The sequence below is a fragment of the Scomber scombrus genome, chromosome 10 (genome assembly GCF_963691925.1).
Source record: "Scomber scombrus chromosome 10, fScoSco1.1, whole genome shotgun sequence".
Lineage (NCBI taxonomy): Eukaryota > Metazoa > Chordata > Actinopteri > Scombriformes > Scombridae > Scomber > Scomber scombrus.
This window is the reverse complement of record NC_084979.1, coordinates 8,990,705-9,062,793: the sequence shown is the minus strand read 5'-3', so window position 1 is coordinate 9,062,793 and position 72,089 is coordinate 8,990,705. Positions and strand designations below refer to the sequence as shown.

Below are 72,089 nucleotides of genomic sequence, written 5' to 3'. Positions count from 1 at the left end.
TGAGTTATTAAGGTCGAAACCACCAGCTCAGCAACCTTGACCAAAGAGACGGATGAAGCCTCCCTCACACTCATGGTTTCTCATCACCCTTAAACCACCAGAATTTACTTCCTGTCAACCAGCCAAGCCTGCGCAGCATCGATGTACTGTAGCAACAACATGTGTAAAACCCATGCCAGTTCACGTGCACTCACCCCCCATCAATGAAGAGCACATAGAATTCTACAGTAATCACTGCTTCACAAATTTCACACCCTGAGCTCAGCCAGCATGAGAAGAATCCACACAGAAGATTTCACTGCCTGCTTGTACCCACCATTTTCTTTCTTTTACTAGCTTTACTGTACCAGCCTCTAAATAGAAGATAAACAAGGCCACTGATGCACAGTAACTATTTTAGTTAGCAGAAACTTTGCATAAAGGCTGAGTCATGTAAAACATTATGTTGTGTTAGTGCAAAGTATTCCATTAGCAAGAAGGAATTCACTGATGTTGAGATTTTCCGGGGTCAGGTCCATTTGTGATCATGAGAAAAATAATCACTTGTGATCTCAGAAAGGTGTTTTAGGAAGGGGCAAAAGAAAAATTGCTGCTGAGATAGAAACACAAGTCTGTCTCTCTTTTCACATATTTACGAAGGTTACATTTTTTGATAGACTCACTTTTACTTATGCACGTTTAATATTAGTTAAGTTAGGGTTAGGGTTAGGGTCCTTGGTTCTTCACCCTGTAATCAGCCTCCACCGATATTTCCATCACTCAACGACAAAAACTATTTCCATCCATTCATCTATTTTCCGCTGCTTGTCCAGGACCGGGTCGTGGTGGAATCAGACTGACTCAAGAGACCCACACATCCTCCACCCCAGTAGCGCCCTCCAGCTCCTCCTGGGGGATCCCAAGGCATTACCAGTCCAGAAGAGATATGATTCTTCCAGCATGTTCTGGATCTTCCCCAGAGTCTCCCAACAGTTGAAAGTGCCTGGAACAGCTCCAGAGGGAGGCCTGTGGGAGGTGCCCAAACTACCTCAGCTGACTGCTGACTCCATTCGATGTGAAAGAACAGCCCTCTACTTTGAGCCCCTCACCCTATCTCTAAGGCTCAGTCCAGACTTTCACTAGAGGAAACTTATTTTGGCGGCTTGTGTCTGTTATCTCATTCTTTCACTACCTAAAGTTTGTGACCATAGCTGAAGGTTGGAACGTAGACTGGCTGGTAAATTGAGAGCATTTTCTTCACCACAACCATCTGGTACAACACCTGCATTGCTACTGATGCTGCACTGATCCATTTGTCAATCTCTTGCTCCATCTGACTCTCACTCTTGAACAAGACCCCGAAATACTTGAACTCCTCCACTTGGGGCAGCAACTCACTCCCAATCCAGAGAGAGCAGTCCACCTTTTTCTAGCAGAGCACCATGGCCTTAGATTTGGAAGTGCTGACTTTCATCTCAGCCACTTCACATGCAGATGAAAACCATCCCAGTGTTTGCTGGAGGTCATGGTGTGTTGAAGCCAACAGAACAACATCATCTGCAAAAAAAGCAGTGAGGCAATCGTGAGGCCCCCAAACAGAACACTCTCCTCCGACCAGCTGCGCCTTGAGATTATGTACATGAAAATCACAAAGATGGTGATTCGGACCAAATGGGTCGCTACAACGACCCCATACTCCCACAGCACTACAGGTGCCTTGAGGCACACAGTTGTAAGCCTTCTCCAAGTCAGAAAGCACATGTTAACAGGATATTCGAACTCCCATGACCCCTCAAGTAGGCTATCCCTGCAAAGGTTAAAAGCCAGTCCACTGTTACTCAGCTGGGACAGAATCTGCATTGTTCCTCCTGAATCTGAAGTTTGACAATCAACTGGAGTTTCCTTTACCGCAACCTGGCATGGACTTTACTTTTTTGAGTAGTGTGATAGTTGGAGCGCACCCTCCAACTACCAGGGATTAGGAACCTCGGACCACATCCTGTTTCATCTATCAAAATTATGAAAGCATAACAGACAAAAAGCTACATCCTAGAAGTATCACTTCGCTAAGAAAGACCAGGTCATTTATGTACACAAATTAGTAAAGGTAAGGTGCATGGATAGATAACATTAGCATGGGCAAGGATGGTCTTCTAACCTATTGCAAATTGGGAGAAAACAAGAGAAACAATCTTTAAAAGTAAACATAATTAAAAACAAACAAAAAAACTAAATCTTAATACACAGGCAAATAGAAAGTTTACAGTTTTTCTTATTCAATGTTTGAAGGCATATGAGGCTGTCAATATTCCTCACTTCTCTCTATATCCTCATTTGGCTTCTCCCTGTGGACAGCAGAACCACTTTTCCTCTCTGTGTTGCCAGCACAGGGTGGAAATTGTAAAATACAAAGACAGCTTTAGACAACTTCCAAAATCTGTCAGTGCAACATACTGTTGTGTCTTGTTGCGTGAGGAGTTCAGACTAAACTTTGTGTGTGAAGTGGTGCAAAACATTTGACACACTGATTACAGACTCACTGCTGTCTTTGAGTGTCTTCCATCTAATCAAAGCCAGACATTTTGTAAACATACTCTCAGTCGAAATAAGCCTGCTTTCAACATTGTTAACATCAATTGCATATAGCTTAGTGCTCATTTCAAGGCCATTAAGTGCTCTACCTCAGTGTCATTCAGATAAATTTAGTTTTTTGCTTGACTGGTTTAAGACACAGAGTGTATAATAGACATATAAACTACAAGAGGAGCAGCAGAGTGTGGTTGTGATTTGACAGTTAGCAGGACAAATCCATGCTTTTTTTAAAATGGTGAAATCCCAGTTGAATGGTTTTGTGTTAATACTGGATAAAATGACTATGTGTATTGTGAAAGGTATTGCTCATAGAGACAAACCCAACTCTGCAGTTCCCCTGAGCTCTACGGAGCATTTTACAGAGTGCCTCTTTAAGCCCATTGACATCACTTTCAGCAGCACCTAGTCAGCAGAGGCCTTGATAAATTGTGATGGATGTATGCTTTCCAGCACCAACAGCAGATAGATAAAGTTGGCAACTAGCTTTGATCATCTAAAAACTAAGAACCAGATGGAGGAGACCAAAAAAGAGCTAAAATAAGACTTACACTCATCAAATGTAAATGATGTCTCTTTGCTAAGGTTTATTTTTTTCTTCAACATTCTGCAAGTGGCCAAAAAAAACAACTTTAAAAGTCAGCGATGCTAACAGTTTTTGGCTTCAAACGATGTGCACACATGGCTGTTATCAAATTTCTGTGACAGCAATGTCTGTAGACACATGATAAAGCCCAGACAACACGCATTAGTCATGCTTATTGTAGACAAATGACATCCAAATGGATCTTTCTCTGCTTTCAGTTTGGATGAAAGAAACATAATGACAAGGCTGAACTTCGATTATACCAAGCAAATGACGTTCGGCTGCTCGCTGAGATTTTGTAACAACAGTCCTTATTTGACTTACACTTACAATTCTGTCCTTATATGTTCCCAAAACATGCCCTGCACTTACTAATATATCTCAAATATTATTAAAATGATTCTCGTTATTTATTTTTAAATGTTCTTATTCTTTGCTCTAGCTTAATTGGTAGTTAAATGTGTTAGACAAGTTACTTTGAAAACATCATATCCAACACTCCAGACACTTTATTAGTAGAAAATACAGTTGCATCACTTTATTAATTAAGTAATTAGTAAAATGACATTAATTACATAAAGCCTTGCACAGGAGGCATTTCAGCTGCATTTACAATCCCGTCTGTAAGAGTATATATGTTTCTTTTTTCTTCAATGTAGTTGTCTTCATGAGTTAGTTAACAGCATGCATTTCCCTCACACTATCTGCATGTAGCCACAATCTGAACATTTTCGGCCTATTATGCTGTTTTACATGCATAACTTAAGTGTTTGTGTTTTGAGCTCTGAGTGCCGCCAAATGCAGGTGATCTACATTCAATACTATGCATGAATTAATTCTATCTAGACTCTCACTACATTATAGCTGCTGCAGCAGCAGTTGTTCCTGCTAAGCTGCTTTAGGTTTAACATGCAGCCAGTCCACAGTTAGCAGATAGTCACTGACTTTCAGCAGCTATGTAACTTAGCTGTAGTGGCTGAACACATCGAGCACTGCTGGTGGCAAGTGGTGGGATGTGGGGTTTTTTTTTGTTGTTTGTTTTTTCTAGGCATCACAAAAACACACAACCTCAGTTCTCCCCTATTGTTAATTATGCAGATGTTCAGTTAATGGTCAGACTTAATTTACAGCACTGAATTTATCCGCTATTTAGTCTAGAGGGACAGCATTTGATATCAGTTTTGACACATTGATGTATTGTCTTGCATTTTAATGAAGTCCTATTTATTTGTGATCGGTAAAGCTGCTTGTGTGGCCCACTCAGCAAAAGCATGAATCATAATTCTTCTAGTAAACAATGACAAAGACTTTCTGTACATTCATCCAGCATGGAAATAACATGCATCAACAAATATGTCATCTCTCATTATGCATCGCTTACTCTGAACATTAACCATCCAATACTCACTGGCAGGGTTCTGGCAAGCTGCCAAGGTGTTGACTTTTACAACAACCCCCCCCCCCCCTCCTATTTGTGAGACAAAAATGGGGTGTCCCGCAAAGCTCCATATGAAACTAAGTCCACCAACATTGTGTTAACTAATGAAAAGAGTGTGAATAAATGACATTAACAGCTGAGAGGTGACATACAACTGAACCTAGGATGGAGCCAATTTATTTTACCAACGAATTTCCTTACAGGGCTGTATAATTATAGAGTTTAAAGGTACAGAAGGAGAAAGGTCGGGGGGCTGACAGATAGTCACTTGGTCGCTTTTCATCTTTAAGCTTCTTTCAATACTTTTGTGACGACTCCAACCTTTTCATGACCCCAATACTGTAAAGGATGATTAATTAAGAGCCAACATAAAGAGTTCACACCGTAATTGCAGCCTAGTTTCTCTTCTCACCTTGCTGTGCTTCAGGCTTCCAGCAAAATGGCACCAATGTGCAGAATGTCATATGTGATGTGCTATGTTACAGTGTGCAAACACAGACCAATTAAGCATTTAGTAATGTTCAGCTACATGGCAATTACTGTATTTTGCTTTGCTTGCACTTTATGCATAAGGAGTTGATCCTCTGTACAACCAATCGTTTTCGTCACACTGGGATCAATTAAGTATCTTAAAGTGGCTAATGAGTCCCTTGGCTATACTGTATATATTTTGCTGTGTGTTCAAAATGTCAACATTTGTTTGTTTTATAATGAGAGGTTTGGCAGATGCAGGATCAGTGTAATCCACTGCAGACTGTTTAATCCATTGAAGATCGAGTATGGCAGCATATATAGTTTCTATAAACTCTAAAAATGAGTTCAAAGGCATTTTGCTCCATTTATTTATTACATTGTTTCTCTACCAATATGATTTAGATTTGATGTTAAATTAACTATTCTTATCTATCCAGTTATGAAGCTTTTTGTGTAATTTTATGAAATGTGTGTAAGCAATTTTCTAAAATATCTACATTGTAGATTTTTCAAAGAACTTCAGCACAAAGTTAAGAGGTCGTGATATGTAGCCCAAGCTAGCAAAGCTCTGTAAACCGAATTGTGTTCTGCCATATACTGTACATGTGCAGTGACATCTGCCTTGCACAGAACGACTCACTCCGCACATGAGATTTGTCGACAACAATAAACATATAGAAAATCGCCATCCTTATCCTTTAAGCAAAATTAGTACTTAATATTGTGATTCAATACACAAACATTACCATAAAGGTGCTTGTCACATAAGCTGGCCCACCTAGTTCAAACACAACAAGAAGCTGTGAAAAATCAATAAGACTGCCGGATGCGAGTGAAGGGTCACGACATAGCCAGTAGCTTACTCAGTCATTCAGATCCTTCCCCAACAACAAAAACGTGTGAGTGGATGACCTTTGTGCAGCATATCACACTCTATTTTACAACACCATCAACAAAAGTGGTGTAATGAATTCACATGTCACTAGATTCTCATTCTCCTCGCTTAGGCTGCTGCATCCTACCTGGCGACAGCACTGCCTCTGTGACTGCACTTTAATAAGGCAATGGAGTCTTTGGCAGGATGAGTGCATTTGGGAAATCCACAGAGGCACTAGTGATTGAGTGCCAGTGCCAACGCTAAAAATCCCTGGATTAGAGTGATGGCTGATGGGTAACCGATTTGATACAGGGTAATGTCATAGCATTGCTTGACAAAAGATGATTGTGAAACACTGTTGGTAGGTGGGGAGCATTTGTTCCCAGAAAGTTCAACTCAATATATTTCCCTACCCCTGTGGGTGCAAAGGACAACTCTGCAATTTGGCTTTTGCTTGCATTGTTTCTCCATTAAGGTCTTGAATCTAAATCATGTTGTGGATGGGAGGGGGGTGGCAGGGGCTTCTAAAAGCATATCTTCATCATCACTACAGTGCATAAGTGCATGGGTCAATTAATAATTAACATATTGCCCTTCTAAGGGCTTTTTTCCCTTTAAAACAGCATTGGCAATGAAGATGGAATGGGAAGTGGTCCCAGCATATGGTTAAAGGACCTTCATGAATATACAACGAAGGATGAAGGGAATGCTCATTTCTAAGTGAATGAGGAAGTGACTTTGGACGTACCTTACATGATTAACCCTTTCTTTCCCTGCATGTGGCTTTCAGGACACAACACACGGTGAGAAGTTTGTTCTGTTCTGACCGCTAAAGCCTGTCGACCATCGCAGAAATGCTGCTGCTATATCTCTGACTCTGTATCACTTTTCCAGTACATAAATTCAATCTTTACATCCAAGGGTAAACACACTTATTCAAATAAAATATGATATTATTATTATTATTATTATTATTATTAGATTTAAATGGCTGGTTTCACCAAATTTTAGAATATTTCTTTGGTGGAAAACTCTATAAAACATTTTGTTTTAACAGGACACTGTTTCTGGAAAGACAGTATTTAATATTTTTGATGCAGTACAAAAAGCATAAAAGTCAAAAATCTAAGTCATTATTGAAAAAGACTTACAGGATTTTCTGATTTTCTGCAGTAGAATTTCATTGATTGTAAGTATCGTTAGTGCTGCTAACCTGGAACTCATAAGGGCAGAAGTATGTAGGTGTTGACCCCATTGACTAGGACCATTAAATCATATCAGTCATGGGCACATTACAGAAACATTACTGGATCTCAAACACAAACATATTTCCATCATACTTTCTGTTTCATTTGAGTCTGTGTTTGCATTTTAATGGTGTTCTGTGATGCACAAACACAAATGACTGCTCACTTGTCAGTAGTCAGTCTTTTTTAGAACCTTGAAGAAAAGACTGTTCAAAGAATTTAACATTTAACAGCAATCACACAAATAACTTTCCATAACAAAATGCCAGCACATATACACACAGGTGAAACAGTGAAAGAAGTGTCTTTGTTTAGTGTATGAATATGTTACTGAGTTGAGAGAGCTCAGCAAACCAAACAAAATATGCACATATTGGACAACATTAGGTCAGGTTTATATTTGCAGGATATACAAAAACGCAGACTATTGACAAAATGTATCCATTTCTTATCCAAACTGCTGTTGCCATACTATGTCTTCTGATGTTTTATGCATATCTAGAGACACTTTCTAAAACATAAATAATTCATGGCTTGATTTAAAGCTGATTTGACAAGATTCATTGCAGCTACGATTATTTTGCCATTTTACTTTTAGTTTGAAGTAACTAAATTGTAATGAATATAACTATATATTTTAACACTGTGGGTAAAAAATACAGTAGCAACTGATCACACATACGTTATTTGCCTTTGCTGTCAGCCCATACATCACCATTTGAAATGAGTAGCACAGTTTGTGGTGCCACTAGTATAAACCACATTATTATTCTCTGAAACAGTTTTAACAAATCTGAACATTCTCAACAATGCATTTAGGTAAGATTCATTGCAGGACTGTTTTAGACTTAAATTTTTGGATTTTGGGGAACCATTGACATCAAAGAGTCACACAGACTGATATATCCTGCGTTCTAAAGTTACATGGAAAGATCTGTTGTAAAAGTTTAATTTAGGATTTAAATGTAAACACAGATCAGGAAACACAGGGATGGTCAAAGGGCAGTTTATTTAACTTGAATTGTAGATACATATGAAGGCATAGCTGAGTGTTCTTTGAGGTTGGCAATGGCAAAACACAGCAGGCAGCGGTGCAGTGTGAAGGACTGAAGCAGGCAGAGGGGCTTAAGGCAGGGCAGAGCAGACAGTGGATCCATGATCCAAACTGGCAAACAGATGAGGGGACAAGGCTGACATAGCAGGTATACAGAAGCTGGCGTGGTGAGCCGCATTGGGAACTGATCAGTGTGGCAGAGTCTGAAGCAATGAACCAGGGCTTTATACTGCTGTGGCTCGTAGAGTTGATTACTAGCTCAGCTGCAGGTGTTTAGTTGAATGGTGGGAGAGGGAAACCAGGAGGCCACACCCAAACAGGAACAAACATGAAACACTAAGAAGGGGAAACATCAGAAAATCAGGAAAGAGGTATAGCTGACTACCTAACAAAATCAGTGACAGATATAGACATTTTTTAGGAATTGCCCACACAATTTGTGGGTATGGTCATGTATCACTTTGGTTGTATCTCTGGTTACGTGTCAGTTTTCGTGTTTGTATCAAGAAAGCTAGAATTCCAGAGACACAGGCAATGAATATTCAGAATACAAGCCAGATTTTTGCAGAATCATCCAATAGTCATTAAATGTTGGCGTTGCTGATTGGTGAGCAGGTTTTTTTCACCCAGTGAACAAAACATTGAATCAAAAGGTATTGTGTTGGTGCCAACACACGACCACTGTGGATGTCAGAACAAAAACACATCCACAGCGGACACTGGCCTGAAACCAATATTCATTTCTTTGTCTGCCATAACTGCTCATGCTATTCATCCTGCTATTCAGTTATTGCAATAATTTCATACAAACACACATGATGGATGTAATGCATCTGTGCCAGATGACTCTTTGCCAGTAAAGACACTGAATCTTTAGAGGAACAAATGTAAAAGCTACCATGAGCTGGAAATAGGTTGGCATACTGTCACATAGCAATCGGTGATAGTTGCATAACATGTGTGTTTAGATAAAAATGTTGCAGACTTTTGAAAGAGCTAACTGGCATCTCTGGGGTTCCAGCGGCCCTGGTGTTTGGCCTGACTAGTGACAATGACAGGCTGTGCTGACTCATTTTTCCTCTCTTCTCAGTTCACCAGCTTAATTTTGCAGTAATTCCACTGAATGCTGGGGTGTCAAACTCCTGTGTCTGTCTTGTTCTCTGTCACTGTAGCCTGGCTGTCTTGAAGTTACATGCAGTTTCTGTGTCTTTGGTGAGTGTGTGTTGCAAGAGGTGGGGGTGGGTGGGTTGAGAGGTGGGGGTGGGGGGATTGAAATGGAGCATCACAGCCCCCCAGGGGGTCTTTGTAAGCCCCTCGTCTGGCGGGGAGCAGTCACCATCGGAGGGCTGTAGATCATAACAGTAATGATAGAGGTTTTCCTATGATAGCACAGGGGGGAACAGGGGGGGCATTGAAAGTCAGTCTATAAAGGCTTCATTCAGGCTCCTGGCAGAGACCCTCCATAGCCCCCCAAGTGCACCTGCTACTGCCTAGGGGACCCATGGAGAACCAGAGAGGGAAGCATGGAGAGGGAAAGAGGACAAAACTGCTAAAAAAAAGGCCAAGGGAGATGGATGGGGGCTTAGCGTGTGGCTGGCATCGCCAGCAGAAGGGACCGTCCTTTGGGTTTTGCACTCGGTCAGTAAAGCCAGAGAGGGATGTAGACAGTAATTCAAGTGGAGTGAATTATCATGCCCCTGAATGTCTGCCCTCATATGCATGAGGGAAATATGTTGATATATTGAAGGGAAGGATGACCTGAAACAGGACTCATCATTCTCTGGAAGCCAGCAACCATATGCACAGAGCCAAGAGTTATTCATATGTGGTCCACAACTTAAACAAATAGCAATTTAACCTCTACTGCTCAAGCTGTTGTTTTCTCTCTCAAAGCTTTAAAACAGATAAAGCTTTTCCTACAATTTAAAAAAATTGGAAAGGATGGCAAGGAATGTGTGTGAAGATAAAAATAATACTCATGTTTTAATGCAAGCAAACTTGCAGCTGTCAGGCCTCTGCAGACAACCTTACAATAAGACATTCACAAATCTTTTTCATGCTAAGCTGACTTTCAAATGATAAAAGGAAGAATCAACAACAACATATTTGAGCAATGTTTAAAAAAAGTAGCTATAGCATTTATGTTGATGGGAAGCTTCTGAAGCTGTTTGACTGTGCAACAAGCACTTCTGATTGAGTATACTGACACCTTAAAATTCTAAGATTTGCCCTGTTAGCAGCCCTGACTCCTCTAATTGTGTGGTTATATTTCTCAGCCTGTAAACATTGTTGTATGATTGTTGTATGATGTCTTCTGAAGTAACCGCCATTGATGTAAGTAAAGTATTCTCAGTTTGGTCTTGAAGACTACAAAAATAGTTGAAAATCAAAATGTTGAGCTCTTGATGGTACTGCAAAGGAAGTCGTGGAGGTTTATGTGGAAGAAGTTTATCCATTGGAAGCACGGATGTCTTTAGTAATTGTTTTGACAATCACAACATCAGATTATCTCATTTGCGTGCAAGTGGGAAATGTGCTTTAAGTGGGGCTGTTCATTCAAAGCACTATCAAATGCAAATTTCACAGCATTTTAGCTGATAGCTGATCTCTTCCACAAAGTTGATTATTTGGCCTTAGGTTTAGAGTGATGGCCCAGATGGTAAGTATGAAGGGTTTCGGTGCATTTCATGGCATTCGTATTTTTATGAAAGAGAGGAATGTCAGGAAGCCACCAAAACATCAGAGTTTATCTTCTGATGACAATAAATATCCACAGAACATTTCCTTAGAAGCTAGCCAGTGTTTTAAAGATACCCTGCAGTGGATCACATCACTGGACAAAAGTACATATGGATAGACTAATAGATAAAGTTGTCAACCATAGATCCAGACACAATATTTGTAAATATTCATTTTGGTGTTCATCAAAATCAAAAAATGAATGTCACATTTATATTTAACAGTCATACCTCAGAGAATATGTAAAGATACTATACCAGATTATACCTATACCTACCAAGAGTAGCCACGGTAGAGCAGCATAATGACATCCAACAGAACTGTTGCACCTCCACCTACATTAAAAAATATTCATTCATGCACACTTTCTGGGGTTTGCTAAAAGACATTCTGGGGAATGTAGGTCAGTGTAAGTTAAAGTTGAGAAAAAGTAGATAAAGAGAAACTTCTGATAAAATCACATATCTGAGCTATCACACACAGCCGTTTTTAATGTATGGTGTTCAGAAAAATCAAATGTCGACACTGGCTTTGACATGTTCTTTCAATCTGTTATCTAGTCATCATGTTTTCTATTTCTAAACACTTCAGGGGTGGCAGCGCATCTGTGAGCAGAGTGGCAAAACTTACACTTGAGTTTTATCTCTGTTTTTTGTAGCTGGTTTACAAAAAAAAAAAAAAAAAAAAAAAGAATTGTGCTATCAAATTTCAACAGCCACTGTGAACAATGTGACTGTCTGAAATGGTCCCACCTTTCAGCAGCTGGAGGAGTAAAACCATTGGTATTCCAAGTACTTCAGAATAACTGACTGATAACAAAGTGGAGAGGGAAAAAAAGTGCCCTGAGCTTTAGTCAGAGGTGGCAGGGTCAAATTAGGATGCAAATTAAAACTAAACTCAATTCAATAAATTGAGTGCACTAACAGCAGTGCATCAGGGTAGATTTAAATGATGTATGCTTTCCACCTTTCTATGTATTTGTGCACCTTTGGACATTTAATGGAATTTCCCAAGGTTTTCCCCTGTGACACAGTCTTCAGATCTCAATACACGTAGCTCAGCACGCTTACATTTTCATAGGTTAACCAACATCTTTGGCAAAATGAGTTAAAGATTATCCAGTTGCTTCATCAGACAAGACTGACTGTTTTTGCAATGATTTTGTTTTTGTTTGACTTTCTCATACACACTGTATGACTAATATGTGGACACCCATACATGTCATCTCAAAACCACGGGCATTAATATGCTGCTAAAAGCCTCCACTCTTCTGGGAAGGCTTTAAACAAGATTTTGGAACCTGTTTGCAGGGATTTTGACCCAATCAGCCACAAGAGTGTTAATGAGGTCGACCAGTGATGTTGGGCGACAAGGCCTGGCTCACAGATCCAATTTATCTAAATGTGTTGGATGGGGTTGAGGTCCAACACATCCTCATAATTAAATGACCAAATAGGTCGATTGTACAACGCACTCTAGAGAAACTCATGTGAGCGCTTTCTAATATGTCATCTCTATCAGCAGCTTTCCCAAACCGTTACAAATCACTGTAAAAAATAATTATGTTTCACAATGTGACACCACTCTAAGGTCTAGTTAGGTTTGGGCACAAAAATCACTTGGTTAGGGTTAGGGAAAGATTATGGCTTAAGTTAAAATGATCACTTAAAATGTGGTCAAACATCATTTCTCTGGGTCATAATTACTACGGCTGCTAAATGGCATCTGTCACTCAAACTAAAAGTCATTTTTGGCTGCTGAATTTACGACCTATACTGTTGTTCTTTTGGGAGGACAGGTTGTTGAGGTCAGAGCTCGGTGCAGGCCTGTCAATTTGTGCTCATTTTGTGCATGAGAGCTGAGCACTGTCACGCTGAAAGAGAGCTTTTCTCAAACTTTTGCCACATAGTTGATGGCAGATTGTGGTAAAAAAAAAAAAAAAAAAAAAAAAAAATCTGCTTATGGATACCATTTAAAATGTTTATTGATCATATAGACATAACAAATCAGTAGTTAAATTGAACAAATAATATAAGGTATATACATTTTGACTGATTTTTTTTGGTCTTTGGTTAGGGCAGTACACATGACTTTGTCTTATTATCCTGTCCTCATAATGTTGTTATGTCAAGCATGTTATCACAGGCATACATAGTGTAATACTCACTCTTCTTTTGCTTCTGTTTCAGTCTTAATAACTCTAAGCATGTGAAAGGAATATAACATTTGAACAAACCGGTTTTGATTGTAACCACATTTTCTAGGAGATTAGTTGACTTTAATAACTACACTCATCACACTACAACATCTCATGAAGCAGTTGTAGTCTGTACGTCTAACTGCATTTTGGGAGAGATCATCTTACAGTGATTGTTATAGTGCTATTTAGAGGTGCTTTTGAGGGCTAAGATAAGGCAATGAATTTGGCCCCGATTACTGATGTGCCTATTAGTTTTCTCTGTAATGGCCACCCTGAGGATTAGCCAACAGAGTGTCAGCCTGTGTTTAACTGTAATAACCCTTCATTTTGGCTTTGTTGCTGAGACTCCAGCTCCCTACTATCCATATATGCTTTATCTATTCCATTATAATGAAAAAGAAAGAGCTAGAGGGCACTGCGCTATTCAAAGCAGAAAAAAAACATGTGGCGGCATCAAACAGGGCTCAAAAGGCTGGAAAGAAATCTATCTATCTGTCCATCTATTTATCTATCTATACATTTGCAAGTATTCACTCATATATATCTAATGATTTGAAGGCCAAAACTTACAAATTTAAAGCATTAAAAAAGTAGCTTAAAGTGTGATATTGTGAAAGAGATGACTGAAATGTTTACTGCATAAATTGTGTTTGAAGTAGAGAAACTGTAGGCGTAAGAGGAGTTTGAAAAGTTATTGTGGAGATTTTTTCAGCATAATTGGAAAGTTGAATTTTAGTGGAAGAAAAAGTTACAAAAGTGTCCCAGAACAGAGCTCTTAATGTTAACATAAACTCATCCATCAGGCATCCAGGACTGAATTTCACAGTGAGGAAACACTATGCAGTGAATGTACAAGCATTGAATGGGGTATTTTTAGGGCCCGAGCGGCGACTGCAAGTCGCCTGGCGAAAGCCCTATTGAAATTGTAATGTTTATTATTATTATTATTATTATTATTATTATTATTATTATTATTATTATTATTATTATTATTATTATTATTATTATTCCGACATTTCGTGCCCCAATTTCGCCCCTTTCCCAAATGCGAAAATGCTTATACTTTTGCACGGACGTCCGGCCTCATCCAAAATTCGATATTTTTGGGTGGTCGCACATGGTCGACGCAGAATGGCGGAATAGCGCCCCCTACAAAGTCCAAAAATGCCCGTAGGGAATTTTGCTAACTTTGTCCTATGCTCACAAAATTCGGTACACATATGTATTATACCGACATATGCAAAAAAGCCTCTTGACCTCATGACCTCAACCCAACAGGAAGTCGGCCATTTTGGTTTTGATTTTTTCCGCCTAAAATTAACTCCTCCCACATCGTTCGCCCGACCAAGTTCAAATTAGGTACGCAACATCTCCAGACCTAGCTGAGCTTAAGTTGTGCTCTGCGCATCCGTAGGTTAAAGGGCGTGTCTGCCAGGGCTCAACTAACTTTGGCGTGCTCGCCATGTACATACGCGTGGCTCTCACGCCCACATACTTCATCCAATCAGCTTCAAACTTGCTGGACATGATGATGGCTCCGCCCTGAACGTCCCGATATATTAACTTCCCACGTAACTCATAGCGCCCCCCGGTGGTAACAGGAAGTGGACTTAAATTCATGAAAAATACATAGTTGACCCCATCAACTTCATTCCACTTCTAAAACATGCAGAACCAGTTGGTGAAGCTACATTATGAACACTGTGAAGCTACGAGTAATGGCGTCCCTGTAGGGGCGTGGCTACCATCAATTCCTCGCCATGAAAATACGTTTGGCTTTTTGATGGCTTTATTGAACACGTATCATCATGAAAATTGATACACAGGTCCAGGGTGGAGACCTCTTCCATCTGATAGGGGTGTCGCTCATGTCGCCCCCTAGTGGAAACAGGAAGTGCCATTTTTTGCATCAACATTGTCCGATTTCCACGAAACTTCACATGTGTGATGAGGGACTGACCCTGAACACACCTGCATGCATCCCATTACTGCCCCCTGGTGGATGAACCATCAACCTCTCATAACTCCTTCATGCTTTGTCCAATTCACTCCAAACTTCACATGACTGATGAGTGGCCGCCCTGAACCACACCAGACCATATGTGTAACTACCTGTGACTGCCCCCTACTGGATGAACGAAACATTGCATTTTTGGCCTCCTTCCAGGTTTTTTCTCACTTTCTGCTTCACGCCACAGCCCCGCCATGCCTCAGGCCCCGCGGTGGCATGGGTGAGCGAGGGCCCGCCATCGCCGCTTGCGGCTTTAATTTTAAATTGTAACCCCTAAAATAAATGTAGTTGTAATGTAGTTTACTCTAGTAGATGATAACCCTAACCCTAACCCTCCTTGAGTTCGAAAGTAACGCTCAGCTCAGGTAGATCGTAAGCTAGAATGCCAACGATTGCAGCTCACATTAGAGCAGATAAACACAGTGTTAAATCCATTCCTTACACCTTTGCTTGTGTGATATAGGATTTGTAATGTCTAGGGGGAAAAAACAACACGCTCCAAACTCTTAATACTTATCGCTCTTATGCTACAGCCCCATATGCACCAGTTTAACATCCAGAATGTGAGAAATCCAGAGCTTGACAGACCTGCTGTGCCTACAGTATTTGCAAAGCTGTCAATAGCCTCCCAGATCCAGCTTCATACATAATGCACAAACATGAGACTGGTATTGATGCTCACATCTACAGTAAATCTGAGAGAGCAGATAAGTGTATTTATTTTAACTATTTCTTTAAGTGGTGTCCTCATACTAGCTTACTATTCACAGCCTGGTGCCATACTGATCTAAAGACTGGTGCAATGGAGCTATATGCAGTAACATAATGGAAGGTGTTTACATCAAAGTTGACCTAAATAATCCACCTCCAGTAGGCTAGATGATTAATAGGTGGACACACAGGCTCAGTATAATCACACCACACAGCTGACTTTTCTGGACACCCGGGTTCACTGCTCTCCCACTGCGTACGAGTGCGCATCCAGCCGTTGACCAAAACACCCTACCCCCCCAACCCTCACCTCTGTCCCTGCTACACCAACACACACACACACACACACTTAGACACACCCGACCCACCCGTGCCTTCTCATCACTCCTGCTCACGTTCCCCGGCGCTTGCTCCTAAAAGTAAAGTGCTATTCTAGGAGCAAGGTAACAATCAACATGGCCAAGATCGTTAGCCTCAGTTTTCCCCGCGGGCCAGACACAGAAAATAACTTTCCCTTTTTCCTGGCATCTGCAGATACTGGGGTAAATGAAGACATACAGCCCCCAGGTCCAGCGGCCTGCTCAAGGTAACCTCTGCTGTCAGCACACATTTACTAATGCCGCCTGTCGAGGGGGGGGGGGGGCGCACTGGGAGAAGAGAAATAATATGCCACCGAGGTAATGCCCCACGCTTGATATATTAATAAATAAATACCCCTGCCCAATCCCATTTCATTTCCATGAGTATATCCACAAAGGAGAAATCCACCTTGGGTTCTTCCATACAATGACTGCAGCTGAGAGCGACACTAGTGGTAGTCAATGCTTCCGCAAATCTGTATTCCAGGCTGTATTTGTATTTTTCCAAATTGTACAGTAACTTTGGTCTCATGTCTGCAAGGAGGGAAAGGATGCATGTAAGCTAGAATAAATGGATCAATGGACAGTTGACATTGAGTCATGTTATTGCCTTTTAAACAGTATTTGCTCTTGTCACTGATCACAGGAACCCATCTGAGAATTCAGCTGTCATCCACTCAATTAGGCTTTCTATAGCTCATTATAGAAAACCCCTCATTTACTTAAAATGAGACAGTCGAGTAAATGTGGGCAGTATTGACATCTTTTTTGTAATCAATCTGCCCTCATTTGGAATGAACAGTGATTGAGCGTATAGCGATAGTGAACTGAAGCGCAGATGTGTTCACCAATGTATTTCCTATATTTTCCTTAAACTGTGCACAAGCACAATTGTCCTAGATCAGGGTGCAAACTGGGAAAAGAGGCTGGAGCAGGATGAATGTCGTCAAGTCAGAGGGGAACTTCAATAATTGCCAATTTAATCAGCTTCTCTCATCCCGTTCAACAGCAGCAAACAGATTCCAATATTTTGGACCCAAAATATGAATATACTGCACCAACATATACAGTACCTCAACATATTAATATGCAGAGTTTACATTTTTGCAAACACTGACATTTCTTTGTTCTCATGCTTTTTCTGTCTTTCTGCTATGCACTGTATGCAATTTATTTTCTTCTGGCTCCCAACAGTGGCTTTATATAGTAATGTTAATTTGATAACAAACTGACAACACCTGCACTCTCTGACAGTGTATCTCCTTGGGGAAGCTTACAAGTGTTGCAAGATTTAATAACATTGGTAAGGCAGCGAGACTGCAGGCTCTACTTTCATCATGTACTCATGTGTGATAATTAACCAGATACAATGCTCCTTTTGTGATGTTTGTCTTTCTTTTTTGTACGCACAGACACTTGTAGCTTTCTGTACTTTTTCAGCACCATGGACAGCTGCATTGAGATGACTCACAGCAGCAGTGCATTTGGGGAGATAAACTAACTTTATAGAGTGTTAGCTTACATTTCCACACATATTGTATACAGAGATCACAGAGCAGAGCTAGGGCCGTAATTACAGCAAGTGATGATAGCTGATGTAGTTTGGTCATTTTTGGTCTGACTTTTTAGCAAAGAAATCCACACTCAAATATAATTCACACATTATTCCCCTTAGTAATAGCGCTTCATTTTCACAGACACCATATTAAGCCTGTCACTGTGGGAATGTGTTTTAATACAGCCCTCTGAGGTCCTATTACACAGGACTGATGTTACTGAGGATAGCCAATGATTTGTGATAACTGAAAAGGCTTTGCGTTTTTAATCCTGTGCCGGACCAAATCCAGTGTTGTTTTCAAAAAGGTATAGGTGCTGATAAGGAGCTACAATTTGAACTGTTTAATATATGACTTATAAGTTTCAGGTTTTAGGTTCCTGTAATGAAAAGGGGTGGCAGTAGCGAAATCTACAAAGGAAATGTATTCAATTTCAGGCTTTGCTTTGCTAAAACAGGAACTGCTTACTTGTAACTATAAAATGTTTGTACATTTATATCCATTCATTTCAGCTTATTGAATCACTCCTGGCAATTATCCATATGACTTCCGACACACACACACCTGCACTAACCAGGAGGCTTACATGTTGAATCAGTGTCTTGTAAAAATAATTTTTCACTGGTATTGGCATATAGGCTGTAACACTGTAGAACTCCAGTGGTAATTAATTGAAGTGGTATGTAAAATCTATCTGCATTACCGTAAAATACAGCTCTTTGTCTACAGTGCAGTCTCTCCGTTAGTGGCCTCAATTCCATTCATGGAGAACTATATTCCTGGCCTGGTTACTCCAGTAACCTGGTTTTGTGTGAACACGTAAAAGAATAAGTAGGTTAGAAATAAAACTATTTTGTCTTTTCTCTTATCATGAATAACACAATTACTCTCATATTAAATGAGCTTCTGTAGCACAAAAACTATAATTTTGTATTAATATCCAGATTAGTGGTGCATAAAAATTAAGTTTCTCTATGACAATGTCTAGATTTGCCTCCTGTTTGTCCTGCTGAGAGCTGAACACTAATCTTGAACTTGAACAATATCCGTGTATTACCACGCTGTCTCTAAAATTCTGCTGTTAATTAGTTTGGTGACAGATTGTCACAGGGTCACCTACATTCTTAGTGGATCTGGTATGACAAGTAGCTTATGGTGGCTAATGTAATCAAACTGTAGGTAGACATTACTCTGGCAGTTGACTTAATGACTCTTGTCTACTAACAGTAATTTTACTCAGTTTTTGTCATTATATTGTTACTTTCATTCATTTAATCCTGTTTAAATGTTATGACAGTAGTGTGTAGTATACATAGTATACAAACAAGCTGATAGGAGGAAAAGCCATGGCCCTGGGAGCAGCACAAGGCTGCCAATTTGACATGGTGGCCAAACTATGGAATCATAACTTCCATAAAGATGGGAGCAAAAGTAATGTTTCCACACACAGTCATGGGAAAAGGAGCAGCTGTAATATGATGGATAATTTTTTTGAGTGTCACAACCCCAGTAAAATGATTTGTTTCACTCTCAGAATTTCATCCATTTGGTCAGGTAAAATTTGGAAAGTTTAGAAGAGCTGCATGATTGAATCATTTTATCCTCATTCAAGTTAGCCAGAGGGCTAAACCAGAATTTCTTTACAGTGAGAAGAGGCTTTTTTGACTTCATGTGCCACTGTGCAACTTTTATAGGAATCAACAGGGCCCAGCTTCTGATGCTATATGAATTTTTCTTTATATGTGACAGTCTGTCTGTCCTATTATAATATGTTGCCTGCTTTATGGTAAAGTTTTAATAACCAAATTAATGTTTATTATTATGCTAATCATGAGTTAAGATAAGCCATGTAATCCACCATGCTAGGCAGACTTTGGCAAGAAGTTTGTACAAGTTACCTCAGTGTGTAGAATCTGAACTTGTGATTTTGCTGTTTTAAGCTAAGTGCCACAGGAATATGTTGCTTTAGAGTAGACCACATAGTCTTACTCCTTATTTTAGGGAGTGATGTATGTTTTGCATTCAACATACAGTGAGTTATAGTTTGCATTGTGTATTAAACCTAGAGCACAGTACAATTTAACACTTATTTTTAATTAATTTTTAATTTTAATTAATTTTTTGTGTGTTTGTTGTGCAGTGACTACCTGACCTGACCACCTGAGCAGGTCATGCTAGGTACAGGTATGCTCTGAAATCATACAGGGTCAAATAAAAAACATTAGCATGAAATTAAAGCTATGTAACAATTGTGTGCATGTGTATTTTAGGCTTCAATATACTGTTAGACACAGTATAGTGAATGGGGAAGAGGGGAACTGAAGGGTCAACATTAAAAGATTTCACATTACAACATATTCTATTTAAACATGTTCAATAATATTTTCTAATTATCTGTTGTTAATGACATGTTGCATGGTGCTAGTTTGAGACATGAAAAATAACTGAACCAAACCGCTAGTTCCAGCCCACAGGTCCTGTAATGTTTGGCAGTGTTAATTATGAACATTTGTTTTTTTACTGGGTAATTATACAGTAAGAACATACACATTACACACCTTATGGTTTCTGTGTAATTAAAAAAAACTAAACTCCCTTGTATAACTCCCTGCATCCTTATTGTTTAGTAATTAAAGATATGTATATTATCACATTACCATATTGTTCGTTTTTGTTCGGGGATGACAATACAAGCCTTCCATAGCTGTGCACCTAAGAGAGATATGTTTTCTTTCTACTCCAGCACTGCCCATTACCCATGAGCTGCTGCAGTGCTAGACCAACATGCCTGCTAGGAATTAATTTTCATAAGTATAGACCAATTTTCTCGATTTGTACTTTGTCAAATTCGTACAATGAAGTAAAAGACATATGTATAGTAAATCCATAGAGTGTGGGTGAAGCTTGCCTGCCAAACTGACATGCATAAAAATGAATGTCACAACCGCCATGAGCAAAGGGCACTTCATCCATATACTGATTCATATGTAGAAGATAAGTTTGGGGAAATTATCTGTTAATGTCAGGGAGTTATACTTTAAATCCCCAATAATTACTCCCTTGTTCCTCTTTGTCTTGTTTCTTCCATACTTACATTTGAGTACCAGCAGGAAACAGTTAGTATTGTATATGTACATATTCATACAAGAAAAGTAACACAGAAAGTTGTGGGGACTTACATGGTAAATGACAGAAAGTTGCACTGTAAAACGTGGCAGATCACTGATTTTAATTATTTTTTTAACCTTTAGATGGAGTGAAGTACACAACATACTGCAGAGCAAGGTTATCTGATCACAAATCACAAATGTCAATGTGATGTTGAATGAGGTTTTGTGAAAACAGAACTTAAAAGTTTTGGCTCTCCACTCTATTTGCCCTCCTTCACATCGCCCAGTGATTTCTTAAAAGCAACTGACACAGGAAGATCTTGGTAAATGAAGGGAAATTCAGTGTGCCATTAAACTGTAGTTACCACTTGTGGTCACAGCAGTGGAATTTACAGTCTCCCTGCGTGAGCATACAGTAAATAGGATGTGAGAGACCACTGTCAGTGCAGATAAAGGCTCCATGAAGCTTGTTGTACAGCTTTTAAGTGTGAAGCCTGTGGATATGTCAGGTTTAATGACCAGCATAGACCTGGTTGGTGCTATTCTTGTGTTATTAGCTTGCCATTTTATATCTAGGACATACAGTACATCACACCAGAGCATCACTGTCATGAAATGCTGTACACCATGTGATGAAACAGTTATTGCACACTTATGTTGTAATCCATTAGGTGGAGTGTTTTTGGTGATACAGTGGCTCCATGCATTTTTCAAAAGCCTGTACTGGAGATGGAAGTATTCTACCTGTTTTCCAGAGCCGAAGTGACAGTAAACATGGCAGAGAGAGGCTAAATGGAAGATTGCATGCAAGCCTCTCCTCTCTGCCTATACTTTATTTTCCCTCACTCGCTCTGTTTTCACCACGTATTGCTGTCTTCCTGTTCCCGTCGACATTCTGTCTTTCTTCCCATCTATCCCCTACATTGTCTCCCCTCTTCTATCTCGCTCTCGCCCTCCCCTCTTTCTGTCTGACAGCAGTAGGGCTCCTTTGGGAGGTAATTAGGAAAAACTCAACAGAGACATACACAGCAGCTGCTGAAAACAAGACTTTCAATACTTTCTACTCTTCCTCCCTGCATTACAATAGCAAAAGGCTGGGAGTGAGGAGATGAGGGGGGTGAGGGAGGGTATGCAGGAACTACCAGGACATCTTTAGGGAATGATGTCAGGGAGAAAGTGTTGCTTTGCCCAAAATTTAATGTGCTAAGGTACCTGATGCAAGTTTCTTGCATTACTTGTACGTGTGCTTTTGAGAATAAAGCAAAAGGTCTTTTCTGGTCTTGTCTAGCAAATTAGCAGCTCTGACTAAAAAAATAGCACTCAAAGTGAAGATGACATAAAACCTGAGAATGAGGCTATTCAAAGGAGACACATTTCAGCAATCTAGGACAAAGATAAAGTTTCTTTTTTTCCTTCAAGCAATTTGTTCATTGTTGATGAAAAAAACTGCATGTTATTGGCTCTTTGCCTGTTGCTCTGCAGGCTAGTAAACAACACTGTAGGATTAATCCTCAATAAATGCACCTGATGGTACTTTTTTTGCAGCGAACCTATTTTCTGCCCTCTGGGGTGATTTCAAGTGTTCTTCATCAAGCTGCATGGTCATTTTGTGCTCACTCCTCACACTATGAGTGACCTAGTTCAAATATTTCACTTCAGAGAAAAAGCTGAGGCTTTGTGATCAACTAAACTTTAAGTTGTGCCAATCATAACATCCTTGTTTTTATTAGTCAATTTCCAATATTCATCAATATAGATACATTATGTTGTGGTGTTCTTAAATTTATCAGTATTAGTACGATTAAGTGAAAAAAGCATCAAGTCAGCATAAAGTAACAAGAAACATGGTTTTTGCTCTGACTGAGAAAAGCTTCTTACATTTCAGTCAATACAAAATCAAAAATGGCAAAGGATTAGTTCCTCGCTTACTAACTGGTGAACTGCTCAGCTGCAGTGCAATCATGTTCTGCCACTGGTGGCTAGAAGATATAATGCAGCACGACCACTGATTAAAACAATAGTCTCATCTATATCTTCCATTTATAAATCTTATCATCTGGTGAGCTCTTTTCAGTTTTTTTCAATGAGTCTTATCAGGTCCTGAGTTAGGGCTAGATTACTTCCAATCGATCAGGTTTTTCAATTCACGGTAATATATCTCAGACAGGTGATGAAACAGCCATGAAAACCTTAATCTTTATGTAGATTTAGTCTTCATCTTTTCACACAGAGCATGTTTTCATTTAAAATGGCTTACATTTTGACTGTCTTGGGATGGAAGTATTCCCACTACCTTTAATTGTGGGGTTGAACAATAATAAGTAAGTTTGTGAACTTGTGTAACATAGTATTTGTCTTTCATAAAACACCTATTATTCTGTGAGTGCACCACTTGTTTTTGGCCTGTATATGCAAAGTATGTTGTTACAGAGCTGATGGAGAGACAACACAGCCACAGCTTGGGGTAGTTACAGAAGGTTGGGTAGCTGCAGGCCTGCTGTACACTGTACATACAAGCATACAGTATACAAATGTGCTTGTGTGTATATTAACAAACACAAACATTCATATACACTGGGAAGTGCACAGTGCAGCCACAGTCCACCACAAAGAAATTATGAATTCATTACCCTACATTCATTTATTTTCACATCCGAAATCACATTCATCACCATCAGCATAAATAAAAAGCGACGCGACAACAAAGTGTTTCATTCCCACTAAATTAGACAGTGTAGAGTTCCATAATCGACTACACAAGGCCACGAAAGACACTGAAGGTAACAAATCAAACCTGACATTTGAAATGTAAATTTGTCTCCAACAGCACTGCATTGCTGGACCACCAGGAAATGCTGCTTTGGGCATGAAGTCCTCCTAATTTTCCAAAGACCATTAGTAACTATTTCTGTCACTAAAAGTGAGGGGGCGAACCAGGAATTCAAAGGGAACTTAATTAATACTCATTCATATTTGAAATATAATTATTTATTGAACAAGTGACATAGTATTCTTCTATTCTGGCTTGGACAGTATATGTCCTGCTTTGTATTCCAAACCCATAAAAGATGTATAGTGCAATGATGCTAATGTTTTATTGCAAGCTGCTGAAGACGGATGGATGGTCATGCTGAAGTATAGTGAGGATGAATGGATAGCTTCTCTGCAGTGCAGCGAGAAGGGATGAATGGTCAGACTGTGCCATGGCATCAAGGAAAGGGCTGAGGATGGATGACTCACCTTCTCTGTCTTTGGAGACTTTAAGGACAGAAAGGACAAACATATTTGGAGAGTTGCCAAAAGATGGGCACCAATTGCCTTTGGTCGCAACTCGCAAGTGACGGCAACTATTTTAAACTGAGCTTTGTAATCAGTAACCACATGCATCTTTCACGCTCCGTTGAGTGTCAGCTCCTTGAAAATAATGTCCTGTGCTGTTGGGCTTCTGCTCCTTACTGGAATGCATTTGCTGCTGTTATTCAAGGTGTCAAGTGTTTCTAATACTTTGGAGAGAACTTTTGGAAATGTTCAGCATGTGGTATCTATATAAATGCAAGTGTATCTGTGCAGTAAGCCGAATAAAGCATACTTTACAGTTTTGACAAAACCATAGATATATAGGACGTTGCATGAGAGAGAGAGAGAGAGAGAGAGAGAGAGAGAGAGAGAGAGAGAGAGAGAGAGAGAGAGAGAGAGAGAGAGAGAGAGAGAGAGAGAGAGAGAGAGAGAGAGAGAGAGAGAGAGAGAGAGAAGTAAAAGGAAAACAATTTTTTTTAAGTACTCCTGAATTGCAGCTAACAACCGACAACTTTGTTGAGTCTATACACATGGCCCCGAGCCATGATCTTTATGCATGTACAACTGAGTTGTTTGATTTGCTTTACTGACGATTTTACACAAGCCTGTATTTTTCAGTTCTTCAAAGCTTAGGAGCTTAAACAAGTCTATAATCTCTAACCTAGAAAAGTGTATCATATCCAGGGTAGGTTGGATCCTTTTCAAGGACACTTTTCAAAGTGTGATTTGAAGGTTTTTTTTAAAATCACATGTCACCTAATGTACAAGTGAGGGGGAAAAGCTTTGTATTTCTTCAAATGGTATGCTTTGGAAAGTGGTCAGTAGTAATAACATGCACAATTTGTACTTAATGGGTTAAAATATGGAGAGAGCAAAAACCCCAGTATGATCCTTTTAAAGATGTGTACATTCTGTATTCCCTTTCAGTGCTGGCTGAGATCAGAGAGATGTTTGAATGATTTATGATAAGATGTTCATGTATTTGCATTGAGTGACTGTTGGGAGTGATGCAGACAGGCAGGCTAGTTGGTGTGCTGTATACAGCATGAGCTCTCCAGGTTCCAGGCTGATGAGCGCTAAAAAGAATCTTTAGTAAGATGAAAGCTGCCTTTGGCCACAGTGTGGATCGTGTTGGCCTCTCTCCAGTGACACTGACTTACCACAGCTGCCTTTTAACTTCCTTTAATAATCCACAACTTTCAGTTTTCCACTTAAGCATTGAGGAAAAAGCAGGTGGTGGTGGCATGAAACAGTAGCTGTATGACTCGCTGTAAGTGTTGACACAGCGGGTCATGGTGGGCTTGACGGCATTCATCTCACCTCCTATCCATAAAGCCAACAACGCCCCTGTTCAATTTGGTGATACAGCACCTCTGGGGCAGATGGCAGTGCAATGCAGGTGAATTTAAAAGGCGTGTTACAAGCTCTGGGGATTGAGTCAGCATTGAAGAAATAAATGACTTATATGTGTTTTTAAAGCCTTTTCCAGATCAAATCTAGGATAACAATTTTATTTGTAGTGTTTAGGATCTCTGAGGTGCTTACATGGCCTCTGTGGTTCATGGCAACAAAATTACAATGTGTTTGGTGTGAGCACGAGGCTGATACACCTCCGCCGGTAGTCATTTGTATAATATGTGCAGGGAACCGCTTCACTGGATCTGAGCTATTGGGGGGAAAGTGCCAAATCATTAAGTTATTTAATAGTTCATTGAGTCTCTACAGTTGGCTGGTAATTAAACAACATCCGATCAATGTGAGAAGGGAGAGGCAGTGGATGACATTAAGTAGATGAGATGGTCTTAACCCCTGCAAACTGCAGGATCAACTGATTGGCAATTAATGTTCTCACCAGCTGCCACTGATGAAACCTACTGAAATGACTTTGAAAGCTCAAACTTTCCAACAATACTAACACTGGAGCTTTTAGTATTTCAGAGACAGCCCTGCTCTGTGTGTGTGGTAATGATGATGAATGGTAATCTTCCTCCCATCATTAAAATCATGATAGGAATCGTCCATTCGTTCAAACACTGATCAATGAAACATAGAAATAGGAAGTTTTCCATAAGAGATACAGCAAAGTCAGTTTGTTTCATTTCTAAGTGTTACTCATATTCTGAAGGTTGGATTTACTACCCTAGGGGCTACTTTAATACCCTTTAAACATACAAATTATATCTTTGTAACTACAATCTTAACAATCCCCACTTGACATATTTTAGGATGTTAATAAAATACTTTACTTTGAATAAGAATGATCAAATATCTGTAATATTTTCCGCAAAAAAGTTCAGTTATCCTGTTAAAATCCCTAAATTGACATTTACTCCTTCTCCTTCATTAAAAATGGTGAAATATCTGAATATGCGAAGATTTTCGCTGGTTTCCCCATCACACATTTGGTAGTTGCATACAACGAATTAGGACCATGATGTCTCCAAACGTGTTGTGATGTCAGAAATCATGCTCACAGGCCTTAAACTCAGATTTTCAGGGGGCACATAGAAACTTTCTCCCTTCAGCACATGAATGTCAAAACAGCCTTAGTATCAAACTCTGCACTTACATCATTCTGCACAGTAAAAATCAAACATGTAATTGAAGGGACAAGAAAAAAACTACATTTAAAACTCAGCTTCACTTATTGCCTCATGAATCCTACCTGGGTGTGTGATTTTTGTAGTTCTATAGGTGCAGTACAGAAATGCTATTACTAAAAAATTGGGATTCAAAATCCAAATTATGACACCTGTTGGTGTTTATTAGGTTTAACAAAAGTCAAAACGTGGAAAATATTACTGTATTTCAGAACTAACAGGATGAATATCATGATGCCCCTCTTAACTGTGACATTTTCTGACCACAATAATTGGACCGTGGAAATTTGATGCCAGCACATCAGTTGGTGGGACTAGACAGGAACACAAACTGCCTCAGACCAGACACCTGTGTTGTGGAGATCAAGTGGTTGTGATGAATTAGGCCAAGAAAACACTGTGTGAGTGATGTCTATGCACTAATGAGCCACAATCAAGCCTGTGATGATCGGCAGATCACATAGAACATACAAAATGGAAATGCATCAGAAGTGATGCTCTGACGGATAATTCCAAAAACAGATCTTCCAGCTCACACCGAACCTGACTGTAGGACTCACAGTGTGGTGATGATGATGCTATAATGACAGAGTAACTCAGAGGAGTGGAAGAAATAAAGGATTCTGAGCACAGGGCCCAATCCTCAGCAGGGCAGCTGCTATATTGATCATAAACAGGGCAGTCCCATGAAAACAGCTGAAAGGTCAAGCTGGCGGGATGCTGTCTGCAAAATATGAAAATCTCCAACTTATCTGTGATTATAATCACAGTGTGCCACCTCGTCTGTTGCCTGCAGGCAATTAGCATCTGGATAGGAATATGTCAAACGGTGCAAATTCATTTCATAATAGAACATGATATACAGTGAAATAATTCCCCTCACAGACACGCAGTAGACTGACAGAAGATTGTATTTAATGTTGTTTATTTACCGCATGTTATTTTCATCCATGCAATGTTAAATAAATACATCAGCTTTTTATGTTCATGTGAAGCACTTTTAAATTGAGTATAAAAATAAATAAATTGTAATGTTTCATTTGATCAGATTTGCTGAAGATACTTAATAGTACTTACATCTTTACAGCACTTCCTCTTTGCCCTGCCTTCTCTTCACTCCACTCATACACTTAATGCTCTTTACCCAAAACACTTACACTCACACGCAATGTTGAGGATGCGTTGCATCAAACTGCACAAGTAAATGTAACAATGAACAAAACTGAAAGTGTTTTTTTCATAGCAAAGTGCAATTCCTCCTCCCCAATCTCTTTAAAACATTTACATCAGAACCAGCTTTGATCTCAGTTAACCCACTCAAGTTGAAACTGGGGTCAGCGATGTTCTTATTTTGAATTGGCAAAACTAATGCACTAACCTGTAAATAATGATGGAAAAAATTAAATGAACAATATGTATAAAGTAGCAACTGTAAACTCTCAAGTCAAATCCAAAAATGACTTTCATTCTCACTGTCACTTCTGCCTCTTTGATCTTCTCTCGCCTGGTTGAAAGAAAACTCAGTCAGCGAGAAGGAAGTCATCTTCTATCAGCTAAAAGAAAACAAGTCAGATGGACAGTGAATCTATCAGAAGCTCTCTCAGTCAGCGCTATTCTTCACCACTCCCTGTATTGTTACTTAGACTCCTGACCTGTCGGTCCGGCCATTCAGAGCCACAAGGCTAAAAGAAAGTAATCAAAGTTCTGTGTGGACGAGAGTAGAGGGACATCAGAGCGAGGAAGACAGCAGGCCCTACTGTGGAGATAGATGGGAAAAGGCGGATCTGGGCTGTCCTAAAGTCACTCGTGTTCGCTCAAAGGGATGGAATGATGTGGTGGTGGGGAAGATGGAGGGTGTGGGTGTGTGTGTGTGTGTGTGTGTGTGTGTGTGTGTGTGTGTGTTTGTGTGTGTGTGTGTGTGTGTGTGTGTGTGTGTGGGGGGGGGGATGCTTCCTCTGTGAGAATAGAGGATATCGCCTCAAGGCACCCTGCCTCTCGATGAACTCTTTAAATAAACATTTAACATTTACAGGGAGAAAAATCAATACCCAGAGGAGGTGACTTCCCTGTGTTCCCATGAGTTGCTGCTAACTGCTAAGAACATGTTTGTCAGTTTATGTAAACAGGTATCATTTTGGTGTCAGACTTACAAAGGCATTCTCGATTTAAGACTGTTACGTTCAATGACATTACTCTCTTTTTCCTTTTTTTGGAAGAGCTGTCTGTTTCAGGTTGGTTCCATCCTCTGTATATACCCCTAGTCAGCAAAAGTGTTATACTGAGTGTACTCCAAAAAAAAGAACAGAACTAATCAATTCACAGGACAATTGAGAACTGTGAACTGATTGCATTGCTCGACTGGCATCTGTAACTCTCATCATGATGAAATAGACATGGTTCATTTTACTTCTCCCACTAATGACAGGGCTGGAGGAAGATGATATGAAAATGGTCAGCTATGCTAGCAGTGTGGCTAAAGGTATAGTGTTGTCAGTCCATCACTTTGGCTCAGAGCGAAATATCTCAACAATGCGGGGATAGAAAGAGCAGGGTGATATACTGTTTTGCGCTGGTTGAAGACCAGACTTGCCGTAGTGTTCCAGATCATCTGTAAGAGTTTTTGAAAGTACATGCAGGAGTAGAGGCTGTACCAGGAGCTGTACCAGGAGCTGTACCAGGAGCTGTACCAGGAGCTGTGCTGCATGCTCAGACAGTTATAGGGTCTAATCTTCCTGACAGGGCAGGTTGTACAGGGCAAATTGACTTGGCCAAGTAATTGAGGCCACATGAACCTTAAAGGTTAACTGGTCATCAATCATGACACCCAAGTTTGTGTCACACTTTGTGGACATGTGTTGGGTTGATTAGAGCTGGATGCCTATCTGTTGTTGTATAGACGGACTGACTGGGATGATAAGGAGCTCGGTTTTCAGGGTTTAGTTGAAGGCGGTATTCTTTCATCCATGCCGGGATATCAGCAAGGCGTGATGAGAGCTGAGCCTAGACTGTGTGTGGTCTTCTGGCGGATAGGAGAGCTGGGGTTAAGGTTAGGGTTAAAAGTGGTCTGAGCATTGACTTTTGAGGAACCCTTGTCAATAAGCTGTGCAATTGGGATACTTCTCCCCTCCAAGACACTCTAAAAGATCTCAGTGAGAGGTCGGACATGAACCAGCAGAGGGCAGATCCTAAGATACCACTCAGTGAGTGTGGAGAGGAGGATTTGGTGGTTAACAGTGTCAAAGGCAGATGACAGATCCAGCAGCAATAGATATCTGTTTCTGAGGTATATATGATGCATGCTGTGGCTTTGTGCCTGCAAAGTGGGAAAAAAACATGGCATTCTTGTCGAATGCACACTGACAAAATCTCTCATTTTTTTTCCTTGTCTGTGCTCTTTTGATATTTTGATGACTCACCAGGAACGTGACTGAACCTGACTGGGGTGGGACAACAGACACAGTAGGAGGTGTGCCGGGGACGATCAAGCAGTCAGTGCAATTCTGAGTCAAGCCACAGCTTTTCCCCAGTACATAAAGTAAAGATATAGCTTTTTGTGTGATGTGATATGCATGAATGCATGGCCAAAATAGACTTTTCGTTTCAATATAAATGAATAACAGGATATTTGCTTTTGGCGCCTTGAGTACAAGTATATTATCAGCCATTAAAATACAGAAATGGTCATCCTCTTTTGTTGTATTGAGCCTTCCCAACAAGCACTTAGCATTGGACATTTTGTACCTTGCACAAGTTAAGGCTCAACTTTATGGTCATATGTACATCAGTGTTTCATGTACATCACACTATATTGCACACACTTCACACTCTGGCTTCCACAATGAACTAACAACATCTCCAATACTGCATTTATTGATCCATATATCCATTTACCTGTACTAACGAGTGATTGGTTTGCCACATTCTCAGTAAAGAGCCGACACAGTTTAGAAGGGCGCAAATAAGAAGCTCTACCAAACAGGAGGACCAGGACTTAATTATACGGAAATCAATATATTCTGACTGCATGCAAGATGTTTGCTATGAACCCAACAGCATTTTCATTTCCATGTATATCATTGTCCATTATTTAGCGCTTTTGTGTGTCTTTGTACATTTATGTGTGTGTGAAAATACCAGTAAGATAGAATGCCCCCGCTCACCAGCGCAAGTAGTGTGTGATAAAGCTATTCTATCAGCCAGGGAGTCGGCGGTTATTGCCTCCGTTCCGCATCTGTGAGCTCTCTCCTTAAACTCAGCAAAGAAGCTCTTGGAGAAGCCCATTTGCAAGGAATTGAATCACTCTTTGGAACACAGAGTGGCCTGGCCCCAACAAGGGAAAAAAATAATTGAAGTTGTGTTTCTTCAGTTGGGAACCTGCGCATATACTGTCTAGCTGTATCATGTACAGGTAGTGTCTGAGAGACCACCACAGAAACAGAGAAGCAGCAAGCTCATAAATGTTTAATCAAGATTTTCAACGTGCAGTCAAAACAAGCATTTATATTCCTCGAGTCGATATCCAGTGCAGATGTGTGGAGGCTGATCTATGTTTAGCCATGCAAATGTGGGGATTAAAACTTCAGGCTAGGCTGGAGAGCGAAGAAGCGCTCGCTGCTAAATTAGTCAATCCCTGAGAAATACATTCGCAAGCACATGTGTGCACACACACTTATAAATGGGCTCAAAATGAGACCCAATTTTTTTGTGTGTTGCTGGTCTCTGACAGAATGTAATATAAAATCACTTCAGCAAAGTGTTAGATGTCAAGAAGGAACTCTGAATCTACTGACTTGCCATGTTTCTATGACAAGCTACCCAACATGGTGAGTGATGGCCTCCAGATCTGACAAACACCTGCAGTTCCAGAGACATCGCCCATCTACTTCAGCATCAATCAGCCCGCAGCACAAAAAGCGCCCCAAAAACCCATTTGGGTCTTTTCATTGATGTGTTTCTCTCAAAGGTGAGTCATTTGTTCCACACCCAGACACTCTCTAATTGGATTGTAAATCTTTGGTGACGATTAATCATACGACCTGTTTCAGAGGTGCTAATGAGGAGCTATTTTAGCTGGATGACATCACCGCAAATCACCTCTGGCAACTCCAGGCTCCAGGTTTTAACCTGTTTCAGAGTCTTTCTTTCAGTTGCAAGAGGAATTAAATTGTCATTTTCTTTCTGGTTTCCTGCGGCTGCCTCTGGTTTCAAGTTTGTTGAAGGAACCTTAAAAGTCCTAATTCCAAATCTGTGCAAGACTCTCTCTCTCTCTCTCTCTCTCTCTCTCTGTCTTTCTCTCTCTCACCCTTTGGCATCTCACAGTTCCTCTTAGTGGCAGACATTAAGTTAGTCCGTCACCCGAAAATGTTTTGCCATTTGCAGACTTAACAATGCATTACTGGAGGCGGTAAGAATGAGTGTGTTTTTACAGCATGGCATTTGACCATAAGCGATGTGTAATATTCTGGTGCTCATTGTCCATTTTTAGCTCATTATCAGGGCTATAAAAATTATCTTTTTGTGATTAGGTTCCAATCACAGATTTCTTGAGAATGAATTGAAGTAGTGCCTGTGTTGCCACCTGCTTTATAGGTTTTTCAAGGGTCTTGAAGCTTGAACCGTCTGCCACCATCTAGGTGTGTCTTGAAGCCAGAAAATGCCACACTTGTCAAACAGAGGAGCCTGGGTGGAGTTGATGAGTGACAGACATGCAGCAAACATGCAAACCAAGGCTAACTATGAAATGCTGACCTGTCAATCAGGACCATTTGTTAATCACAAATTAATGACTGAATTAATTTTTACAACAGTTTGCAGTATCAATAGTACCAATAAAAACATAATGCAACTCAATCCGAATATTTTATTTCTATAAAGAGGAGGGTTATTATTGAACAAATTGAACAATGTTTGCTTAGATCACAGAATGTGCTGACTTTTTCTGTTTTAATCCACAACCACAGTCTTTCCCTATCTTAACCCACAATTTACCATGCAGTATACAAGATGTAAACCCAAATCTCCCGTGTCAAAGTCCCATGCTTTCTACTCCCAACCACCATGATTAGATATCTTTGCGTCATAGTTATTAGAATTTTTATCAAACTGCTTTGAAACTGCATCCCTAGTTACACTGCATTAGAAAACTCATACCATATCTATCAATCTATCAATCTATGAATCTATCTACATATAATACACATATTTAAAATGTATATAAAGTCTACGAGCTTTACTAAGGCTTGTAGTAAGTTTTACCTTTAAGGTGCCATACTCCATACACTTGAGCCTTAATTTTGTGCCTGTTTTTGAAGTAAATCTGTAGATAGAGAAAAGGGGCTGAAGGTGTAGCCTTGATTCTGATGCAACACTGTTAAGCTCCCACCTTAGAAGCTTACCTTAGCAAAAAAGAAAGAAGAGGGGGATTGTATGGATTCTGCCAGATTAGTTTACATTTTTGTAATGGATGAGACAGTTGGTGCCCAAGGCGTGTGCTGCTAGTAGTCCACTTTCTCTAATAAGTAGTGCTTTTTTCATACTCATAAATATACCACACCCAAACTTCAGCCCAACAACAAGCGGTTAGCCCTTGTGCCCTTAATGCAGTCTTGATGCTACAAGCTTATCAGGCAGAGACAATTTTGGACCCTGCAGGACACTTTGTTGAAGAAGGATAATGACACTAGGATATGAGATGAGACCAAGCGGCACCTACCACAGCTTGAGGATGAACCAATGTGGAAATACCTTAAAGTGCAAGAGAGCTGCTAGACGCTGTCTCCTCAAAGTCCCTGGCTCCAACCGATTCCCATTAAAAAGCACAACCTTCTCTCTAGAACTACTAAGTCAATCATTTTTTCATCAGTCATTATTGTCTTAATCGGTAAATTCGGGCCGTGTAAAAAGTATGCTGGTGTTCATTTTGAAAATTATTGCTCCATTAATAAGACTGAAGATTTATAATAGTTTTTGATGTCTGCCGTGTGGGTGTTGAATGACAGCTGTGATTGACAGTTCGCTCACCTGCTGCTCTGTTTAAAGAATAAACTGTGATTTTTGTCCAGACACACAGTTCTACTGTATTTGTGGTTAAGGATAGTGTGCACTGGTTGGTGCTTTGGTCCAAAGGTAGCGACGTGTGGTTTCCAGAGCATGGTAGGCAACGCTCTGTACTCCTTTTTTTTTAGCAACTTTGGGTTCTGGGCTCCAATGCAAACCAATGGTTGATATCACACCTTACTTCATCCATCTTTATAAACAGTCTATGGATGAGACTCATAAGATGGCCAATTTTATACAGTAGTGAAAGTATTGCTTAGGCTAAAGGCATTGCTGAGCCACAGGCAGCCAAATGTCACCTAAAACTTAAGGTTGCCTGAGGCACAATTTTCAAGTCGTCCAGGGTTAAACAGCAATGTCTAGAGGGACCAGCTGCAGTCAGTGGAAGAGGTTTGAGGTGGATGTGCATTTGAGTCAGTTGAGATTTTCATGAGTAGCCCAAACCCACTGGTTGCAGACCAATTTAAAGAACAAAACAGTCCTTCCAGCACAAACAAAACAAGTAGGAGCCTCCTCTCTGATTCAGGAAGCAACAGGATTCAATGCCCTCTCCTTACCCTCCCTCACCTGTCTCAGCTGTTTGTCAGAAGTAGACTGGGCTCTCCACTCCACACTGGAAAACTAAGGAGCTAATCAACTTTGACTGCGCCGTCTGTGCTTTGTGGTGGCAAAGTCTTTGACAGATTCAGGTTTGCAGTGAGGATTGATCTCACCTCACTAAAGTATCTCCCTGGCAGCTGTTGGCATGTGCCGTCCACCCCATTGATCGGGCCCGTCTGTACAGGCAGGGCTGCATAATTCTATTTAATGTATGAGGAGCAAGGGGGGCTTCAGGCCTGTCACAGCCAGTGCAGACTGATCCAACTAGCCTCATGCTAATGCAGCCTGGCAGGCCTCCCCAAGGACAGAGCCCGGCTTTAGGGAGCACAGAGGAGGACTCATTCTGCCCATGCCGATTCGTCAAACAGGAGAGGAGAACTATATCTCCAGGTGATCCCAAAAACACCCAGACAGCACGCGAGAGAAAGCGAGGGCGAGACAGAGCGAATACGACAACCCAGAGACAAGGAAAGAAGACACGAGAGAATGAGATAGATCGCCTCTGATCAGAACATAGGTTGTTAAATGGAAAAACACTAACTGGCTGCTTGGGGAAATTAACATTTATTGTTTCATCAATCAGGTTTGTTTGTGTGTGTGTGTGTGTGTGTGTGTGTGTGTGTGTGTGTGTGTGTGTGTGTGTGTGTGTGTGTGTGTGTGTGTGTGTGTGTGTGTGTGTGTGTGTGTGTGTGTGTGTGTGTGTGTGTGTGTGTGTAAGATTGCTTATTTGTCACTGTGTATTGTAATATCTCAGACACCACTGATTTTGGCAAAACCTGGGGAAAAGGTGCATCCAATGTCTGTTTCCCACCATTTGAAAAAGGATAACATTTCAGGCCAAACCAAACTGACACATTTAGAATAAGAATAATCCAATGGGGCAAGAAACACAAACAGTCAGATGGTCAAAAAAGTTGTAAAGAGAGACACCCAGGTTAGCCAAAGGAGGAGATTTTGAGGAGGACAAAAAACTGTTAACAGTAGATCTATTACCCAAAATGTCCATAACAGTTCACAGACTGACTTAAGTGTAAAGAGGGATTTCGCTCTCAGCTTTATCTCTACAGGGGTTTGGATAATCTGCTTTCAATGCTGTCTTGTTGACAACTGTTCTGATCATTTGGCTGCTTGAGTTTTTTGCCCATCCAACTTCTTTTTAGCAATTGCTTTTTTGACTACAATCGTATTACTGCTGATAGAAATTATGTCCAAACCAAAGAATTTAAGAAATTAATTGCAATAATTAAAATCCCTAACCCTTAAATATATCACCACACTGATTAGTTAAAACCAAATCATATACCGTAAAACACTTAGAAGCAAACATGAATAAGTATCAATTGTGCAATGTCATGTTAGTACATAGTATAACACAGGAAACTGCATTATTAACATGCTGCAGGACATTGTAATACTCACTTTGAGGAATCAGGTATGTAACATTTAGGTAAAAATAAGCATTCAAAATCTACAGCCTATGTAAATGTACTAATTCTAAGCAGAGTTCATTAATTGATTAACTAGCAGCCAAACAAACATTAAAAATGTTATATCAGAAATAAGATAAATAAGGAAAATAATCATGGAAGAAACCCAATGATTGCCTCTGGGACCTGGTGATTTCAAAGCTTCTTCATGTGAGCTGCTGGGATCAGGCTGGGGCGAATGTTAAAGCAGGATTCTCCACCCAGCCTGCCAAACCATTGTGAAGTGAATACTAAACAAACGGAGGCTGTGCTCACAAAGCTTTAATCAATGCTTCTATTAATGGTTGACTGCTTTGGATAGGAAGAAATGCCAGCTGAACAGGCATTTCACACCTTAATCAGGTAGAAAAATAGCTATTGCAGCACTTACGGCTCTGCCTACAAATATGTCACTGCTCATTTTGGAGCTTTTTATCCAGAGGGACCATGGTGCCAGCTTTGTTTTTGTCAGTTAACAAAGCAACAGTGCATTGGAGCCAATAACTAGATCATAATGACCATAATAATATTGACAATAATACAGTGTGATATTATACCATTAAATGTTTTGCACAATTTATTCTAAATATGATAGATGTTCCAGTGTCAGTGAACCCAAATAAACTGCCAGTTGATCAGATTTAGACCCATGAAGAGATAATCCCGGTCAATTAAACATTCAATCAAATTGGGAGAAATTTAAACATAGCAATACATCACACTTTAGCCTATTGAACCACACAGCAGCATGGCACTTGATAATGTTTATTGGTTAATAATATGGTGATTAATATCCTGGGGTAGTCTTTTTAATACACTGTTTGGATTGTTATATAGGACCCACTGGTACACACATATGCTTAAACAATACTTATAATTGGGCGCAGATTATAGTGAGGTATGGCTAAGCTTTATTTAAAGGTTACTCATGTATCACTATATAAGCAATGACCGGTATAACCAATATATGATTCTGCCAGCCGCAAAACAAGAAGAGATGTTTAAACCAGGAGCCACTAATGTCAGTGGTCCCAACATACTGACCAACTTCCAGTCTGACCTTTGACCTACACTGTAAACTCACTGTAGTTTATCCGACCCCTTTTGAGCAATGTTGCCTCATTCAATATCTAAGCAATTAATTTGTTGTACAGTGTTTTTTTGTTAAAGGAATTATGGTTTCTGTTTGTGATTATTATCACAAACAGAAGTTGTAATAAATCATATTTACCTTCCTGTCATTATTACTGAGATGGACTGTATAACGGAACAGGTCATTAAATAGTGAAAAGATTGTGTTCATTTTTCAGAAGCTGGGAGTGGTTGCAGTTGCAAATCATTCTTTATCATTTATCTTGAGATTACACCTTCATCTCAATATAGCATTTTATCAAGAACATTACTTATTATAAATAGCGCATTTTTCTAAGACTGTCAGACGGTGATAAAAACTTAATTTAGTTGTTCCAACTTAATCATCACGTTTAAACTAATCAGTAGCGTGCGGTGGTGTTTCAGTCAGGGCCAGCACCAAAATCCTTCACAAAGAGAGAGAGGGAGAGACAGAGATTAGCCCAACAGCCGCGTCAATCTGGTCCAGAGAAAGTTTAAAAAAAACTAGCACTCACCGATTACTTGTAGATGAAATCCACCCTGCGATCCTTCATGATGAAAAAGGCACCCGAAGCAGGTCCCCAATCATATCTTAATCTACCGATCTTGCTGTTAAATCAACCGCCATCACCTTTCCAGAATAACAGACAGTGTGTCATCACGCACCTGCCCATGGGCCAATCAGCCAAGCTCATTTGAATGACGACGCCCAGGCCAGCACTAGAAACTCTGCTTGACTTAGGGCGTTCTGTCAATAACACATCAAAATTTGATTAGCTGATGATACGGTCACTCAACGTTACGCACCCAATAGCAGCGTCCAGCTCGATTAGAGGCTAGCAATGCAACTACTGCTGGCCCCAGCAGAGGAAAGGAGCTGTGATGCGTTTATAGGACATAGGAGATTTGAGTTCCACAAAATATAACCATTCGTTTTCTGGATAAAGTTGCATACTGAACAAGTAATTGACTCCAGATACATTTCAGAATGACCTTTTAATTATGGAAAAAACAGTAAAAAACCCATTTTTGACAGGGCTAGCAGTGCTAGCCTTGCTGCCCCTGACTGCACACCACTGAAACTAATTATGGTTATGACTTTAATATTAAGTTTAAGCAGTATTTATCTTGCATTAATGTCCTGATTTTGACACTTTCTTTGTTAGAGAAGTGTTTGATATCTCAAGATAATAATGTTGATGTTGTAAGTTGAATGTATATTGTGTTGTTTATATTATAAAGACCTCTTTCATTGACTTTCACTCAGTTGGTATAGATTTCTTATTAAATCGTATCCAGTGTCACACAGTGTGAGTGCCGGTAGATGATGGTGTTCCCCTTAGTGCTAGTCTCATTTGTTGGCTGTAACAATGCTAATGTATCAAATTGAACAAGATAATTATTTATTGATTAAAACTAATCAATAAGCATAGCTGCTATAAAATTAGCACGTCATTAGATTTTAACAAACACATACAGAACCCAACTTGAAGTCATATTCAAATCTTTTATTTTTGTGCTGTTTGCCCTGATCACTGCCCACCCTGGACTCTTCTCAACAAACTCCCTATAGCACAAGCCCATGTTGTTTTACGTTTTATTAATAGCAACATCAGAGTACTAAATGTACAGAGGACGAATCCAATGAGAATCGCATTTACAGTGCTTGCAAATACAGAGCTTAGTAGTACAAGAGTAACCAAATCAAAGTCACCTGGAAATCGAAACGTTTACCAATAACTACAAAAGGAAGAGATGTGGTTCATAAGACACAAAATTAAAGTTATACAACATTTAGCCGTCACAGAGACAGACTGGAGTCCCTTTGTGGAGGTGTGTTGTGTGTGTATGTGTGTTTGTATATACTATAGTAATAGGTCTTATACAAAAGTTAACAGAGGTACTTATTGATATATTAAACACAAATATAAAAAGTTTTTAAGAGTCACAAAGTACAAACTCTTCATTTTTATGGCGACAACACAACTCGAGTCAGGTTCCTTAATGATAGGTATGAATTGTGATTGTAAGTCTGCTTTAATGAACAAACCACTGTGTGCCCCCATGTGAAAACACCCCCCCACCCCAATCCCCAAAAAGACAATAATCCTATACAACTTCCTCACCCCGTGAAATTGAAACTGTACGTATGCTATTTATGTTTATATTTTTTTTACACCTCCGTCCACTCAGATTTTTAACAACTATGGAAATATGCAACCATGACTCATTGTTTTCCTGATATCCCAAATGTCCTTGTCACTCACTCCAGATCTTCGCTGGCCCTCCATGCAAATGAAATGCCACATAGGATGATTTGGGTCACGCAGTTATCATCACCTTCTAGCAGAGGGATTATGCGAGAATTGTGATAATGCAAACAAAGTGTTGCTGTTTTTTTCTTTTCAAGTCTTTTACTGTATTGATAAGCACTGACAGTGACAGTGCCTTAGCTCTTGTGAGTAGAAAAGTAAAAACATGACCCGAGAGGAGAGTCACAGCCCTCCGCTTTAGATACAGTAAGCGCACAGTATGTGATTTTTTTTTTTTTTTTTTTTTTTTTTTTTAATGATGAGGAGAAGCGGAGTGAGGAGCTACAGTTTTCTGATCGGATAAAAATGGATTCAGTAAGATACATATCAGTCTGTAAAGATAAATCTTTTCTATCCCTCTGAGTTGCGTTCTTTAGTGTTAAATTAAATATTTCTCAGGTGCTCTGTTGAGTCTCACCTTGCTGTTTGAGAATATCAATCACTGTCTTTATTAAAACTGCCATCACTGCAGGCTGTGAAACATGTTTCTTGGAAATTTAAATACCCAAAGGCCATGATTAAATAGAATCGACACATTGATTCCTCTCCTCTAATGTGAATGCTTCCAGTGATATAGAAAAAGCAAGCCTTGGCCTTGGAGACATTCAGCCAACATCTAATTCAAATAGCTTGTCAATAAGGTCCACTCCTTATGTCTGACATGCAAACAGGAATCACAGGCCCCGCAGATGAATGCGCAACGCATCCTTCATCTTGACAGGAAAAGCCTTGCTGATTGATAGCTTGTTTGTGCTGAAGGGAGCATAGGTTTCGTGGCTTGCTGAAGAGACAGAAACGGGAGCTGCAAAATATTCATTTGTTGTGAAAAAAGGCATGTCAAGTCTTTGGTGTCTATTTAAGACTTTTTCTACAAGCTCCCCCACACCGTTCCCCATGCCTTTGCCTGCACTGCTCTCACATAATGTTACCTGAATCAAATCTGAACAGCGGAGTGGAATAATTTCCCTCCCTCTTAGCTATAATACACCACTCATCAGTTATCCTGAAATATAAACTGAAAAGGCAAGAGCGCAATAAGGCATTTCCTTGCATATCAGTTTGATTCCAGATAGAAGTAAAATGAGGAATGGTGATGTTTGCTAATGTCTCTGGATCCACGTGTCTGTTTATGTCACAGCTACGAGTTACAATTTTTCTAGTCAAAATGTCCTTCAGGAATTCAAAGTGGATCACTTTTAGCTAGCAGCTCCCTACAGTTTTAATCAATGCAAAAAAGCTTTTCCCTTACCCAGAAACAGTAGAAACCTTTCCCCCCAACAGTATTTAACACAGAAAGAAATTCAAAATGTTAAAGTTCCCCTGTGTCCAACAATCAGATCTGGTAGAATTAGAAATCAGTCCCACACATTATTAGCTTGGTATAAAATTTCAACGATTTTCAGTAGGATCACATTGACATTTTACAATTATCAGGTACAGTGTAAGTAGTACAGAAACTTTGCAACCACAAGTACCTTTGAAAAAACAGTTTTCACAGCAGTTCAGAACTTTCATGGTCACAAATGGCCAGTAGTCCAAATTTTTTAAAGTTGTAGCTGTGATTGGGGACACCTTCATATCTCAGCACAATCTGCATTTGGTATGCTTTATGGATAATTTAGGTTTAGTATAACTTGGGTCTCATTTTCGTACTTTAGGCCATCATTCCTTCCAGTAATTATAACATTGTACTAACGAGTTAATTGCTGAGATCTGGGAAGTTGGCAACTCAGATGGGGTAACATGAACAGTTGGCTAAATTGCTAGCAAACCTCAACAACTTTATCCAGACTGTCGGTTGAAAACATTAGTTTACAAGCTAAAATCAAGGATGAACTAACCTGCCGTTGGCTAGTTAACTAACCCTCTGTAGGTTAATTAAATATACCACTACAAACTCACAGTTTGGAGGATTTCAATGTCACTATGTTGCTATACAATGTCATCAGAACCGATGGTAATATTGGTCAAAGCTAACAAGATGAAGAGCCTGAAGCCACTGGGTCTGAAAGGCGGCACAGCAGCGCTTTGAGCTAAATGCTAACATCAGCATGCTAACTTGCTCACAATGACGATGAACATCAATGTTAGCCATCTTAGTTAAGTGTGTTTACATGCTAGTCAAGGAATCAAAGGAATACCAAAGTTAATAGGATTCATTTTTTGGGCCAACGAATCGCAACCAAATTGTATGGCAGTCCATTAATTTGTAGTCAAGACATTACACTACAAACCAAATATGTCAACTTGATTTTGGCGTTAGACAGCTGGGACTGGCTCAATCCCCCTGCGACTCTCTAGAGGATAAGCAGTATGGAAAATGAATTGATTAATGAAAGAAAGTAAGGGGATCATTTATTTTAGGATTCTTAAGGATTCTTACTTTAAGGACAATGAGTGTACACATTTTGTTGCCAATAATAGTTATTTCAGTTTGGATTTAAGTGGTGGTTGGCCAACCAACAGACCAGAATTGCTGACCGTAGAGCCATGCCTATACTTAAAGACGAGGCCCAAGTTGAAATAAACAAAAATTATCCATTTAAAAACCTTGATAAATGAAATGGCTTCCCACACTTTTGTGTACCACTGACAATTCAGCAGTTGCATCAAAAAGGAAACTCTAGACAAGTCCTAACCATCCTCTCTTTACAATTCTTTCACTGATTATTTCATATGCTCATAAAATATAATATGTGTTATTATGTGTGTTAGTTTCCGCAGTCATTACAGTAATGTGACAAATCATACATTTGTCTGGGGCAGTTGTAGCAATATGTATATACAAATACAATATGAGAAATATGACAAATGAATGCAACCCAGTCTAGATCATGTGAAGTTGGTTTCTTGGCAGCTACTGTTGGATTTACACTGTTTATTATTCATGTGATGAAACACTGTATATTATAATTCATGTAGAAATGATGTTTAAGAACAGCAAGTCATTGGTTTCCCAGCCAACCATGAATACAGCAGAACCCAAGATATGATCACAACATTTCCTCGACCCACTCGGCACTGTTACTTTCACACATTCCACCTGGAAATCACTCTCCAGTCTCTGAACTATTGCAGCGTCTACTGAAGTATTATACTGGCTAGCTAAAGATATAATACAAGTACTGCTTGAAAGTGCAGGTAGGAAGCTTGGCACAAGGTTAGTTTTGTGTTTTGAAAGAAATACTGTAGTTACACATGTAAACAAAGACACTATCCCCGACCTAGCTGAAACCTTCCCAAAAACAGGAGAGGTCTTGAAAAATATAACACACCTGTACACAAATAGAAGCAAATATATAGAAAATACATTTACACATGTATAATATACATTAAGTTTTCACAACCCTCTGACTATTAAGATAACACTCTTCATTCAAAAAAATATATGTTATGTCAAAGAAGCAACTCTCAGCCTGACACACATGTGAGGCTGAACTGGTATGGGTCATTCATGAGAGTGGTTTTTATGTTGTGAATGGGCAAAAGCAGTTTTGAGTTTTGCACCACAGTGTTTATCCCATGCCGTCTTGGCACCTCCTGAATGGCTCACATTTACAGATACTGATCTCACTGGTACAACCTGTTTTCTTGAATCCTTTAAGGAGGATTACTGCCGATCCACTGTCGACACGCAATAAAATCCACCTTTTTTGATCTGTACATATTGCTGTCTGCAGCCAAAAACGTTTACAATTACAGAATTGTATTTGTGCTTTGTACAAACCCACAGCACAATAAAGGTAGATTTATAGGCGGCCTACTCAAAAGTTTCAGAGCACAAAGATAATCTGTCTTTCAGAGCTTGAGGTTGATAATAAAATTACTGGTGCTAGAATGCTCTCAGGAGAGCTTTACTAACCTGCTTGACCATGGAGCTCCCTCACCTTTACTTCGGAGTTTAAACCAATTTAGCGGTGGCTGATTGGCTTGTCATAATCCTCTTACTTCAACAATACAGTGACACTGAGTGTTTCAGGTTTTTGAAAGAATAAAATTAAACTCGTCTGTATCATGTTTTTGCTCTGCTTCCTTTGGCACAAAATAAAACAATCTATTTGTGCCCAATGCCTAAAATACTGTCTGTGTTAGTTGTAATGCTGATATGGTAGAAAAATTGTCCTCAAACTGTTGAGTGGATCTGGCACTGGAGTGAACTAACCGCATTTGTTGAGGGAATTCCTTCTTGCTTGCACTGTGAATCACATTATTTTAATCCTGAGGGACGCCCCTTTGCAGCACCTCTTTTACAGCTTCTCGAAGTCCACGTTTGAAAACTGAGAATAATTTTTTTGCACCGTCTTAAACAAACTGGTTCATGTTCTTCTTGACTTTCTGACTATAATTCAGCCTTGTAGGCTTCAGAAATAATTTGTCAAAAGTGAACCAATCTGGGAGTTGGGTGGAGATGTTCATTAATTATCTGTAGGGGGATGAATTTTTCAATCTCTTTCCTATTTATGCAAATTATCACATGAATTATTTGAATGTGACGCTCATATTAAATCTATTCCCCCCCTTTCAGCATTGCAGCTCTGATCTAAATTATAACCAATCATTAGAATTGATTCCAAACAGCTGCTGAGACTGAAACCACAATTAAGTGTGCAAGAGCTAGACAGACCTGAGGCAGTATGAGTGTCCTGTCCAGCTCTATGCAGTCTGTTATAGTTGTCCTTACACAATCTGTATATGAATTTACTGCTATGGGACTCATTGCAGCAGTAAGCCCGTGCCACAGAAAGTTTTGTGTATTTTTCCATTCAGCCAAATCAGCACATAAGCATTTGGAACAGGCATTGGATTGGCTTGCACAAAGTGTATTCAGATGATTTCTCTTTTTTTTAAGCTTGGGTGAAAGTATTTAATTAACAGTGCTAAATCCCAGGTGCTTCGGACCTCCACTGTTAGGGCTGTGGCAGACTCTTCTGTGTAAAAAAATAGACATAACTATTCTGTTTTTAAAATGGGACCTCTAGAAACAATGTTTTAAAATCAACTGTTCAATAAAGCATATACCGTTTCTTTTTTTCTATCTTCTCTCTTCCCCGACTAATAGAATAGTGCTTCATATAAATATCTTTTAGACTCTTTTGCAACACACTTCTTAAAACTATTTCAAAACATATTCAAATACATTTGTAGCATTTTTTAACTTTCACATTTCTTTAAAAAAAAAACACACAAAAAAAAACAATGTAGTTGGAGTCGATACAGGGTTAATATAGCGCTCTTTGTTTAGTCCATCAGTTGTTGTTGAAACTTCCTTCTATCCAGGTTGTGGCACATAGTGGCATTATTGGCACATTGTTCAGAAATACAGTTCATCTTCCACCCACAGCAGCTCCTTGGGTGCCTTTGTCAAATGTCAAATATATTTCCGTGTTTTTCTTGAGACATCCGTGACGGTCACAGTCTTGCCTCACACATCCTGTAAATGTACCTATATATGATCTATATCTAAATGACTGCACGTTCCTGGAAATATGGATTGGCAGCGTTGTGGCTGCTCTGCTTGTCATCTCTAGAAAAATAAATATCTTCACCAGTGTCCAAAGAGTGATCACACTATTTTACAAAAGAAGCTGTTTTTGTGTGTTTATTGTTTCCAGCTGGATCCTGTGGAGACGTAGAGAACAAAAAATCACGATTACACCTCATTATCAGCCCAGAGCATAATAAAGCAATCACTGTAACACAGATAAGATTTTCAAAGCTAGCCTACTTTCCACTTAATTTAGGAGGAATTGGTATCCAGCTCTGGCCTGAAAAACACACAACCCAGTGCCTTTCTCAAACCAGATGAAAGAGCAATGCTTAGTTAAGAACCTGTAATGTTAAGGCCTGCACTTAAGCCTAAGAAATACATTAATTTTGCAGGGATAATAAGGGATCTTATGTCTTTTAAGACTTCAGCGTTGGGAGCACGTTGTAGAGAGTTGAGCTGACTGAGACTAATGTGTGTCCAGACATCAGCGAGGCGCTGTCCTCTCACTACACTACCTGCAGGCAATCTATTCCTTTTAAAATCTGGGTCAATAGCAGACGTTACACCTCCCTCCGGGCTTCCAGCAACACTGTGGGGCCAGAGCATGTGTTTAACTTTCACGCTTTGAATTTCAAATACAGGCCACTCTGGCATATAGCCATGGATAAAAAATATGTCACAATTCAAGTGAAAGTGCCCCTTCACTTCTTGAAATGTTCAAAATAATATGCTATCGGTGTAAGAACGAGGTTGGCAACATACATATTAATGAAAATGTTTCAGATATGAGGTATGAACTCATTAACTATGAGCACATAACTTCTTAATACTGATGCATACGCAAATAGTCTCTTATCTCAACTAACAAACCCATGGTACCACACAAGACTGTACAGAATACAGAGAGGAGAATATTGATGTCACAAATAAACATGCCAAGTTCCATTCTATTCCCAAATTGGGGCAGCATTACCACAGAGATATAGGTGGCTAAGGCTCAGGCAATGATTTGCAAGGGGACAAAGCTTAACAGTACCTACCAGAGCTTGAATTCATGAAGTCTCTTCCACTCACAGGAAGTGAACAAGGCCTTCAGCTCGTCAACAAGAGATCTCGAACCATTTCTCTGACACAAAGGCCACAGGAATCAGCTGTCTTTCAGTGGGGGAGGGCCTGTGGGTTAAAGTGCAAGAGGGTCAAACATCAACTACACTGACATGAATATGATGCAGTTTGACTGGTTCCATATTCATCTTATATCCCATTAGTACTATGTTGGCTGTCAATAGAAAGCTCTTAACCTGGATTGATTCTGATGTGACACTATGGAAAAGGTGCTTAATTAGGTTTGCTAAGAGGATGAACAATTTTTTCTATAGACTGCAGACCTCCTCCAGGACCTAATAATCTCCATAGTTAGCCTTTAGTGACACAGTCAACACTAGACCATAACAGACTGAGGTAATCACATACTGAAAAGTGGGTGTAAAAATCATATCAATGTTAGCAATCTTATTGATAAACATGAGAGATGCAGTAAACATGTAGACAAAATGACATTACACAGGACTATTCATACCAGATTAACAATCCTTCCCTCACTGCCAACAGAATGAATATGTTGCACGGGTATTTGCTTGTTCAGCAGCTTAGATGACTATTACTGTTATCCAGTAAACCCTGTCAAAATTTTAACCAAGTCTATTGTCAAATTATACATATAATGATAGTTGGAGGTATAATACCACAATACACAAGTGGGACACATCTTCACCCACATAGAGTAATGATTTATAGTCAGAGTGAAATACAAACACACCAATGACTCACCAGTGTTACTGTTACCAGTGTTATTATTTGTCTGTCCTTTGCTTTAAAGCAGCACAGATTTGCTGGGTTGGTGAACATGGATGTGGTGTGTGCAGTTGGCTGATATTACATTACAAGACAAGGTACTGGAGTTCAGTTTTCAAAGTATTATACCTGTCTGCAATGTGAGATGCTGTCAGAAATATCAAGCAGACAGAAAATGGCACTGTAAAGACTTGACGTCCCGTTGCCCCACATCAATGAACTCGCTCGTTACGCAACAAAAATCTCTGGTGCATCAAGATTTTTGTGTGCAGCTTGAGCGTGCTGAGGCACACTGTTCAGCACTCAGGGTGTCAGGCAGATGGACAGGGAATGAGGCGACGGACAACAGCATTACAAAAAACAATTTATGTATGGATTTTCTCACATAAACCTCTGACAAAAGCTTATAAAAGGTTTATAGTGATAAAAAAAGAGTCATGTTCTTTCTCATCTATTTGAGCATCTGACAGTTACAAAGAGGAAATCATATTGCAAACTATTAGAACATATATTTCCTCCTGTTTCACTGTGCTTCCACATTTCATGATATAAACAGTCCCGGGCCAGCGTACCTGTTTCCGTTGTAAGCAGTCTTGTAGACAGGTGTCTGCTGGATCATCTCATCAGTGTAGATGGGCACGGCAGTCCGAACGCACTCATGTGAGCACTGCAGGCTGTCATTGTAGGCAGTGAAGATGTCCACCTTGCTAGGCACCCGGGCTGGGGTGAAGTCTGTCAGGTTTTGGCAGCTTTCTTCCTGCTGGTGGATCTTGCGCTGATGGCTATTGTGGCGACCATTTCCCGACTGTGCACAGCTACAAAAACACGCACCAAAGACAAAAAGCAAACATAAAATCATACCTTGTACCTTTGGTCAGTTACAAGGATTTTTAACAAAGTGTGAGGTGTTACAGTGTGCTGTGTTTAGGAAGAAAAAGTAAAGGAATCTTTCCTACCAGTTTTTAAGGACGAGTGTTGTGATCAAGGCTGCGATAACCATAATGAGAGACACAGTGATTGTGATTATCTGGTGAACTGCCAAACCTGCAAAAAAGATGGGAATAAACAGAAGAGCAGAGAATTACAGTCATTTGTGGAGAAAATGGTTTCATCCTTTTTGTTCGCAGCAGAGAGCCGTGCACTTCGCTTATCTTTTTTCTTCTGTAATGTACAAACCAACAGCGCTATACAAAGTCTCAAGGGCAGTTCACGAGAGAAGTAGAGGATGACAACCCAGAACGTTTTTGCTCTTCAGTAAGTATTGATGACACTGTCACCCACTGCTATTCATAATTTAAGAGTGATATGAATTATTCCATTACAGTAGAGCCAACTGTAATGGATAACTAAGTCCAAGTCCAAGTTTTCTTCAAGTATAAAACTAATTATTCTTATGTCATTAAAAGAAGAAAATAAACCCAAATTCATACATCTGAAGTTGACTTTATTATGACAATTAAAAAAATAAAAAATCCTAGGGTAAGATCTGCTTCAATTATTTAAACCAAATAGTAGATTTGCCCCAAGGCTTTTATTTAAACATTAAGTGAGCGCAAATTATTTGATGTGGTATATCAAAAACAATATTTGATCAAAAGGTGATCTTGATAGGTAGTCTGAGAGCTTTGAAACAGGAGGCATGTTATATGCAGGGTAGATTAATAAGGATACACACACACACACACACACACACACACACACACACACACACACACACACACACACACACACACACACACACACACACACACACACACACACACACACACACACACACAAGCATTAAAATTGGGTTGTTAGAGTGAAAAATTAGGTGTTGTTCATGATTTGGATGCAGCCAAGATATGTATGCACGCTATGATTCTTTCCCATATGCCTTATTGTATTACAGAATGGGGGCACTGAGCCCTAAGACCTCTTGAGTCATTATACAAACTAACTCAAAAAACTCTAAACTCTCTCAGACAAAAGGTCAATGCTTTTCCATCATTGTAGAGTACTGGAGAAATACAATATACTGAGCTTTGAGAACTTTAGATTATTTTCAAGTTTGTGCCTGGTTTATAAATTTTTACAAGGTCTGTCCCTTCCTCCACTATGTGACTTTGTGTATACTTGCTCAGTAAATTATATTAGATCCCCCAGAATATCCTCTGTAAAAGATTGTACCAAACCATTTCAGGAAAGCCCTACCTGATGACATGAGGAGCTCTAGTTCCATCAGCACATTTAAAACCAAATTAAACAGTCTGCTAAAAGCTTCTCAGCTCTGTAACCACTGACTCTGCATTGTATGTAATGTGCTATTGTGTGTAGCTTTGTATTTTTTATGTGTCCTGTGTTTTCTGATTTGTACTATTTACTATTTTAAATACTGAAGGGACTGCGGATGAAAATGAGCTATAAACTTGTAAACAGTCCAAATACACAAATTACTACTAATACTACTACTATTACTATTCTTGAGGGCTTTTAGAGAGACGCATTAAGACACTGTTTACAACACTATTAACTATTTATACCAAAATAAACATTTTGTTACTGAGCAGCTAATCAACAAGTTGAAACTAGAACAGAGCAATGTGACAATCAGAACAGTATGAAAACTTAACATGAGCAACTTGCAGCAAATAAATGTTCATAAAAAATAAATTCAACAGCACTGCTCGCACCACTCACATCCCTCCATCAGACTACACAGTCACAGTGTTTGCTTTATTTCCATGACTGTTGCTGTTTGATATCGTCAAATGTACAGTGCATATAGAAGAAGCTTTTAAGAAACAGTTTCAGACATTTTGACAGTTCTTAAGACCTTACAATTAAGTCCGTTACAAGTTTTCATGCTGCACAAAACTTTTTTTTGGGGCCCTTTGGAGCTGTGGCGGGCAAAAACTGAAAAATATTATCACTTTAAAAGTGGCACAATTGTGCATTTACACATTTGGCACCATAACAATATTCATTTGTAGTCATGCTCATGTTCACTCAATGGAAATCAATTTAATATCCTTTCTCCTTTTGGCTCTGTTTTGGTCCCCACCAACCCCTGAGGGAAACACTCTTTGGCTGCTAAATGCTCCCCATGTTTTCCAGCTACAGTCATTATTGTCTGTCATGCCATTTGTTGCTGGGTAGGTAGAATACAGTGGCTTTATTATAGTTTTTTGTTAAAATGACCATCCTGCTGCGACTGAAACTGAGGTTGCTGAGAGCCTAGTTTATGGGCAAAAAACCCAAAACAATCACTTAAATTGAGGCTAAGAGGCTTAAATCCCGTGCAGAACTCAGATGAATAGCAGAGGTGGTGATCATTCTCCATCACTAAAAGCAACATTTTTCACATTACACATCATTTGATCCACTGGAAATTTAAAAATACTGATTAATTCCAGTATTTCTGCTGCAATGCAATGCTCTGCCTCTAATTAAGTATCTGACCCACAGTACACATGTGACAGTGGGAAGGAGTAACTTCAGCCAGGACTTCACATGTCAGAAGCTGACTCATCTCCAAGCGCATGCCCACTGCTTTGTTAATATGCATTATACACTGGACTTTAAGATCTACTTGGACTGTGTGTCCGCATTTAGAAAAATGTAATTATTGGACAAAATTAAAACCCAATTATAGTACTAGCAAAAGGACAGGAGGGACACTGGAAGAGAAAATAACTCGTAAAGACTGGTTCTTCTATAAACATTAAATGGTCAATGGAGAACAAACACCTGTCAGGACTGGTGCATGTCAAACCAGAGCAATCAAAATCCTATAACACATTATCACACACTTATGTTAAATCCTGGAGGATTCTGGTTAATAGCATTGTTTTGCTAAGCCGTCTGGACAGTGCAGAGCCATGAAATTATGAGTATATTCTAAATGAGGCATTGCAGCCTTTTGCTTATGCACTGCATCTTAACCAGCTTGCAGATATGAATGAGGACCAAATGTTCTGTGCTTACTCCCTTTGTTCTGTGTGATTAAATAAAACAAAAGCTTTTTTTTATTTTATTTACACTCTCAAGACTCCCGCGTGTGCTGATCTCTCACTTTAGCCAGAGGACAGTAATCCACAAACAAAACTGTGAGGTACATGTCTAAAGTGAGGATTAGTGCATGCCTATTGCACAGTTAGTGTGTCGTGTATGTGTGTGGGTGAGTGATAGAGCATGAGAGTGACTAGGACACAATGACACACTGCAGCAGGTGACATGCTGCAGGAGGGGGAGAAAAAAGGAAAAAAAAGTAGAAAGAAAAGCCGTGATGATGAAAATGCCAACGTGGGCCTTATACATCTCACCTCTCCATCAGCCAGCTGCCTAGCTGCTGATCCAAGCCAATTTGTCTTCGGGAAAGCTCAAAAGGAAGTGCTGCTCGGTCATTTTGGAAAAGCACACGGCCTCTCCTCTGCCTGCCTGCTGCACGGACAGCCTCCTCTTGGATAATAAACTTCTGCGGGCAGGGCCGTGCAAAAAAACGCAGGCCAGGTCAACCTAGGATTAATGATATCTCCACCTGGCTAAGGGAAACCTTACCTTCCCAGCGCAATCAGAGTGCCCTGCTACGGCAAAGGCACATTAACTTATCTGGCAACTCATTTCCTCTCATATCTACTCTCCATCCTCCCCTCCATCTCCCCCTCTGCCTGTCTAAGGCTGACGTCAAGGCTGTGAGGTGTAAAGTGTTCAGTTATAAATTAACATCTGTTGAAGTTCAGGCATAATAGAGCTTGCCCCTGACCTTGATCAATAGCGGAGGCCTCTACTGAGAATTGTTTCATTTTACATTGATGTCAGAGAGAAAGGGGGCAGGCAGGAGATTTTAAATCAAAAGCTGCACTTTGTCCTGTAATACCACAACTGATTAAATCACATTAAGGAGCTGCATTAAATTGAGCCCTATGCTAGCCTCATATTAATACTCCTCCGTATTTTACTCTATTTCACTTGTTCCATTTCAATGTACAAACTGATGTGGTGCATGTAACAATCTATTGATGAACGTAATGTCAGTGAACACAACACATGCTGTTTAGCAGCGCTGTCAGTCTGTCATTAGAATCCAATTGTCTCAACACTGTGTGTAGTTTACTGATGCTATGTTATATGTTTTCAGGGGTATTTAAAGCCTAAATAGCTCATAAAGATTTACGTTTACTTCAGGCTGCAGTTTGGAGACAGACATATTCACACATTCCTTATACAGTCTTTAATGATGCAAATGAAAGGAAGAACATGAGGTCCAGCAACATAAACACCAAAATTAGGTCCATTATAACCTCATTTTCAGGGCAGTATGCTTAAGGGTGCAGGAATAATAGAGCAGATAATGACATGGGTGACACATCTGAGTGCAGAGGCCAGTTCTATTTTCATCCAGCACTGCCAGTTGGAGGGAAGGAAATTTGGCTTGCCTATCTAAAACTCATTGTGTCCTGGCAGTCAGGTTGAAAAATCACCTTTGGCAGTCACCTTGCGTCGGTTTTGTTTGGTCAAATCACTGCCAAACAAAGAGAGGCTGAGAAGAAGATAGATAGCGAAAAAAAGGACAGAAAAAGGATGGGACAGAGAGGGATACGGAGAAGAGAGGACATAGATTGTGACCTCTATGGCAGCAGGATTTGAGCCCCAATCAAAGCTTCCAGCGAGAAATAAATTAGACTTTTCGTCTTCTTTGCCGTGACAGTTTGATGAACATGTCAAAGAACAGCATGGTGGTTAAATGAAATCTCCACTTGCTACCTAGTTTTAATAGAAGATTTCAAGCTTCGATACAAAAAAACAGTGTGTGGTCAATAAATGTGCCTAGCAGGTAATGTCTGCTCTGTAAAACCTTTGAAAACTCATCAATATGTGTTTTTTCATGGTGTTTTTTTTAACTGTTGTCACATCACATTATCTTGTTTTTCAGGCTGTGTGTATTAAAGATATACACTAATCGTTAGTAATAAAATGTTTGCCTCAGTAAGTCAGTAGCATTTTTTTTATAGCACCGTTCACAGATGCAATATCACAAAGCAATTTACGCAATGGAAAATGCACTATTAAAAGCAACACAGCTGCACAGTTTAAACTATCTTTGTAACCAACACACAGCAGACAGCTGGAAATACAACACGGCTCTAACACATTCATTACAAATTTAAAATACAGGGGGAAAAAAACCTTACACATCAAAAACATTATATTAATATTTAAAATGTGGTCCCAACATCCTTAATCATATCTGAACTTAGGCAAAAGTTAATGAGTATTTAACTTTCCTTACATGAGTTACTGTGTTTAGCTTGGCCACAGACCTGAACTAAGCCCCTCTCAAGTAGATAACTGTGCTGGATGAGTATGTGACAGACTGACATTAACCACAGACTTGCTGTTCCCTAAAGTGAGCTTAAAATGAAATCTAACTTGTTAACAGATCAGGATGTCTTTCAAGCTGCACTAATCAATATTTTTATTTTATATATTAACAATGGATCAAATGACTATATGCAATGTCCAACAGTTAACCTTTGTATATATATATACAGTATATACTCGCCATGAATCCATAATGTGATTTTTATTTCCCTTTTCATTAAATATGTATAATATAAAGCGTGTTTTGTAACGTTTGATAGACAAGAAGTCTTTTTCATGCTCGACATTACACTTATTGTGGGAAAAGCACATAGTTTTACTAATAACTTCAACAATGACTCTAATCTTCACTAAGCTATGATAGTATGACAGTGAGCAAGCATGAGCAATACAGGACCCTGAAACTGAAGCAGGTAAATTGAGTTTAGACATCATTCATTTTATTTACATGTGTCTTTTCTGGTGTAAATGTCCTTTTCCCCACTGAGACAAATAAAGTATATCTTGATCTTGATATGTCAAAATGTCAAAAAAGTCATATTGTTCAAATATACATCAAGAGAACGGAGAACAGTAATGTGTTTGCTTATACCCTGCCTATGCACATAGACTCATTGGAAACAGTATCACTTAAGATACTATTTGACCATGACAGACAGCGACCTGCCTAACAGATCATTAACGTGTAGTGCTAAGCCCTCTCAAGCATTGCAAAGAGCCACTGATGGCTAATGGTGCCTACACCCACACAGAGGTGGCTTAAAAGCTCCAGGAAAATGTAGGGAAGGCCCCTCACTTGTAAAATGTAGTTGCCTTTTGGAAAGGTCGAGCCACCTCAATCCCACACACCACAATGCACATTTGTACAGGCATATCTAATACAAGCTAATACACTTAATGGCCCTTCCAGGATCGCCATTCCCACAAACAGACACCTGAACAGGACAGGTTGGGGAAAGATTTCCTTCAAAGGCGGCCTGCTGATAGTATGGAATTGCCAATTAACGTTGGTGTCAAAGTGTCAATCTAGGCTGATTTCCACTGAGTCACCGAGCAATCTAAAACACTTATTGAAGAGGTGAATGCTGCTGAGAGAGAGGAAGAGAGAAAGCAGGGCAGAGAGAGAGAAAGAGAAAGAGGGATAGAAGAGGAAAGTTGAAGAGGGATAGATCAGAAACAATTACTCTACATGCCTTCTCTCTCTCAATGTCAAAGGCATTGCTGAATAATGCAGTCAGGTTGAATGGCAAATGCTGAGAACAAAAAAAAAGAAAAAGGAAAAAAAGGCCCAAAAAGAGGTAGCCAGAGTATATTACTTCTATGATGGCATCCCGCACCAAAGGATACACTTGTCTTGTGTTCCTGTTGGTATTAGGAACAGTGGGGGACTCGCAGTCGCTCATCCTGTTAACAGCAGACAAATGGAAATGGCTGCAATTTTCGGGTCGTTGTATAATGGCGTTGCTACTAAGGCAGCTTCAATCAACCATCCTGAAATCCGTGTACTGTCATTTTGGTGACAGGAGGTATTTTTTATCAAACAATGCTTGGCTGAATTGTTTAGCAGGTGAATAGGCTGGGAAACATGCACCTGCAATGATTTGGATTGGTGTCCAATTCTTCTGCATAATATATAGTTCTCTCTATATAGTCTTTCTTGTCAAGTAATGTTCTGTAATTTCTCAACATAACAGCAAATCTCTCAGAATATAAAATCAAATGAAAAAAAACAGAAGTAAAAAAGGCTCGTATTAAAATTCTGCCCTGTCCCTTCTGATTGACATAATCTCCTCTATTCAAAATAAGGTCTCAGTCAACATCTGCAGTCCTCTTCCTTTAGGCAGATGTGTCAAGCCATGAAAAAAGAGCTGAGCAGAGGAGACACAGAAAGTGAGACAGCATCTGTTCGGTCTGGCCTCTTCATCTCCTCTTGGCTGAGTTTTCTGTAAATCAGGGTAAGGGGTTTGACTCTGCACTCCTGTCACCAGGCATCAGCTTTTAAGTCCATATTTAACGCTTGAGAAAAGGAGATTCATTTTTACTGACTTTATTGAGAGTCGATACAGAGAGTAATGGCAAATTTATTAGATTGCCATGGTAACCGTTGGGGAAAGTGGTTTCTCTCTGTCTCTATGCGTGTCTCTCACTGTTGAAGAGGCTGTATTTTACGCCTCTACAGGTCCACCACGGGTCAAAATGCTGCATTACAATGTGCACTGTGCTTGCTTCTTTAAAAATAGATTCCTGAGACACTTAACATACATTTTACATGTGCTCACTTTGCTTTACAGTCAATGTAGACTTTATTTATTTACTCCATTCATTTAACCCTCCACTCCCTTCACAAACTTGATAATGTGATGTGAACTGTTGCCAGATCGATCTATTTATTTTAAATACCGGTTTGACCCTACACTGGATTTTATTTGAAATAATCCACTAAATCTGTCTGTTTCAGGAGGCCACAGGATACATCTGTAAGGCTCTACTGTGTCTTCCAGGAACACATGGTACCGTAAGCTTACTTCACGCAATCCTTTAAGATATAACCTTGCGACTCTCAGAACTCTGTCAAGTCCCACGTTATCAGTAGTGGCTTTACTGACTGCAGTTTTAATCATCTCATATCCATAATGGAGCTGACAGCTCCATCTGCGTGGAGTAGAAGGGGCTCACAGTTACTAGCAGCACAATCAACGGGAACAATCAGTGAGCATCTGGAGACACCGCATCTATAAACCCCTGCACCCAACTCCTCCTCCTCCTCTCACACCTCCTGCATGATGGCCGGAGCGCTGTGAGAGCAGGAGCAACAGGAGCCATCCCTTTAGACCTGCAGCACCCAGACAAACTCTTAATCAAACTGACTGAGATGTGCTCAGATAAATTCTAATGCTGACGATGCTCAGTGCTGGTACACTGTCAGGAAACTGCACATTAAATGTCAGTTATTAATTAGATGATTCAGTTCATTGTTACAGAGTTACAGCCTCATAAGACATGAGACCCATGTGTTGACAGATGACACAGATAATTGCAAAACTGTGCATTAAAAAAACGTAAAAGGAAAATCTAAACAAAGAGTGTCTAAACGTTGGACTTTCTGCAATAACAGAATGAATTGTTCCTTTTGTTGTCCTGCACTATGGATGCCAACAGTTACAAGTTAAGACACATAGCCTACGGTCAACAGGTGCAACACAGTACATGAGCTTTCATGGGGTGCTTTTCATTTGGTTAACATGACTCCTCCTCACATTTCAGTTCCAACGAAGATGTGAGTGAGAGATGCAAGGACGTTCTCGCTCACTCCAGCATCATTTTGAGGGGATAGAAACAACCTACGACGCGCAGTACTCCAACTGTTAAATATGAAGAAATAATGAACAGTTTAAACATTAAGGTTTAAACTTAAAATTAATGAACAATAAACTGTTGCTTAATAATTTCTACATATAGCTAGAAGGAAAACTGATAACTCCTCCCAATTGTTTTAATCATTTGATTAAACATCTATAGCAAAAGAAGACACAAAAAGACAATTTAAATCCATTAATTATTGAAGAACAGAGCCAATATAAAAGGAGCAATAAAAATAGCTGTAGCCTGCAGAATATGTTTTAATAAAATATTGCTTATTTAGTTTGTAAAAGTCTGATGTCCCTTTCAGGCTCAGAATGACATGCAGAGGTTGAGATGTACTTCAAACGGAAAGAGGAAAAGAAGCTTTGGCATTAGAAGGAAAAAAAAGTGTGACTGCTTGTGATTGATTTATGAATGAGTCATTTTTATTTTTCTGTATAAATATGAAAAGCTGCTGTTTGTGTTGTCTTTCCTATTTCCGCAGGTAGTTTTTCTTATCTGCTATATTAGAAGAGCAGCTAGAGCTGAGCTGTTTACTGTCAGCTGACCAATCACTAAAGACTTTCAATCAAAGGGATTTTGCCGTTGGGTAAAAACACCCCTGTGGAGGATACACCTGTGGCCCCTCACTCTAAGCTCCTCCTCTCTCTTCTCTCTTCTCTCTTCTCTCCTTTGAGGTGCATTTTAGTGACCAGAACATCTTCAATGGTGGCAGAGGGAGAATGATTTCCGGGTCACAGCTGGAGGATGGAGAAGGGAGGACAGAGGGCAGCATAAATTAACAAAATGAAAAGCACCCATGTTATTTCTCTCTGTGTCATTTCGACCCTAGCTGGTATCAATTGAATGATCCAATTGTGAATGAAATGACCCCATGGCCAGGCATTGTTCTTCATATTGGAAAAAACAAATAAGTTAATGAGGAGACTGTGGATGATGTTTCTGTCTGTGGGTCCAAAGGGTGTGTGTGTGTGTGTGTGTGTGTGTGTGTGTGCGTGTGTGTGTGTGTGTGTGTGTGTGTGTGTGTGTGTGTGTGTTTGTGTGTGTGTGTGTGTGTGTGTGTGTGTGTGTTTACTGTTTAGCAAGAACATCTGAAGTAATGTGAGGAGACATTTCATTTTAGGAGGCAAGCAACTTTGACAACTTTTCCAGTGTGCTCTGAAGCTTGCAGTCCTTGGTTTCTTCTGTCTTAATGATGGAACAGGTGCTATACACTGCACTGTCAAAAATGCATCATCACTTTGTGTATTAATAATTATATTCGACCACTCTAACTAGAAGATTCAGACCACTTTTCACTACATCTATACTTCTATGTGAGAAAAGAATTTTGGAATCATTGCCTTCCTTAATTTCTCCCTACTCACACAAAAGCATCCATGTTTGACAGTGATGTGCACACACCCCCACACACTCAGCATGAGATGATTACGGCCATGATACACACATGGCATACACGGCTGACACAAAGCACACTAATGGCTTAGATTTGTGCTGGTTGCCTACAGTATTCATGAGTCATAGTGAATTAGTCCATGGAGCCTGTTTATTGCAGGGGTGAATGCACATACAGTAATCTTGCTGTTACCAAGAGCCTGACAAGCAATGATAAACAACTCTGTCTCATATCAAAATGTGTAATAGCTACGTTGGTCCACAGTGCAAAACGTATTAGTTTCACAATAATGGCTCTAAAATTGTGGCCTGTTCTTTAAATAAAAAAAAAAAAAGTAGATTTTAGTGTGCTTCAAGGTTTAATTGAATTTTAAATCCAGAATATGAAGCTTTGCGATTGGCTAACTGGTGAACCCGGTAGTAGTGTTTTTCTCAAAGTCTTTTAAGGATACCATTAACATTTCAACACAGAAAGCTGACTGGATAACTCACCAGCATGATAGGTTAATGTTAAGGCGGTCACATTTGAATTATATCTGCATCAATTCTAAGAAAGTGTTTTTTTATTATCAGTTTTTAGGCTTAGAGCTTTAGGCTGTTTTGGGTTGTCTTCCATCAGTGAGCTTTATTCCATTTTAAAATTACCACCAGTCAGCTGCAACCGAGAAAGGTGTTTTATATCCTGTGATTGTAAAATGAGAAGTTGCTCATATAATTTCATATTTCCAAGAATGTGTGTCTGAGATATTTGATATGAAATCATCTTTCTTAAAACAGAGTCTTCCTCGATGAATATTGAGCCACATAATCCAATAAAGCACTCCAACATGCGTTTGCACTGTGCGTGTATGTGTGCACACGCATCAAATCTTGTACCATGACCATATAAGCGGGAAGAAGACAGCTATCAAACTGGACTCTATTTCATATCCCTCAGTTAATCCCTGCACTTGTCAGTTTCATATATTTAATCAAACTGAACTTTACATTGGGCATTGCACTCAGCCTCCACTGTTACATCATTTATTTATGCACATGTCACATTTAATCTGAGCTCTTGTCAACTTCATATTATTTCATACATTTCCTTTCTTTGTCCATAGCACATTTAGTTTTATATCCCTTTTTAAACCATTAGTATTCCATTTTGTAGAAGATTTTTAAAATGTCAATTACATTTTTATATTACTTTATTTCATCATTATTACCTTACATTTGTCTATTTTCATTCGTTTGTGTTGTGTGTTTTTAGAGCAAACACCAAGACACATTCTGTATGCTTGCATTGGCTAATAAATCAGATTCTGATTGAATGGACAAGAAATGACAGAAAATCCAAAAACCAAGAATAATAAAGATACAAAAGAATCTCCGGGGTTGTGTAAATGGTAGCATGTGTTGGTATATGTCAACCTAGGAATGAGAATGAGTTGGTCTTTTCAGCCCTAAACATTTCAGGCCTTCCTCTAAGACCTTCCTTTGGTCACCATTTCCACTAAAAAACCCAAACAAACAAAAAGCTTCATTTTATATTATGGCCCTTCAAAGTGCTCACTGAAACTACGCCTGGGATGGCTTGTGTACAAGAAAGCAGAAAAACGAAAACCAAATACATTGTTGGAAAGGTCTCGACCTGGAGAGAAACATATGTCAGTATGAAGATTCTACATGGCTCCTGCTTTGAAACACTGACCTTTGAACCTCAACCTTTCTGCATGTTTGAAAGGTTATAATTCAGCAACAACAATAAAAAGGACTGCACACATGGGACCAACAGTTCTAGAGAGCTCTTGACCTCTGCTGTCATGCGAGTATGGTCAACAACTGGGGGCGTTGTCATATATGGGTAAAATAAGGTAAAATACATTTTCACCCATTTAACAATTCGATATTTAAAATCTGATAACACAAATGTATTTACCATCCCCATACATTCTTCAATGTACTTTAAAATTCAGTATTAACAACTTCCAATTCTAGGAAAAAAGCTCTATTATAAAACATATTTTAAACTACAATTCCTTTGAACCACACCATGCAGCTTGATACAAATCAGAACCACAGTTGTAGTTCTTGGGTTTGCAAAGTAGGGTTATAAATAGGTTTGTAAAAAGATATATCTACTATTATATCTAGTACAGGCAAACTAGTAATTACACTGCATCTAGATGATGTTGATGTTGGCTATACAGATATAACTGTATTTATATAAACAAATTAAGAAAAAAAAAGATTTCTTTTACAGGTTAAAAAACACATTTTCTTCTGCACTATTGAAGACACTTCATGCCTGCTTCAACTTTAACTCTAAAGCCCTTGCACAGTTTTCACCATTCTGCATTAAGATGTATTACTGGTGATAATTACACTAGACATTATTGTGAGATGTATGATAAGGTTGGGTGGCCCCATTCTCTGTAAGGCGTTATAAACACTGAGTTTTATGTATTTATAAAGCTCTAACTGGCTTTTCACCTCCTCATATCACTTCATTGTTGTGTTTTCGTGCAGGCTCTTACTGTACATGCTCAATTGATTGGATTATATCGCAGGTGCTGGTTGTTTTTACTGAACTTGTGGGATCCAGTTTCTCGCACTGCGTACGATCAACCTGGAATAACTTGCAGGACTGCAAAAAAAAAAAAGGTTTATTTCCTTGGACATGCTTAAGAAAACCAAAAGTAGCGCTGAGCAGAACAGAACTGAACAGACTTTATGAAACTGACCAAACAGGCTGAACAGAAAATCAAGGCTTAAATATAAAAAACCAAACTAATGAAACAACAAGAGACAGGTGGCACAGTACAAGGGCAGGCTGGGAGCTGATGGGCTAAGGAGGACACAGGGAGCAGGACAGGGCCAAATGACTAAAAAGGACTAAGTAACAAATGTGTACCATTATAAAATAACGCAAAGAGTCCCAGAATAACATGTCCATGGCAAGAACATTCTGAAGCTAATATATCCTCAGGGCAATTTCAATTTGTATTTATTTTCCAACTGCTGTTGTTTTCAGCCAACTCACTTTGCTGTAAGTTTTAATTGCTTATGGTTTAAAAATGTTAGTATTTCATTCATTTGGTTGTATTATTTTTTACTATAATCCTTATGTAAGTATGTTATATGTGTTTCTTTTGCCTGGGATGTTTATGTTTGTGCTTGGCTATATTGCAAATGAGGTCTCTACCTCAATATATCACTGATTCTAAATAAAGGCTGAGATTTTTCAGAATCAAAGGAGAGATAATTAAAGCTGATGGCAGTGTGTAGAGAAATGTTAAAAAGTATCATTTAAAGAAAACCTTTACACAGTGAAAGTGAGGAAAATATTTCCAAGCGGGTCCTCCATTTCTGGATTTCAACTAACATTCATCCCTGTGGCGCTCTAAAATCTATATTTCGAACGTATTGACAGAAAATCCTCAAACAGTTACATAAAGAGAGTAAACAACATAAGAGCTCAGGTAACTACATAATGCAAAATGATTCAAACAACGTGCAACTCCGCAATAGCAGCGTCCATAGCAACCACCATAGCAACAATCGAAAGCCTAAAAATAGTTTGAACTTGCACTTCCTATTAACTGAAAAGACATCATACATGAAAAGATTATGTAAGATATTATTTGTCTGTATTGTGACGTAAACACAGGACAATAGAGGTGACTAGACCCCCCCCCCCCCCCCCCCCCCCCACAATTTAGAGGCTTGTTTTTGTATTAAGAATTTGTTTTAATGATGTCTAATTTAGTTAACATTAATTTAGGCTTTGTTAACTTGTTTTCATTACAAAATTACAAAATGATTCTACAGTCGACCTGAAAAATGTTAAGTCCATGATTAAATAATAGTAAATCTAGGTCAGTTATACATTTAATACAGACATGTTAAGAACTAACTGTCATCTCTACATCAGCTCTTTTTAGATTACAATTAGCTGCAAGTGCTATGTCAGGGTGGCTGAGTTTGTCTACTCTGAGCTGAGGTGTTTGTATTGGAGACGCTGGATGAGAGAGACAGAAGGGATGGGGGAGCGAGGACATAAAAAATGTTCAATGTAGCATGGTTTAACTGTTAGATGGTTAACATGCTAAGATGTGTAAAGTTGCATTAAATTGCAACCTAAGGTGTCCCTATTAGTATTTTTTTCGTCACAATGGGCACGGATCACCTGGGGGTGGGGGTGGGGGGGCATAGAGTTACATGTTTTGCACCCTTCCCCATTTGCATTAAAATGGTAACATTGAAACATGTGAGCCTTTCCATAAAAATAAGTACAGTACATCTTACATCATTCACCTGAGATAGTTGTCACAGTTAACTTGGCACATCGAGGGTTTGCCTGGAGGATGACAAGACACAACAATGGAGAGAAAGCCACATAGCCACCAAACAGCTGCGTGCCAAATGCCACATACCTCATATCTCAACATATTGTAGATGCAGGACTAATAGTCTACGCATGCACAAACGCAAACATCTATAATGCATAGACGGTCTTTGCCCCAGTTATGCATTTTTCTGTGTAATACATCTAAATTATCATGACACTGTGAGCATGTGCACCAGTCTAACTCCTACACTCACAATTAGCCTTAAATTGCAGTTGATACGCCTGTTTAAATCTTTTCGGACGTGAGCCAGACTTGTATTGGTTGGTCTAGCACAAAAAACGTCTCTCAATAGTGTCAAAACAGCCTTTTGTTTTAAGCACTGATATACTGTAGGATGTGCGGTAATACTGTAGCCTTACTTTATGATGATAGAGACAGTTATCATATGTCGAGAATTTACTGTACACCCACTTAACTCTAAATCATGTTCCTAAAAGGATGTTTACATCTAAATAAGAAAATACAACTCTTTTAAGAGCTAACATACTACTATGATGTCTTGTGAACACTATAGTTAAAACTGAAATTTCTCTTTGACCCCATTTAAACTGTTGAGTACATGATATTTTCTTAACTAATAGAAGTGAAGGCTAAAACTGCAAAAAATAAATTATAATTAACTGGATTTATCCTTTAAGGTTTCAAATAAATACATACATTTATGAATTCTTTCTCCTTGTAGAGTAAAACAAAACCTTCAGATCTCTACATGTGGAAAACATATATGTATCTTAATATTATGCAATATGTATGAGCTTCGTACAACGTGTATGTGTCCTCTATTTTCAGTTCTTCGTAAAACCATTTCCCTTAAATTCCCCAAAGAGGGACAAATGATTCTTACAATTGAACTGAATTGAATATATACTATAAATAAATCACAAGATACAAGCAGAATTGTAAGAGTTAAATTGTTATATGAGCTCAGATTATGATCTTTCTCCAATTAAGTTAAACACTTAAAGGTGCTTTTATGCATTTTTCCTAATCTAAGTTTGCATTAATCAGACTAAGATTGAATGTAATGTATCCATAAACATCCTCAAAGACAAAGCAGGAAAGATAAGAGTAAGAGACGAGACAAAGTTAAAAAAACACCTCTACGGTAATAGTTTCATTTCATCAGCAATCCAGTGCTGTGCTGTCTGTGTGGTAATTATATCTTGCCTTGGGGCCAATATGAGGCAGACATGGGTTAATGTGATGTGAAAGAAAAGGAAAGTTTTACTACCACAGTTTAAGCACCTGGGCTTTGCTTTGAAAAGTGAAACTATTCATCTGTTCTGATGAGACACAGTCTGCTTATTGATACAATAATGTGCAGCTGGTTGAAAAAAAACAGACTTTTTTTTTCTTTTTCCCCCTGTCACCAGCTTTCAGTTAGTGGTGACTGATTTCCTCCAGGATATAATATCAAGCCATCATTTTGAATCACAGGTGGTCTCACACTCACCTCCCAATCAAGACAAAATGAAGAGATCACAACAATACTGACAAGACAATTACATACTGTCATTTCATGTCACATTCATTACATACTCTTCAGTCACAAAGCACAATATATATTTATATTACTAACATTAAAACCTACTTCAGGAGTCATTTTAGTTCTGGCATCTGAACTGAGTGTTTCCCTTTCTTTCTTTTTTTTTAACATTGCGAGTACTCAGAGCTCAAAGTAATATCAGCTATGAGATCCGAGTTTCCCAGAGGAACCACTTCAGTAACTGGTGTTCTTTCTAGTTATCATCTGAATACAAGAGATATGGTAAAGCTGTATCCCAATCATTCATATTGATGAATGTATGTAGAAGCACATTTTCACCCAAACGTATATGGTTGATAAAGTCATGTGTACAGCTCCACAAAAACAAATATCCATCACATTTCTCCAAACAGCATAACTCCGCTGTTTGGAGTGAAATGATCATAAACACTGAAGTCTCTCACTGGCACAACTTATAAATGAATTGTCTACTACATTTGTCTTAAATTCATAATTGAGCTGGAATAATATTTTTGCAGTTTTTTCTCAGTGAAGGCTATTTTCTACCAGTGGGACCTCCACAGCATACATTTTCACCATCATCTGTGCTTCAGGGCATTTTTCATTGTAATTGACACAGTGGCCAAGGACTTTCAACAACCCTTACTGTTAACTCCCTAATTTTATGACATTTATATTAATGCACTAAATGGGAAATCTTCAATTAGCATAGTGCTTGTTCATGAGTTGTTAAACATGACTTATGTTTTATGACTACCTGTATGGTCCATTTAAATAGCAGCGCTCCTCATGGACTTAATGAAATGGTAAATCTAATATGCCTGGCTGGGAGGTTTGTGTGTCCGCAGCACAGAGGGACCGACCAGCTTCACATATGCCTAGTATGTACAGTACAAGGGCTACAGTATGGTCAAGGACTTCCTCTGTGGAAGCATATTTTCTCAAGCTGCAATGTCAGATGAATGACAAGTAGATCATTATTACTACTAATGAACTCCAGATGGGACGTGAAAAGAGTTTGGCTTGCACCATCATTACAGAAAAAAGATATGACTGGAATTGAAAATGTTTATCTTATCAGTTTCCTGTACTATGTGTTCCTTGACCCTGTTAACATGGGCAGGAAATTGACAGCTAAGTGTTAGTCTACTTTCATGATGCAAAATGTTACCAAATGCATCTTTTCACCTGCCAGCAAGGAGCTTCTTCAGAGGTGTCTAATACAAGTGATTTTTCACCGTCCAGTAAAAGTACATGGTGCCACAATTAGAATGTAATCCCACACCAGCTTCCCACATGTGAACACATGTCAACTGTGCGTGTTGGTGTGCACTACAAGCTGGAGGTAATGCTAGTTGCAAGTCAAATCTTGGGTCTCCATGGTGGTGGTGCCTGAGAATTTTGCCCCATTGCGACCCAAGTTGAAAATTATATATTTTTTTAGCATTCAAGTTTCATCCACACTTCTCAGAATTTCAGGACTACATACTCAGTTTGCTTGTCCAGCCTCCACAAAAGGCAAACATTCAGTTGATGGCTTTTTTTTGGTATCAAGTGGAAAAAAACCTTTTTTGTCTTGATCTTGTCAGAATGTATATACATCACTCTGTGGACCCATTGGTATACTTGTCTTGGCTTTCAAGCCCATTACTGAATTTTTGGTATGAGTATCTTGTCAACATAGCCTTCGATACCTCATCACATCACAGGCCAAATACGCATGAACTTTGTTGAGCATAATCCCTTTTATGTACAGTAGATACCATACACTCCAGACACCACTCTAAATTAGTGGTGTTCATTTCTGTGATGGAGTCTTATTTGTTTTCAGTACTGCTTTCAGAAGTTGTTCATGTGTCTAAATTGAAGGTCAAGTGAGCCATTGTTTTGTAAAAATGCTGACCTGCAGCACAAATCTCAAGTTACAGAGTTGGACAATGCTGCCATTGAGAGAACACCCTCACAGCGCTGAGTCTGTTTTGTATGGAAGACATGAGGTGACCTATGAGTCTGAAAACTGTGACTGAAACAAAAAAACATGACGAAGGCAACTAAAACAATAATCTCTTTACCTAACTCACTCATATTAATCATAATGTTCACACTAGATGACTATGTAGCTGCTTTGTAGGTCTTACCTGGTGGCTCTCCATATGGCTTTGATGGTTTGACAGTCTCCCCGAAGGTGTTAGTGGCCTTGGAGGTGCTTAGCCTCTTGGGCTCTGGTGTGGTCACCACAGTGAACGTCCTTTGGGAGAGCCTGGTTGTAGTGCTAGTGGTTGTTGCCACTGTGGTAGTTGAGACCCTGGTGGACAGCGTAATGTTGGGGTCTGGTTTGCCATCATCATCTATGCTATCTGTCCCTGTGGGTCCCCAGTCGATAAATCCGGCCACCGTGGTAGTCCGGCCCTCCTGAGACTTGTCATAGCTGTCCCATTTGAGCTGCCTCCTGGCTCTAAGTAACAACCTCACTGTGTCTCCTCTGCTCCCGCTGGATAAAGCTGCAGGCGCTTCTGCTATTACAGGATCACCTGTCTCCATTTGAGAGTATCTTAAGCGGCACTCCTTACACGCTGCCTGTCCTTTATGTGCTGGCTTCCGATGCTTTTGATCCTTCACTTTTTGCCCTATCCCTGCCCTACTGTCTTGTGGTGGAGGGATAGGGTTGAGGAGGCGGCGGGCCAGAGGGCTCACTGTTCTCCAGTGAAGCTTGTTGGTCGTCTCCCAGATGGGCTGCAAGCGAGGCCGCGAGCGAGGCACCGGTTTAGGCGTGAGTTTGATCCCTAGACCTTGACTGAGGGGGCTGCACACAGAGAAGTCCAGGGTGAGGTGGGTCATGGCCAGCAGGATCCACACCCGATTTCCCACACAGCTGCCTGGCCGGGAGGCAGACGGACTGCAGAGAGAGGAGAGAGTAAATGAGAGAAACCATTTTAGATTCAGACACAGTGCACTACATGTCCAAACCATACAAATCAGGCTCCCTGCACCCCCCACCTTCAATTTAATGATCTATTGTAAAGATTCACATCTGTATTCACCCTGCGTTTACAATCTTGGCAATGTTCTACTCCACAACTTCTTAAACTCTACTCAATTAAGCTTAGATAATAATTTGCTTCACAGAGAAACTCTTGAATTACAGTATAGAGGTCAGACACAAAGTAAAATTCGTAAAACATGTGAAAGATTATGGATTTGCACTCTTTCCTCTCAGCTGTCAAAAGCAGTAAGGACTTATCCTTGATGTTACAGATTCATATCAATCCGGGGATGATTACACTGACACACAAGGTCAGGCCTGGTTTAGCTGATCATCATATTCTGCATTATCTCCCACAGACACAAAGTCATCTGATTCCCAAAGGGCAATTTGATTATGCAGTGCAATGATCGGGGAGGTAACACGCAACGCTGGCAGTAGACACAGCATGACAAGTATATCATGGAAATCTTCACCCATAGGGCTATTGTATTAATTTATTCGTCACCCAAGTATGTCCCAAAATGTCCTTTGTTACTGGATAAACCTCAAATCCGTTCATCAACGAGACAGCAAGGTGATAGATAGGCTGCCTGTAGAGGCTAGGACCCTGCCATAGGCTGATTTTACAGACAACCTTCAGTGGCCCCTGGGACAAGGCTACACATTGATTCCTAAGGGAGAAACCTCATTATGGGCTATCTTTCATCTCTGCTGTCCTTGGCCAATTTAAGCTCACACAGAGGACTCATTTTGGAGGCATCACAAAGGTGATGATAGATGGAAAAGTGTGAATGGGTTCATCGAATCTCAGAGGCAGTACAAAGATATCTGTCTATCATATAATCACCATGTTATGTTTTTACAAGTCTCTAACGACTGTTTAGCTGTACTGTAGTGACATTTGACAAGATACTTGCCTACTGTGGAGAATGTGGTCTGGTCATAAGTGATTCTACTCACATGAAAATTCCCATTATAGCGTGTCTTATGTTTATGGTGTAAATGTTCAGCAAAATGGACTGGTGTGGAGATTGCACACAGCCAGATGAAAGGTCATATAGTGATTTGATGGATCACAACACCTCTGATATAGATTTTACATATATTTCCTATTTCATGGTTATGTAAATGTTAATTGGAATCTAATATACCATTCAAATAGGCTGTGTCTTGTAAGCCAGCTGTTTCAAAACTGTACTATTCCTCTGAACCACTGCTGCCCTGGGTAACAAGGCCATTGTTAATTTATTTGCTAAGACATAAAGAAGACAATTAGCAAGTTGTGGTGAATGGATAATCATCATATGGCTTTCTTCTGTTCACAATACCATTATTTCATTTTGTATGTTACTGTCACAGCACTGACTTTTGTAGTTAGTAGTTCCAAAATATAATTTTACATATTATATATATGTTATAACATATATAACCAATTGAAATGTGTTGAATTGTGCTTTCTTGCATCTTTGACATGCAGTTAAATTTAAATTCTAGAGTAAATAATCATAACATTCATATGATATTCAGTCAGTTGTTTTGTGGCTATGAGGAGTGATTCTGGATTGTGCTTTTATTATTCACCACATCTTTCATTTAAGTTGCGAGGGGGAAACTGCAAACCACTAACTGATAGATAATTCAGAATGGCATTTTAATTGAGCCATAAATGGTGACTGATGTGGTCATGAAAGAGCAGTGACAAGGTCAGAGTACTATTGACAGCTAAAAATATGGGTAATAATTTGTCTTGTGAGTGCTCTGGCCCTGACCTCAGATTGACATTCTGGCACTTTCACAGTCAGCAAACTCAAATTTGAACTCTCCAGGCTAAATTAATGCATTCTCGGGAATCACTAATGATTCCAGGGAGTATTTGTTAAGCACCTTCATTTTTTTCTTTCTTTTTTTCTTTTGCACTTCTGGGCTTGAACATGGCTACAAAATGAGAGGTCAAAGGAGCCTGGAAGTGCAGCCTGAGGGTGGATGGCAAAGAAGGCAAAAGACGGGACTCCAGTGATCTTAAATAGTCAAATTATTCTGTGTAATTAGACCTGTGAGTAAAGACCATAGATCACTGACATTGAAATCAAGTTGGATACTAATTTTGGAGAAAAATGTGCAAATTTTCTCATTAGAAATAAAAATGACTACTTAATACATGAAGAGTTAAACTAATGCAACCATCATTTTCAACTAAACATGTCAAAACAATGTATCCTGAACACAGCAGTGGAAGAGAAGGACCTCAGTGCTGTAGAACGCCTTTTAATAAGGTAGATCTTCTTCTTTTTAAAAATGCTCACTTAACAATTTTAAGGATAATATAACTGGTTTCATAGTACATTTTTTAAAACTTCTACACCAACGTCATCCTTAATATCACAATCAGGACCAACGTTTTCAAGGAGCCTATCATTATAAGATGTACAATGTGTGCAAAAATATTAAATCTGGCCAGCACTGGGCATGCTCAGTAGTGCCTCCCTTCTATTACAACCAGTGCTTATTTACTTCATCTGTTATCATATTAAAATTGTCATTGGCTATACTGCCTACCGTAATTGTTATAGCTTTGCGGTTAATTATTTATTGATTAATGAGCATAAAAAACAGTTTGCGGTGATTAATTAGCACATTTAATTTACACAATTAATATAACGCTTAATACAAATAGATAGTGTAGTGTTCATTCAAGATTTTCAATCAATAATTTTCTTTGAGTAATGCACATATCTATGAACTTATGCACACTTAATGCAAACGTACCAAACATATAAAGTCAGCAACATTTACATAACTTACTTATCATTTACACATTTAGATTTTAATTAGCTGTTTTACTCCATCATTCTTTATTTATTTGAAGAAGAAAGAGGACAGCTAATTCTCAGGTTACGACAACAGGTTTCACCATGGAGAAATGAAGTGCCCCTCTTGTGGAACTCTAACATAAAAACACATTTAATGATGAATGTGTTATTTTTATTTATGACTGTTCTTAATTTATTTATAACAGCTTATTGAATAATTTAAGCATAAATGAACTGATTTATTGAAGTAATGTTTTGGCTACCTGGTGCTACATGAATCTGCTGTCTGATCAGCATAAGAAATACACATCTTAACCGTGTCCTACTGTCTTTTAAATCACTACTGTTGCTCCTCTATATTTTTTCAGAATTGCAATACATAGCTATACATTATTTATAAGCAACTAAAAGCTGCAATGATTAGTTGGTTAATCGATACAGTTGATTGATGTAAAATTAATTGGCAACCATTTTTTCAGTCATATTTTAAGATAAAATACTAAAAATGTGTTGGTTTGAAACCCTAAAATGTGATGATTTGAATGCATACATGATAGTAACTGTATTATCTTTATCTTTTATAAGATAATGATCAGTATCAGTACAATCATCGGATATTCATCAGTATAATTACTTAACATACCATACCAGCAGCACATGCTACAGATAAAATGGCATATAATATTTTCTAAGACATGTGGTTTCAATATTTAAGACGGTTTCTTGAATATTCTTTGACATCACACTTAATGAAAATATAATCTGAAAGTATACTGCACAGATGGCAGATAAAGTGCAGCATTCACAGCGTGAACATAGCAGATTGCTTTCTGGTGGGAATGTGTGTCTGGTGTCCTATTTTATGAGCACATGCTCCATCGTACCATCATTACTAACTTCAGTTATAAAGTTAAGCCTCGACAATATGGCAGGGAATCCCTTTAATGGAGCTTGTGACGTCTCCTGATTCTGAGCTCGTGCTGCCCTCCTCTAACATTTTTATCGTCGCAAAGCATTGTGATTGTACATGCAATCCCTGTGGGGCACACGGACAGATGGGTTTTTTCACGGAGAAAAAAAGAAGAAGAACACATTCAGCTGAAAAATTTAAAAACTTGCATGTAGATGGAGGAGGGGAACATCCCTATGCATATGTTTTATTGGAGGACTGGGGGGTGTTAAAGTTGACTATAAGCTACTTGATATTTATTATTCAGCCCCTATTCAGTGACCCAACTGGCTAATTTCAAGTCCTGGATCTCAGTATGCCAAGCCCATTTTTAAAGCCAGACATACAAGGAATGAAATGACTCTGTGAAGTTATGGAGAGGATCGTTAATTAGCATGTCCGTTGGCCTGGAGGACTCAGATTTTGAAGGTCAGCTGAAGAGGTGATGATTTGAATAATGACTTGACAGACAGCGGATGAAAGCGGCAGCGTGGTTTTATATTCATGAAACAAAATATCCCTGCATTGCATGTACATACTGCTACCATAAAAACACAAACACTGGTTCATTTACACTGGAAAACCAGAGCTGAGAGAAACACATAATGAATGTGTGTGTTTGGGATCCAAACCTCCATGTCCTTCATCAAACTCAGGCAGTGCTGAATTTCAACAGAAATCCAGTGATGTAACACTGTGTATGTAAGATGTGATGTTATTGAGCAACGGGCAAAATATCTGGATTAATGTTTCTCAGGCCAAACACGAAAAAGCACTGGAGGAGGTTTCACCAAGCTTGACTTCTCCCTCTCCTCTTTGCCAGTTTAAGCTGTACTATATTGAGTAAATCTACTTCCAACTTATTCTGCAGCTTCCTACAAATGCCACTGTCAGGGGGGTTAGGATTAGGCCTTGACAGAAACTCCAAATTAAACACATGATCTTCGTGCTTGAGAGCCAGAGTCAGCAGAACATAATTAGGGTTTCCCGTTTTATTTAAATATCACTGGCATACGAATCAAGCTCGGATTTATACCGCTGAATTGCATTTTAGAGTTGGTCATGAATAAATAATAGTGTTCAGCTTTGTTTACATGCTTATGGCCAAAAACAAAAAGTTGGTACCAGCCAATATTGCAACCGAAGTGGACATGCTTCTGATTTTCTCTCACATTTCTATTCAAAACCCAAGCTGTACTGCTGTGCAAACAGGAACAATATCAGACTCAGTAATCCATTGCACACAGAACTTAATACCATTTACCTGCCCTTGAAACTGGAAACCTCACATAACCAACATAATGCCATCAAAAGACCAAAATGAATGAAAAGTAGCCTTTGAAGTCTATAAAAAAGATTTAAAGCATAATCCTGAATCAAATGCTCGAGCAAAGGGTGAGCGCGGTTAATAAAAAGGCCATTCATATAGCCTGTTACAGCTCGAGGATACAGGTTGCATTGAATGAGATGGATGTTGTCTACAGCCCACGTGTCAGATATGAGACGTAGACAAGATCTACTGCGGTTTGCACGGTGGCGTGATTGCTAGGTTCCCAGCCTATTCTCTTTCGCTCTTTCATGATCTGTGAACTCAGCCGGAGCAATG

At 39.3% G+C, this 72,089-nt stretch overlaps 1 protein-coding gene across 1 annotated transcript; it reads right to left on the bottom strand.

The window, feature by feature from the left end:
* Window positions 1-45,962: 45,962 nt before the first annotated feature.
* ajap1 (adherens junctions associated protein 1) lies at window positions 45,963-67,698 on the bottom strand. Its single transcript, XM_062426621.1, has 5 exons — window positions 67,685-67,698; window positions 65,877-66,634; window positions 47,673-47,760; window positions 47,289-47,531; window positions 45,963-46,035 (listed from the first exon to the last, which is right to left on the bottom strand). The coding sequence occupies exons 1-5, from the start codon at window positions 67,696-67,698 to the stop codon at window positions 45,963-45,965; spliced, it is 1,176 nt and encodes a 391-aa protein (XP_062282605.1).
* Between the last annotated feature and the right edge of the window lie 4,391 nt (window positions 67,699-72,089).

What these genes read in the sequence shown, in the direction of transcription:
- ajap1 (XM_062426621.1), bottom strand. An exon ending in GCCATATGGAGAGCCACCAG is followed by an intron (nt 47,761 to 65,876) that starts GTAAGACCTACA and finishes TCTTTTTTGCAG; the next exon opens with GTTTGGCAGTTCACCAGATA. An exon ending in ACACTCGTCCTTAAAAACTG is followed by an intron (nt 47,532 to 47,672) that starts GTAGGAAAGATT and finishes GTGTTTTTGTAG; the next exon opens with CTGTGCACAGTCGGGAAATG.